We start from the raw sequence: 60715 nt of genomic DNA, 5'->3' as shown, positions 1-60715 counted from the left end.
TTAGTGTAATAGATTCACTTCATTGGTTAGCTAGCCGACAATGGTGTAAAGTAATTAAGTAGTACTTTAAAGTATTTTTACTTAAGTTGTTTTTTGGGGTATCTGTACTTCACTATTTATGTTTTTGACAACTTTTACTTTTTACTCAATAAATGTTCTCTTTCACCCAAAAGTAGTTGTTACATTTTGAATGCTTAGCAGGACAGGAAAATGGTCCATGTTTGCAATTTTTAATATGATATCTGAGTGAGACGAACTAATAAAATCAATGTGGGCCCCGGGTCGGTAATTCAACCATGATTACTACAAGTTTAGATAGCTGGTCGCTAGACTAGAACATGTTAGCTGACATGGGCTAATTGAGTGACTATCAGTGACTGATATAAGAGAAAAACTACTTCTGCGCAACCAAATGTCAAAATTGCACCTTGTGTTTTGTACTATCCTAACTCTCAACTGTAAGTTGAGATCCAGACAGTTACATTTTTTTAATAATAATTCAAATAATATTTTTTGGGGGGGAATTGATCCTAGGGCCTTCAAAAGGTGGGCCCATCCTCTAGCTTCCTGTCGAGCATGCTCCGTGGTGCACCTTGGATGGAACCACTTACTAGGGAGAATAGGGGGGGGGGGGGGTACTCTTGGTCCAGTCAGTGTTCCCTCTTCACAAAATATAGCTGACAGATATTTTTTATAAATAATTGATACAACTTTTTTCAGTAATTAATGTAACAACGGCCTGGTCTTCATAGCAGTTTTTTGTAAAGTACGATTATAATTTTTTCAGTATATAATTGCCTGAATTACTTTAATATTTATACAATGGGTTAATGTTATGTACAGCAACCCCAGGTATAAAATAGTAAATAATGGTTACTTCTCAGAAAGTATTGAGCTTTTAAGAGGAGTGAAACAGAGCTGTCCATTGTCTCCATATCTATTTATTATGGCCATTGAAATGCAAGCTATTAAAATTAGATCCAACAAGCACATTAGGGGTTATAAATCCAAGGGATAAAAACAAAAGTGTCAATGTATGCCGATGACTCAGATTTTTTTCTTAAGTCCTCAATCTGGATCCCTGCAGTCTCATTGAAAATCTTTATCACTTTTCTAGCCTCTCTGGACTAAAACATAGGACAGCGCATTGTAAAATAAGAATTTGTTCTTTTAACTGACTTGCCTAGTTAAATAAGGTAAAAAAAATATATAATAATAATTATGACAAGTGTAACATATTACGTATTGGATCGATAAAAGACAGTGTTTAACTATCTTGTAGTTTACCAATAAAATGGGCAGATGGTAAAGTAGACATACTTGGTATTCACATCTCAAAAAATATAAGTTAACTTACCACAAACAATTTCAATAGAAAGTTAGCAAAAATAGATAAGATTCTGCAACCATGGAGAGGTAAATACTTGTCTATTTATGGAAAAATCACATTGATTAACACTTTGGTCCTATCACAGTTTACTTACTTACTAATGGGGCTGCCTACTCCAGACAACTTGTTTTTAAAATCATATGAGCAAAAAATATAGCATTTTATTTCGAATACTAAGCCATACAAAATTAAATGTGCCTATTTATATAATGAACATTAGTTTGGGGGGCTAAAATGATTAAATATTAACTAAAAGATTCACTCATACATAAATTCTACATAAACCCAAAATGCTTCTCCAGTAGATTAAGTAAGGCTCATTCTTTGTTCAAAAATTGCCTTTTTGTCTTTATACACATTACAACTTCTAATTTCCGAATAATTAAAAATAAAATTAAAGTATCACCCTTTCTTAAACAAGCAATACAAAGCTGGTTAAAATTTCTGTTTTATCCTCCAGAAAATATAGAACATATATTACAACAAATATTATGGTTAAACTCAAATATACTGATTAATAAAAAAACATTCTCTATGGAATTAAAATAAAAAAAAATATATTTATTAATATTATGAATAGAAACAGAGGAGTTATGTCACATATGCAGCTATTGAAAATATATAGGAATGTCTGCTCAATCCAAACTTACAACCAACTGATTGACGCATTACCACAAAAATGGAGGAGGCAAGTGGAAGAGGGAGAAGGTAGGGCACTTGTATGTCTGCCATATATTCAAAGATACAAATTGGCTGGAAAGAATTGGCATAATTTGAAAAATATACAAGTTTCATTTGAGGACAAAAAATGTTGACAGCTGCGCCATACAGGTTGCAAAATAAATGGGAAGAGATTTTCGATGTACCGATTCCATGGCACATGGTTTATGAACTGATACAAAAAACAACACTAGATTCAACACTGAGTTTTTCCAATTATTATACATTCTTGCCACCAACAGAATGCTATATATATGGGGCATACAACAATCTCAACTCTGTAGATTTGGCTGCAGAGACAGAATCTGTAGATCATTAATTCTGGTATTGCCCCATGTAGCTTGTTCCTGGTCACAGGTTCAGGAATGGTTAAAAAAAAAATCACAACATTCATTTAAAATGAACCTTACAAATAGCAGTGTTGGGTGATTTGGAAAGCCATAGTCAGTCAAATAATATTACTTGTAGGAAAGGTTTTTATCTTTGGCTCACAATCTGTGGATACTATACGATTAGAAAGGTTCAAAATGTATATAAACATCACAGCACAATTAAAAAATATATGGCATATGTAAACCAAACAACGGTGGTCTCTGGCGATAGGTAAGATGGGCTGAGGGTGGCTGAGGGTGGGATTAAGGAGTCTATGTTCAGTAATGTATTATTATGTAATTGCTGTATGTAAAATGTGTATGTAAAATGTATGTACAGTACCAGTCAAAAGTTTGGACACACCTACTCATTTAGGGGTTTTTCTTTATTTTTAATATTTTATACATTGTAGAATAATAGTGAAGACATCAAAACTATGAAATAATACATATGGAATAATGTAGTAACCAAAAAAAGTGTTAAACAAATCAAAATATATTTTATATCTGAGATTCTTTAAAGTAGCCACCCTTTGCCTTGATGACAGCTTTGCACACTCTTGCAGCGAAAAGCTGTAAAAAACATATGGGTTAATACATTTTTTTTTGTAAATGTTACTTTTTTTAATGAATAACATAACTTCCATGTAAACAATAATGAATTGTTAGGACCTTCCAGGACATCACAAAATGGTCACCTAAAGTCATCAGGACGTGACGTCATGGTTCCGTAGAGGATTTGTCTAGTTTCTGGCTGGTCTCGAGGACGTTTTTTAAGGCATTCTTGGGATGTTGTGTCACGGTCCCTGAAGGTTCTTGGAACCTTGTGTCATGCGCACCTGGAGGTTTTTGTCTAGTTCCCGGTTTGTTCCGAGGACATACCCGATGCTCGTAAAGGAACGTTCTCCCCCCCCAAAAAAATGGTTTACCCAGGGCACGCGCGCCCTAGTTTCATTACACATCACCCCTTGTTACTGTTGCCAAGCCCATTAAGGCACTGATTGGTGAACCACTGATCCAGTCACAGCTCTTTGTCTTTTGGCAACGCTAGGAACAGCCACCAACACACACAAACAGTGCTTTTAACATAGTGTTTTACACCCACATATTTGAGAATGTTCTCTTGGGCGGCATCCACCCTGAACCTTAGAGGCTAAAGCCCTACATACATAGACTTGAATTCACAGGCCACTTTAATAATGGAACACTAGTCACTTTAATAATGTTTACATATTTTTGCTTTACTCATCTCATATGTACATTGGGGCAAAAAAGTATTTAGTCAGCCACCAATTGTGCAAGTTCTCCCACTTAAAAAGATGAGAGAGGCCTGTAATTTTCATCATAGGTACACTTCAACTATGACAGACAAAATTAGAAAAGAAATCCAGAAAATCACATTGTAGGATTTTTAATGAATTTATTTGCAAATTATGGTGGAAAATAAGTATTTGGTCAATAACAAAAGTTTCTCAATACTTTGTTATATACCCTTTGTTGGCAATGACACAGGTCAAACGTTTTCTGTAAGTCTTCACAAGGTTTTCACACACTGTTGCTGGTATTTTGGCCCATTCCTCCATGCAGATCTCCTCTAGAGCAGTGATGTTTTGGGGCTGTCACTGGGCAACACGGACTTTCAACTCCCTCCAAAGATTTTCTATGGGGTTGAGATCTGGAGACTGGCTAGGCCACTCCAGGACCTTGAAATACTTCTTACGAAGCCACTCCTTCGTTGCCCGGGCGGTGTGTTTGGGATCATTGTCATTCTGAAAGACCCAGCCACGTTTCATCTTCAATGCCCTTGCTGATGGTAGGCTTTGTTACTTTGGTTCCAGCTCTCTGCAGGTCATTCACTAGGTCCCCCCGTGTGCTTCTGGGATTTTTGCTCACCGTTCTTGTGATCATTTTGACCCCACGGGGTGAGATCTTGCGTTGCGCCCCAGATCGAGGGATATTATCAGTGGTCTTGTATGTCTTCCATTTCCTAATAATTGCTCCCACAGTTGATTTCTTCAAACCAAGCTGCTTACCTATTGCAGATTCAGTCTTCCCAGCCTGGTGCAGGTCTACAATTTTGTTTCTGGTGTCCTTTGACAGCTCTTTGGTCTTGGCCATAGTGGAGTTTGGAGTGTGACTGTTTGAGGTTGTGGACAGGTGTCTTTTATACTGATAACAAGTTCAAACAGGTGCCATTAATACAGGTAACGAGTGGAGGACAGAGGAGCCTCTTAAAGAAGAAGTTACAGGTCTGTGAGAGCCAGAAATCTTGCTTGTTTGTAGGTGACCAAATACTTATTTTCCACCATAATTTGCAAATAAATTAATGAAAAATCCTACAATGTGATTTTCCGGATTTTTTCTCTCTCATTGTCTGTCATAGTTGACGTGTACCTATGATGAAAATTACAGGCCTCTCATCTTTTTAAGTGGGAGAACTTGCACAATTGGTGGCTGACTAAATACTTTTTTCCCCCACTGTATATACTGTATTCTATTCTACTGTATTTTAGTCTATGCCACTCCGACATTGCTCATCCTAATATTTATATATTCCTTAATTCCATTATTTTACTTTTAGGTTTATGTGTATATTGTTGTGAATTGTTAGATATTACTGCACTGTTGGAGCAAGATAAAAAAAATAAAAAAGAAACAAGCATTTAGCTACACCCCAAGAACATCTGCTAAACGTGTATGTGACCAATACAATTTGATTTGGGACCATGTATTCTGTTTACGGTTAGTGATACACTGTTTAGCTAAAATGGTGTAAAAAAAAGGTAATCAATGACAATTTAATAACATTTGACATGATCACTTAGTACAGACTTTTCAATATGACCCCACCTGGGATTTGAACTCACAACCTCTGGATTTGGGATATGCTGATCTTCCTGCTGCGCCACAAAATCTGTAGAATTTCAGAATTCCCCTACACATTAATTACCTATAATACATCTATGCACTTACCAAAATAATGCCATCTGCACTAATATTTCAGTCATCAGTTAATCTGACTATTCTCTCAGACTTCATTTACTTATTTCAGCTAATTGTGTCTATGAGCGTGTACTCAGAATATTGTCCACATCCTGACTTTTTATTTTCATCTTGTGACTAAATATATCTTTGTCCTAATTTTCTTTCTTTCAGTTTATCCTGTTTTCCTCCTTTGTGGAATTTTTTCACATGCGTCAGTAAATTAGACTTTTGAGTGAAGCTTTTCCCACAGTCATCACAGCTAAATGGTTTCTCTCCTGTGTGAGTCAGTTTATGGTTCCTTAGGTTCCCCTTCTGAATGAAGCTTTTCCCACAGTCATCAAAGCTAAATGGTTTCTCTCCTGTGTGAGTCAGTTTATGGTTCCTTAGGTTCCCCTTCTGAATGAAGCTTTTCCCAGTCACCACAGCTAAATGGTTTCTCTCCTGTGTGAGTCAGTTTATGGTTCCTTAGGCTCCCCTCCTGATTGAAGCTTTTCCCACAGTCACTACAGCTAAATGGTTTCTCTCCTGTACGAGTCAGCATATGGCTCCTTAGGTTCCACTTATGAATGAAGCTTTTCCCACAGTCACCACAGCTAAATGATTTCTCTCCTGTGTGAGTCAGCATATGGTTCTTTAGGTTCCCCTTCAAATTGAAGCTTTTCCCACAGTCTCCACAGCTAAATGGTTTCTCTCCCACTCCTGTATGAATCCTCATGTGCTTGGACAGATATCCTTTGAAGGTCTTGCCACAAACAGGGCAGGTGCAGGGTTTCCCACTGTGACAGAGGAGGATATGGGCCTTAAGTTTACAGGTGGAGTTGTAGCGTTTTCTGCAGAAGCTACATTCACGGACTCTCTTCTTGTAGAGAGTCACATGCCTCTGCAGGTCAGCTTTCAGAGCAAACTTTTCACCACAGTCACGGCAGTGGTGAGTTTTTCTAGACGTGTTGCTGGGTTTGGAACAATGTTCCACCATTGATGGGCTGGGATCCAATCGTGGGCTGCTGTCAAGTCCTACTAGGATTTTGCTTACAGCTGAGCTGTGGCTGGAGGCATGGTTCTGATTACCTGGAGGGTCACAGGGAATGTAGAGACCCTTAAGGTGGGTCACAGTAATAAAAGGTGTGAGATCCACTTGTTTAGGGTCACACTCTCTGTTCTCCACAGTCTGGGTTTGGGGAGAAGTGAAGGGCTGAAGTGGGTCCTCCTGATCACATTCACTTTTCACACAGGAATGAGTGAATTTGAAATCAGCCTCCAGACCTTGAAGCTGCTCTTCCTCCTGACTGGTCCTGAGTTCCTCCTGTTCCTCTTTAATCTGTGGAAGCTCTGGGTTCTCCTGCCCCAGACTAGGGCTCCACTCCTGCTCACAGTGCTGCTGCCCAGGGAGAACCTCCTCTTCAGAGACAGAGAGCTGCAGGGAAAAAAATAGTAAATGTTGCTATACCAGGCAGTGAGGCAACCAGTAAGGATGCTCTCAATGGTGCAGCTGTAGAACCTTTTGAGGATCCGAGGACCTTTGCCAAATATTTTCAGTCTCCTGAGGTGGAATAGGCTTTGTCAATTTGTCTTTGTGTGTTTGGACCATGATATCAACGCATAGTCACTTTAAATCTAGCTACATGTACATATTACCTCAATTAACCTCTGCCCCCACACATTGACTCTGTACCGGTATATAGCCTCGCTATAGTTATTTTACTGCAGCTCTTCATTTTTTACTTAACACTTGTTTTTCTGAAAATTGTATTGTTGGTTAAGGGCTTGTAAGTGAGCATTTCACTGTAAGGTCTACTACACCTGTTGTTTTCGGCACATGTGACAAATACAATTTGGTGGTCACACCAGATACTGAGTGTTTTTCTGATTAACCCTCCTACTTTTTTTTTAAGGTATCTGTGACCAACAGATGCATATCTGCATTCCCATTGTGAAATCCATAGATTTGGGCATAATGAATTTATTTCAATTAATTCTATTCCTTATATGAACTGTAACTCAGTAAAATCATAGAAATTGTTGCATGTTGCGTTTATATTTTTGTTCAGTGTAACTATCAGTAGATCTACATACGAACCTATCCTACATAGTTGTAACTCCGGTGTGATCCTCAGCAGTCTCCGTAGCCGATCATTCTCCTCCTGGTACTCCACTACCGTTTGCTCAACTGCCCCGAAAATCTCCACAGCTGCCGCCGTTAAACGCTCATTTAAAAACACACGAAACGACTGTAGTTTAGACATGTTTCAGTGGACTGAGAGTTGAGTATTACGCTAGTATAGCTTCGTCCTCGATGAAAAAGTTGTGGTCACAAACAAACCAAACCCTCCAGCTTTACTTCCGTATTGTTTTGTTCTGTTTTTATCAGCGGGTAATGAGCCCATAAACAAATCACAGCGTCCCCATGGTGATGGGGTTTTACTACAAGCTACAGACCACCCCCATCAAAGTTGCCCATCCCTGCACTATATAATGCTCTAGGGCTAATTTAGTTCGCATTTGAGCATATCTGTATAGTTTGAGAACATAAAACAACATTTATAAAGTTAAATATTATCCCTTAGATCACTGGAGGCTGCTGAGGGGAGGAAAGCTCATAATAATACATATATTTTTTATTTAACCCTTATTTAACTAGGCAAGTCAGTTAAGAAAAAATTCTCAAGTCAGTTTTTATTTACAATGACAGCCTACTCTGACCAAACCTGGATGACGCTGGGTCAATTGTGCACTGTCCTATGGGACTCCCAATCATGGTCAGATGTGATGCAGCCTGGATTTGAACCGGGTACTACAGTGATGACTCTTGCACTGAGGTGTTGTGCCTTATACCGCTGTGCCACTTGGGAGCCCAACATAAATAATGTCTACAATGGAGTCAACAGAATGGCATCAAACACAAAGATGTGTTTCCATGTGGTTGATTTGACTCCATTCCAGACATTATTATGAGCCGTCCTCCCCTCAGCAGCCTCCACTGCCTTAGATCTAGCACACCAAATACATCAATAGTTTAAGGATTTGTTTCAGAACAGTGATTCAAATATATTTTCTCAATATTGACCAAAAAAAATCTCTCAAGGGGGTTAGCCAGCAGTGACGGAGTTGACAACAAATACTAAAAAATAAGTCCATACAAATATTTGTAAAACACAGAAAATTCTTCATTTGAAAATCAAGAATAAAAACATATCTTTCAGCACTCTGACAGAGTTGACGTCAGACAAAATCTGATGTTTTACAGAGTTGACAAAAATGTTATGTTACTTCATTCAAGTGGTATGCAAAGTAGCAATTTTCTTTTTCCTCAGCTGCTTCAACATGTTTGAACCAAATATAATATTCTATCAGGGAGACGGAGTTGATAGTTTATGGTTGTGACCATGGTGATTTCAATATTGTTTATTTAAAACTATTAAAAGTTTAGAATTGAACACACTGGTCTTGTTGCACTACATGTAATGAGGAGATGAAGAAGGGGTCCTTGCTCATTCCTGATTCATTTATTCATTTTAGACAAATCTGATTGAGTTGACCAATTCTCCGGACACAATTTTCTAGGAATCACAGTTTTGAAAGAATTATTATTTAAAGTCAGACACGGTTATTGCAAGGATCTACATATTTATACTTTTTCAGTTAATATTCATTATTGCTCGTTTTCAGAATTTTAAACACTTTTTGAGGGTTTGAAATTGGGATCCTTTGCTCCGGACAAGGTCAAAGAGCAGACATGGAAATTAATATGAAAAATATTATAAAATTCCCCTACATTGTTTTACTCAAATAATGCAAGAAATTACACATTTTTCAACTACAAAAATAAAGTTTCCTGCTGGACAAGAATTGTTCCGACTTTCAAGAATCCCTGAGCTGTCCACCTTGATTTTGGCTAGATTTATCACACATCTGTGCATTCCAAAAGGGATTTATTCACTTTACCTTCCAAAAGGAACCCGACTTTGCCCCCAAGGCAGTCACTCATGCACAGGACAGGAAGGGCTAGCGTGCGAGAGAGAAGAGAGAGACTGAGCGAAAGAGAAAGAGAGAATACTGTTACCAGAACACCGACATCCGTTTCACTCCACAGGATACTAGGAGATCTAGCAGAGAGAGAAACAGGAGAGTGTTGTGACTATCTCTTTATAATGTCCTGTTGTGCTGCTTTGTCCTGTTGTGCGAATGTCTGGCAACATATTGTCATCATTACTTCACTGACATACAGAACATACTGTATGTCACTGATTTAGTTCACTTGGGAGACTGGGGAACAAATGGCATGCTTAAAGGTAACCTTTATAGATTAAACCAATGAAAAAGAAAGTTGAGTCATGTCTGGTGGGTCTGGCTGAGAGTGAGAGACACACACACACACACACACACACACACACACACACACACACACACACACACACACACACACACACACACACACACACACACACACACACACACACACACACACACACACACACACACACACACACACACACACACACACACACACAGGGAAGGAAAGAGGGATGAAATATACAATAGACATTCTCACTTCTCATGTTGTTGTAGCCTACTGGAAGGATCCTTGTTAGTGTAATAGATCCACCTCATTGGCCAGTTAGCTGATTTCCTTTTGCTGTAGTAGGATGTCATGCAGACACCTCTTAAGCAGAGGGACACTGAGGAGCAAACGTGTTTAGTTTTATTTACTCAACATTCATTAGTCTAGAAGCCTGTATGTATAGAATGAAAGATGTCCTCCTTTTGGGAACATTTAAGCAGATACCCAGTCTACACCTCTTTCTATTGTAGTAGACTAATGCATACAGTTAAAGTCCCACTCCTCCACATTATGGTCAATATGGATAACACACACCTGTTTACTTTGACTCTCCTGGTGTTGTGAACCTAATCCTGATTTACAGTCACCTCTGCCCCACAGTACACAACATCTATAACATATTCCCTCATTACCATGGTCAGTCATGTCTGGTTCAGCTTAGCATGGTCCTGTTTGGCATTAATACAGTGTGTTTTAATGTGTGTAGTAATTGGTAAGAGTCAGGGGCATCATGCACCCATTATTTTAGAGGGGGCACGAAGTACGTGACGTTCGAGGGGGGCGTGGTCCAGAGAATGAAGCATGTTTTTACCACCTGAAACGGCCTTTTCCTGCAAGCTAGAGTCATAATCATTACGGCAATATGTATATTTTTCTGCGTAGGTTATCTAAGCAGAACTCTTTGCCTGTTCAATGGTCATTGTAATGAATGATGCACATTGATTCTTTAACAACTTGTAGGCCTTGGGAGTTTAGTACAACTGCTACATTGGTATATAGTATCTTATAAACCGAGTAGTTTGGGTCCTGGATAGTGATTGGCTGAAAGCTGTGGTATATCAGACATTATAAACCGGGTGGTTCGAGTCCTGAATTATGATTGGCTGAAAGCCATGGTATATCAGACCGTATACAATGGGTATGACAAAAAACGACTATTAACTGGTCTTATTACATTGGTAACCAGTTCATAATAGCAACAAGTCACCTCAGGAGTTTGTGGTATATGGCCAATCTACCACGGCTTAGGGTGGTATCCAGGCATTCCGCGTTGCATCGTGCTTAAGAACAAATCTTAGCCATGGTATATTGGCCATATAACACATCCCCTCGGGCCTTATTGCTTAAATAACCTAATAATTAAAGCTATTTTAGTAATTTCTAAAGTTTAGCAACCTTGCCAGCCGCCATGCTAAACAAAAATATAAACGCAACATGCAACAATTTCAACGATTTTAGTTACAGTTCATATAAGGAATTCAATCAATTGAAATAAATTCATTAGGCCATATTCTATGGATTTCACATGACTGGGCATGGGTGCAGCCATGGGTGGGCCTTTGAGGGCATAGGCCAACCCCCTTGGCAGACAGGCCCACCCACTGGGGAGCCAGGCCCAGCCAATTAGTTTTTCCACCCAAAAGGGCTTTATTACAGACAGAAATACTCCTCAACACCCACCCACCCCAGACGATCCCGTAGGGGAAGAAGCCGGATGTGGGGGTCCTGGTCTGCGGTTGTGAGGCCGGTTGAATGTACTGCCAAATTCTCTAAACCGACATTGGAGGCAGCTTATGGTAGAGAAATTAACATGAAATTCATTGGCAACAGCTCTGGTGGACACTCCTGCAATCAGCATGCCAGTGGCACGCTCCCTCAAAACTTGAGACATCTGTGGCATTGTGTTGTGTGACAAAAATGCACATTTTAGAGCGGCCTTTTATTGTCCCCAGCACAAAGTGCACCTGTGTAATGATGATGCCGTTTAATCAGCTTCTTGATATGCCACACCTGTCAGATGGATGGATTATCTTGGCAAAGGAGAAATGCTCACTAACAGGGACTATGACTACTACAGGTTTAGATAACTAGCCGCTAGACTAATTTACCAGTCTAAAAAATGTTAGCTGACATGGGCTAAATGAGTGACTATCAGTGACGGAGATAACAACAGAAAAACTGTTGATGCTCAACCAAACTACAGAATGGCATCTTGTGTTTTGTACTATTCTAACTCACCACATTAACTTGAGACCCCGACAATTAAAAAAAAAAATGTGTGGGGGGGGGGGGGAGTTGATGGCCTTCAAAAGGAGGGCCAATCCCTGCGCTAGACTATCTAGCATGTCTTTGCTCCGTGGTGCACCTTGGAAGGAACCACTTACTAGGGAGAATTGGGGATATTATTGATCCAGTCAGTGTTCCCCCTTCGCAAAATACTGCTGACACATCTTCTCTATCAATACAGTGAGGGAAAAAAGTATTTGATCCCCTGCTGATTTTGTACATTTGCCCACTGACAAAGAAATGATCAGTCTATAATTTTAATGGTAGGTTTATTTGAACAGTGAGAGACAGAATAACAGAAAAAAATCCAGAAAAACGCATGTCAAAAATGTTATAAATTGATTTGCATTTTAATGAGGGAAATAAGTATTTGACCCCCTCTCAATCAGAAAGATTTCTGGCTCCCAGGTGTCTTTTATACAGGTAACGAGCTGAGATTAGGAGCACACTCTTAAAGGGAGTGCTCCTAATCTCAGCTTGTTACCTGTATAAAAGACACCTGTCCACAGAAGCAATCAATCAATCAGATTCCAAACTCTCCACCATGGCCAAGACCAAAGAGCTCTCCAAGGATGTCAGGGACAAGATCGTAGACCTACACAAGGCTGGAATGGGCTACAAGACCATCGCCAAGCAGCTTGGTGAGAAGGTGACAACAGTTGGTGTGATTATTCGCAAACGGAAGAAACACAAAAGAACTGTCAATCTCCCTCGACCTGGGGCTCCATGCAAGATCTCACCTCGTGGAGTTGCAATGATCATGAGAACGGTGATGAATCAGCCCAGAACTACACGGGAGGATTTTGTCAATGATCTCAAGGCAGCTGGGACCACAGTCACCAAGAAAACAATTGGTAACACACTACGCCGTGAAGGACTGAAATCCTCCAGTGCCCGCAAGGTCCCCTTGCTCAAGAAAGCACATATACATGCCCGTCGGAAGTTTGCCAATGAACATCTGAATGATTCAGAGGACAACTGGGTGAAAGTGTTGTGGTCAGATGAGACCAAAATGGAGCTCTTTGGCATCAACTCAACTCACCGTGTTTGGAGGAGGAGGAATGCTCCCTATGACCCCAAGAACACCATCCCCACCGTCAAACATGGAGGTGGAAACATTATGCTTTGGGGGTGTTTTTCTGCTAAGGGGACAGGACAACTTCACAGCATCAAAGGGACGATGGACGGTGCCATGTACCGTCAAATCTTGGGTGAGAACCTCCTTCCCTCAGCCAGGGCATTGAAAATGGGTCGTGGATAGGTATTCCAGCATGACAATGACCCAAAACATACAGCCAAGGTAACAAAGGAGTGGCTCAAGAAGAAGCACATTAAGGTCCTGGAGTGGCCTAGCCAGTCTCCAGACCTTAATCCCATAGAAAATCTGTGGAGGGAGCTGAAGGTTCGAGTTGCCAAACGTCAGCCTCGAAACCTTAATGACTTGGAGAAGATCTGCAAAGAGGAGTGGGACAAAATCCCTCCTGAGATGTGTGCAAACCTGGTGGCCAACTACAAGAAACGTCTGACCTCTGTGATTGCCAACAAGGGTTTTGCCATCAAGTACTAAGTCATGTTTTGCAGAGTTGTCAAATACTTATTTCCCTCATTAAAATGCACATCATTTTATAACATTTTTGACATGCGTTTTTCTGGATTTTTTGGTTGTTATTCTGTCTCTAACTGTTCAAATAAACCTACCATTAAAATTATAGACTGATTCTTTTTGTCAGTGGGCAAACGTACAAAATCAGCAGGGGATCAAATACTTTTTTCCCTCACTGTAATTATGATAAAACGTGGGTTAATAAATTAAGTTCAGTAATTAATGGAACAATGGTAAATGAAATAACACTGGTCAATGTAATACATGTTCTATTTGTAATAACTTAACGTTTTTATGTGTTAAACCTGGTTAATGTAATAACTTGCCAGTAAACGTTATAACTTTTTCCAATGAATTTACTAACTTATTACATTAACCAGTGAATAACATTTTTTTTTTATGAATAATGTAATAACAAAATCAATACTTTATGCAGTACTGCCCTCAATTTAATGCACATACCACCACCCACTGTCAATCACAACACCAACTCACTGATACACAAATACTCACACACACAGAGTTAACACTTTACTTGATTATTATTAACCAATCTTATTATGTTTTCCGGTGGTTATTATGTTATCAGGTCAGATGCAACCTTTTAAATGAATAACAACTTCCCTGTAAACAATGAGTCGTTTGAACCTCCCGGGACGTCACAAAATGGTTGCCTAAAGTAGTCTGGATGTTCTGTTATGGTTCCCTTGAGGTGTTTGTCTAGTTCCCGGTTGGTCACGAAGACGTTTTTAGGACTTTCTTGGGATGCTGTGCCATGGTCCCTGAAGGTTCTTGGAACGTTGGGTCATGATCTCCTGGAGGTTTTTGTCTAGTTCCTGGGAACGTCACCTGATGTTCAGAAAGAACCCCCGCCCCCCCCCACAATTTTTTTTTTACCAGGGCACGCGCACACTAGTTTCATTACATATCACCCCTTGTTACTGTTGCTAAGACCATCAAGGCTCTGATTGGGTGAACCACTGATCCAGTCACAGCTCTTTGTCTTTTGGCAATGCTAGGAACAGCCACCGACACACACACACACACAGTGCTTTTAACAGTGTTTTACACCCACATATTTGAGAATGTTCTCTTGGGCGGCATCCACCCTGAACCTTAGAGGCTGCAGCCCTACATACATAGACTTGAATTCACTGGCCACTTTAATAATGGAACACTAGTCACTTTAATAATGTTGACATATTTTTGCTTTACTCATCTCATATGTATATACTGTACTCTATTCTACTGTATTTTAGTCTATGCCACTCCAACATTGCTCATCCTAATATTTATATATTCCTAAATTCCATTATTTTACTTTTAAGTTTGTGTGTATTATTGTGAATTGTTAGATATTACTGCACTGTTGGAGCTAGAAACACAAGCATTTCGCTACGCTCGCAACAACATCTGCTAAACATGTGTATGTGACCAATACAATTGTATTTTATTTGGGACCATGTATTCTGTTAAGGTTAGTGATACAGAGTTTAGCAAAAATGGTGTAAAAAAAATAAAATAAAAAGGTAATCAGTGACAATTTAATTAGATTTGACATGATCACTTAGTACAGACCCCCCAATATGACCCCACCTGGGATTTGAACTCACAACCTCTGGATTTGGGGTATGCTTATCTTTCTGCTGCGCCACAAAATCTATAGAATTTCAGACGTCCTCTACACATACCTATAATACGTCTCTGAACTTAACAAAATAGTGCCATCTGCACTGCTAATTTAGTCATCAGTTGATATGACTTCTCTCACTGACTCCATTTACTTATTCCAGCTATTTGTGTCTATGAGCTTGTACTCAGAATATTGTCAACATACTGACTTTTTAATTCTCATCCTGTGACTAAATATATCTTTGTCCTAATTTTCTTTCTTCTTTCAGTTTTCATCCTGTTTTCCTCCTTTGTGGAATTCTTTCACATGCGTCAGTAAACTAGACTTTTGAGTGAAGCTTTTCCCACAGTCACCACAGCTAAATGGTTTCTCTCCTGTGTGAGTTAGTATATGCATCTTTAGGGACCCCTTGTGATTGAAGCTTTTCCCACAGTCATCACAGCTAAATGATTTCTCTCCTGTGTGAGTCAGTTTATGGTTCCTTAGGTTCCCCTTCTGATTGAAGCTTTTCCCACAGTCAACACAGATAAATGGTTTCTCTCCTGTATGAGTCACCATGTGCACTGTTAAGTTCTCCTTACGATTGAACCTTTTCCCACAGTCACACTTAAACAATTTCTCCCTTGTGTGAATCATCATGTGCTTGGACAGATCTCCTTTGAGTTGGAAGGTCTTGCCACAAACAGGGCAGGTGCAGGGTTTCCCACTGTGACAGAGAAGGATATGGGCCGTCAGTGTACAGGTGGAGTCGTAGCGTATTCTGCAGAAGCGACATTCACTGAGTCTCTTCTTGTAGAGAGTCACATGCCTCTGCAGGTCAGTTTTCAGAGCAAACATTTCACCACAGTCACTGCAGTGGTGAGTTTTTCTAGACGTGGTGCTGAGTTTAAAACAGTGTTCTCCCATTGATGGGTTTGGATTCAATGATGAGCTGGGATCCAATGGCGGGTTGCTGTTAAGTCCTACTGGGTCGCTGCTTACGGCTGAGCTTTGGCTGGAGGCACCGTTGTGATTATCTGGAGGGTCACAGGGAATGTGGAGACCCTTTAGGTGGGTCACAGTAACAAAAGGTGTGAGATCCACTTGTTTAGGGTCACACTCTCTGTTCTCCACAGTCTGGGTTTGGGGAGAAGTGAAGGGCTGAAGTGGGTCCTCCTGATCACATTCACTTTTCACACAGGAAGGAGTGAATTTGAAATCAGCCTCCAGATCTTGAAGCTGCTCTTCCTCCTGACTGGTCCTGAGTTCCTCCTGTTCCTCTTTAATCTGTGGAAGCTCTGGGTTCTCCTGCCCCAGACTGGGGCTCCACTCCTGCTCACAGTGCTGCTGCTCAGGGAGAAGCTCATCTTCAGAGACAGTGAGAGAGAGCTGCAGGGAATCTGGAGGAAAGGAGAGAAGAGCAGAAGTTATCTATACAGTCGTCACTAGCTGGCACAGCCAGTCATAAACCCCGCCTATTTCTAAAATGAATATTTTAGAAATCGATATTTAATTAATTTTAAAATCGATATTTGTCAGAAAAATGTATTCCAGTGTCAAAATGGTTGGTACATTTTGGTCATAAAATATCTTCCAAAACAGAGTTGTGAGATTTGAGGGTTGGGTTTAGATTTCCACAATAGCCTTTGAGTCGTGCTGGGGACAACTGTAGCATTTTAGCTAACCCTTCACCTAACCTTAACCCAATTCTCTTAACCTTTGTTGTTAGTTCTCCTAACCCCCAATGTAAATTCTCCCCATAATTCTCCTTTGTTGGTATGATGCATATTTGTACTATTTAGGCATTTAAAGTCCGTGACTAACCACTGCGCCACAGAGTTTTGAAATACGTTTTTTTCAAATCAATTATCTGAACTAGGGATGCACGATATATCGGTAAGCATATCGGAATCAGACGATATTAGCTAAAAATGCCAACATCGGCATTGGCCCGATGTCTAGTTTAACGCCTATGTGCAAAACCAACGTCAAAGCTGAAGCGCATACCTGCAGCTGAAGTCGGACGTTTACATACACTTAGGTTGGAGTCATTAAAACTCGTTTTTCAACCACTCCACAAATTTCTTGTTAACAAACTATAGTTTTGGCAAGTCGGTTAGGACATCTACTTTGTGCATGACACAAGTAAGTTTTCCAACTATTGTTTACAGACAGATTGTCACTTATAATTCAATGTATCACAATTCCAGTGGGTCAGAAGTTTACAAACACTAAGTTGACTGTGCCTTTAAACAGCTTGGAAAATTCCAGAAAATGATGTCATGGCTTTAGAAGCTTCTGATAGGCTAATTGACATCATTTGAGTCAATTGGAGGTTGTTGTAGACCTCCACAAGTCTGGTTCATCCTTGGGAGCAATTTCCAAATGCCTGAAGGTACCACGTTCATCTGTACAAACAATAGTATGCAAGTATAAACACCATGGGACCACGCAGCCGTCATACCGCTCAGGAAGGAGAAGCGTTCTGGAATTGTGAAAAACTGAGTTCAAATGTATTTGGCTAAGGTGTATGTAAACTTCTGACTTCAACTGCACATGTAGGTAGAGTTATTAAAGGGACAACACATAGATAACAGTATCAACAGTATAAAAGGGGGGGGGCAATGCAAATAGTCTGGGTAGCCATTTAATCAGATGTTCAGGTCTCATATGGCTTGGGGGTAGAAGCTGTTTAGAAGGCTCTTGGACCAAGACTTGGCGCTCCGGTACCGCTAGCCGTGCGTCATAGTGGCGAGCGGTTTGCTGATGTCAACGTTGTGAACAGAGTGCCCAGGTGGCGGTGGGGTTATGGTATGGGCATAAGCTACAGACAAACACAATTTGAACAATGCCAATTTGAATGCACAGAGACACTGTGACGAAATCCTGAGGCCCTTTGTCATGCCACTCATCTGCTGCTATCACCTCCTGTTTCAGCATGACAATGCACAGCCATGTTGCATGGATCTGTACATAATTCCTGGAAGCTGAAAATGTCCCATTCCTTCCACGGCCTGCATACTCACCAGACGTCACACATTGAGCATGTTTGGGATGTTCAGGATCGACATGTAGGACAGTTCCAGTTCCGGCCAATATCCAGAAACTTCGCACAGCCATTGAAGAGGAGTGGGACAACATTCAACACGCCACAATCAACAGCCTGATCAACACTATGTGAAGGAGATGTCCCACTGCATGAGACAAATGGTGGTCACACCAGATAGTGACTGGTTTTCTGATCAACCACCCTACCGTTTTTTAAAGCTATCTGTGACCAATATATGCATATCTCTATTCCCAGTAATGTGAAATCCATAGATTAGGGACTAATGATTTTATTTAAATGTCTCTATATGAACTGTAACCCAGAAAAATCTTTGAAATTGTTGCATGTTGCGTTTATATTTTTGTTCAGTGTAACTATCAGTAGATCTACATACGAACCTATCCTACATAGTTGTATCTCCGGTGTGATCCTCAGCAGTCTCCGTAGCCGATCATTCTCCTCCTGGTACTCTGCTACCGTTTGCTCAACTGCCCCGAAAATCTCCACAGCTGCCGCCGTTAAACGCTCATTTAAAAACACACGAAACGACTGTAGTTTAGACATGTTTCAGTGGACTGAGAGTTGAGTATTACGCTAGTATAGCTTCGTCCTCGATGAAAAAGTTGTGGTCACAAACCAACCAAACCCTCCAGCTTTACTTCCGTATTGTTTTGTTCTGTTTTTATCAGCGGGTAACGAGCCCAGAAACAAATCACAGCGTCCCCATGGTGATGGGGTTTTACTACAAGCTACAGACAAATGATACTGGGAATAGATGCTGAAGCTCAGGGATTCTTAAAAGACGGGACAAACTGCCTTTTTCACACAAATATTTTGCTTAATATTAAACAACATATGAAATATACATTTTGATGGTCCAAATAACCTCATAATTCTTACATTTCTTTCTGAAAATGCAACTAACTGGATTTATGTCAACTTCATTAGACACCATAAAAGGCATTTCATTTTTACATTGTCCAACAAGTGTTTACAGGTCTTGATTATTTCATTCTAACATTAAATTATTCAAATATGTAATACAAATCTCCAAACGTTTTGATTTATTTTATAGCGCTATATCAGGAATGGGCAACTGGTGACCCGACCTTTTGAAGGCCCCCTGATCAATTTTTGTAAAAAGTATATACATTTTTTAAAAAGTCAGTTGGGGCCTCCACTTATTGTTGAGAGTTAGACTATCTAATGTAATGTAGTAAAATACACAAGGTGCAATATTGAAATTTGGTTGTGCATCAGCAGTTTCTCTCTTATGTCAGCCACTCAATTAGCCATGTCAGCAAAATATTTTTAGACAAGGAAATGAGTTTAGCAGCCAGCTATCTAAACTTAGTAATCATGGTCAAATAACCGGATGGCGGGACCTCTTTGATTTGGTCTCACTCAGATAATATATTAAAAACTGCAAACATTTCCCTTCATCCTATGGCAAAATGTGTAGAATTGCAGCAAACTTCCTCTAAAACGGCAACATTTTCTCTACGGCTCTTGGCAAAATGTGTAGAATTGCAGCAATCTTTCTCTCCGGCTCTTGGCAAAATGTGTAGAATTGCACAAAATTAACTCTAAAACTTCATGATGAGTGCATATTTTTTGTGGTCCCCACCCTCATCAAAGTTGCCCATCCCTGCACTATATAATGCTCTAGGGCTAATTTAGTTCGCATTTGAGCATATCTGTATAGTTTGAGAACATAAAACAACATTTATAAAGTTAAATATTATCCCTTAGATCACTGGAGGCTGCTGAGGGGAGGAAAGCTCATAATAATACATATATTTTTTATTTAACCCTTATTTAACTAGGCAAGTCAGTTCTTATTTCCAATGACAGCCTACTCTGACCAAACCTGGATGACGCTGGGTCAATTGTGCACTGTCCTATGGGACTCCCAATCATGGTCGGATGTGATGCAGCCTGGATTTGAACCGGGTACTACAGTGATGACTCTTGCACTGAGGTGTTGTGCCTTATACCGCTGTGCCACTTGGGAGCCCAACATAAATAATGTCTACAATGGAGTCAACAGAATGGCATCAAACACAAAGATGTTTTCCATGTGGTTGATTTGACTCCATTCCAGACATTATTATGAGCCGTCCTCCCCTCAGCAGCCTCCACTGCCTTAGATCTAGCACACCAAATACATCAATAGTTTAAGGATTTGTTTCAGAACAGTGATTCAAATATATTTTCTCAATATTGACCAAAAAAAATTAGCCAGCAGTGACGGAGTTGACAACAAATACTAAAAAATAAGTCCATACAAATATTTGTAAAATACAGAAAATTCTTCATTTGAAAATCAAGAATAAAAACATATCTTTCAGCACTCTGACAGAGTTGACGTCAGACAAAATCTGATGTTTTACAGAGTTGACAAAAATGTTTAGTTTCTTCATTCAAGTGGTATGCAAAGTAGCAATTTTCTTTTTCCTCAGCTGCTTCAACATGTTTGAACCAAATATAATATTCTATCAGGGACACGGAGTTGATAGTTTATGGTTGTGACCATGGTGATTTCAATATTGTTTATTTAAAACTATTAAAAGTTTAGAATTGAACACACTGGTCTTGTTGCACTACATGTAATGAGGAGATGAAGAAGGGGTCCTTGCTCATTCCTGATTCATTTATTCATTTTAGACAAATCTGAATGAGTTGACCAAATCTCCGGACACAATTTTCTAGGAATCACAGTTTTGAAAGAATTATTATTTAAAGTCAGACACGGTTATTGCAAGGATCTACATATTTATACTTTTTCAGTTAATATTCATTATTGCTCGTTTTCAGAATTTTAAACACTTTTTGAGGGTTTGAAATTGGGATCCTTTGCTCCGGACAAGGTCAAAGAGCAGACATGGAAATTAATATGAAAAATATTATAAAATTCCCCTACATTGTTTTACTCAAATAATGCAAGAAATTACACATTTTTCAACTACAAAAATAAAGTTTCCTGCTGGACAAGAATTGTTCCGACTTTCAAGAATCCCTGAGCTGTCCACCTTGATTTCGGCTAGATTTATCACACATCTGTGCATTCCAAAAGGGATTTATTCACTTTACCTTCCAAAAGGAACCCGACTTTGCCCCCAAGGCAGTCACTCATGCACAGGACAGGAAGGGCTAGCGTGCGAGAGAGAAGAGAGAGACTGAGCGAAAGAGAAAGAGAGAATACTGTTACCAGAACACCGACATCCGTTTCACTCCACAGGATACTAGGAGATCTAGCAGAGAGAGAAACAGGAGAGTGTTGTGACTATCTCTCTATAATGTCCTGTTGTGCTGCTTTGTCCTGTTGTGCGAATGTCTGACAACATATTGTCATCATTACTTTACCCACAACTTCACAAGTCAGTCACTAGACGGCAGCACTACACTGTGTTCCACTCAGACTGCAAGTACATAAGTCATGGAAACAGAGCTTAACACTTGAGTCCAACTGTTGATACTCAAACAGTTAGTGTCATGAGGGAAAATGTACTTACTACAACTGTGACATGTGGTTGTCTCACCTAGCCATTTTAAGATGAATGCACTAATTGTTGCTCTGAACCTCTTGAGGATACAATCCCGATAACGGGATTGGTTGGACAACAACCAGTGAGATAGCACGGCGCAATATTCAAAACAAAATAATCTCAAAATTAAAATTCAAGTATTATACGGCATTTTAAAGATACTCTACTCGTTAATCCAATCACATTGTCCGATTTCAAAAAGGCTTTACGGTGAAAGAAAAACATTAGAATATTTTAGCATAGGACCTCAGCAAAAAAAAAAAGAAGCAATTTTCCAAGCACGATAGCCATCACAAAACCAGATATACAGCTAAAATTAAGCACTAACCTTTGACAATCTTCATCAGATGATACTCCTAGGACATCATGTTAGACAATACATGCATTTTTTGTTCGATCAAGTTTATATTTATATCCAAAAACCCAATTTTTACATTGGCGCATGACGTTCAGAAAATGTTTTCTCCCCATAACTGCCGGTGAATAGGCACATTTAATTTACGGAAGAACTCATAAACGTTGAAAAAATGTATAACAATTATTTAAAGAATTACAGATAATCTACTCCTTTATGCAACCACTTTGTCAGATTTCAAAATAACGTTACGGAAAAAGCACATTGTTCAATATTCTGAGTACAGAACTTAGCCTTCAATGCTAAGCTATACAGTTAGCCTACAACCACGGCGTATACAAATCTCTAACAATATGTTCGAAATATTTACTTACCTTTGCTGATCTTTGGCGGAATGCACTCGGATGGGCACCCACTTCCACAAGAAATGTTCATTTGTTCTGCAAAGTCCATCATTTATGTCCAAATACGTCCGTTTTGTTGACCCATCCAGAACACTTTACAATGCCATGTGGCGTGGACGCAAATCCATAGACGAAATGTTCAAAGTTCCATTACCGTTTGTTGAAACCCGTCAAACGATGTTTACAATCAATCCTTTAGGGTATTTTTTAACGTAAAATTGCGATAATTTTACAACCGGGCAATGGCTATTCATCCCAGAGAAAAATATAAAAACGATGACGTCACGTGCATCATAAGACACCTCTGGCCAATGATTGACTGAGCCAAAATGATCTGCCCGGTAACAGCTGACGGTTGAAACCAGTTCATAAAGATTGTTGACAGCCAATGGAAGAGTTAGGAGGTGTAACATAAATCCTATGTCACTGTAGTTTTCCAAGGGATAAAAAACAAAAACTACATTTCTAAATTCTCCCACTTCCTGATTCAAATGTTCTGTTTTTTTGCCTGCCATATGAGTTCTGTTATACTCACAGACACCATTCAAACAGTTTTAGAAACTTCAGAGTGTTTTCTATTCAACTCTAGTAATAATATGCATATTCTATATTCTGGGCCAGAGTAGTAACCTGTTTAAATTGGGTACGTTTTTCATCCGGCCATGAAAATACTGCCCCCTAGCCCCTAGCCCCTAGAGGATAAGAGTGTCTAGTAAATGACAAAAATGTAAATACGCAGCTGGCTGGACACGTACGCACAAACACAGTCCGTCCCCATGCATGTAGTTCTAGGCCTGTAACCTACTGCTATTCTAGCCAGTGGTCCTGTGGTAACCAAACACTCTCTCCTGAGGATCAGAGAAAGAACATACTGTATGTCACTGAATTAGTTCACTTGGGAGACTGGGGAACAAATGGCATGCTTAAAGGTAACCTTTATAGATTAAACCAATGAAAAAGAAAGTTGAGTCATGTCTGGTCAGTCTGGCTGAGAGTGAGAGACACACACAGGGAAGGAAAGAGGGATGAAATATACAATAGACATTCTCACTTCTCATGTTGTTGTAGCCTACTGAAAGGATCCACGTTACTGTAATAGATCCACTTCATTGGCCAGCTAGCCGATTTCCTTTTGCTGTAGTAGGATGTCATGCAGACACCTCTTAAGCAGAGGGACACTGAGGAGCAAACATGTGTTTAGTTTTATTTACTCAACATTCATTAGTCTAGAAGCCTGTATGTATAGAATGGAAGATGTCCTCCTTTTGGGAACATTTAAGCAGATACCCAGTCTACACCTCTTTCTATTGTAGTAATGTATACTCCTCCACATTGGGATAAATCTGAATAACACACATTTGTACTTTGACACTCCTGGTGTTGACAACCAAATCATTTTACAGTCACCTTTGACCCCACAGTACACACCATCTATTCTATGACATCCCCTTATGGTCAGTCCTGTCCAGGTCAGTCATGTCTGGTTCAGTTTAGCATGGTCCTGTTTAGCTGTAATACAGTGTGTGTGTAGTTTAGTAATGGGTAACATGTCCAACAGTACCATCTAGTGGGGAGAAAGGTGAAGTGTCAGCACTGAGTTCATTAGAAGTGCCACAGTCAGACTTGTGACATGACCTGAAAAGGCAGTATTTTCCTCTAAAAAGCCTCAGATAGTGTTGAGAGACTGAATACATGCTCATGGACTCACATCGGTGGTTGGAGGAGGACAATACGATGATACCTCTCCTAGGGATCTGCTCTCCATGCTTCAGGATTAAAGTTCCTCTGGTCTCTGATCTATTCTAATGATAACCTGCTGTTTCTCTCCACAGTGCTCTCTGCTACTCTCTGGTCTAGTTACTTTACATCTGTCTGGAGGGAGAAATAGATGTTACAGAATCAGTTTATGGTCCCTTAGGTTCCCCTTCTGACTTAAGCTTTCCCCAGTCATGATTTCTCTCCTGTGTGAGTCAGCATAAGTAAAGACAAGGTCCGTTTATAACTGAAGCTTTTCCCACAGTCACCACAGCTAAATGGTTTCTCTCCTGTGTGAGTCAGAATATGCAAGGTTAGGGTCCCCTTTTGACTAAAACTCTTCCCGCAGTCACCACAGCTAAATGGTTTCTCTCCTGTATGAGTCACCATGTGTATTGTTAAGTGTTGCTTGCGATGGAAGCTTTTCCCACAGTCACCACACTTCCCGCTGTGACAGAGGAGGATATGGGCCGTCAGTTTACAGGTGGAGTCGTAGCGTATTCTGCAGAAGCGACATTCACTGACTCTCTTCTTGTAGAGAGGCACATGCTTCTGCAGGTCAGCTTTCAGAGCAAACATTTCACCACAGTCACTGCAGTGGTGAGTTTTTCTAGACGTGGTGCTGAGTTTAAAACGGTGTTCTCCCATTGATGGGTTTGGATTCAATGACGGGCTGGGATCCAATGACGGGCTGGGATCCAATGACGGGCTGGGATCCAATGACGGGCTGGGATCCAATGACGGGCTGGGATCCAATGACGGGCTGCTGTCGTCCTACTGGGTCACTGCTTACGGCTGAGCTGTGGCTGGAGGGATTGTTTTGATCATATAGAGGGTCACATGAAATGTAGAGACCCTTAAGGTGGTTCACAGTAAGAAACGGTGTGAGATCCACTTGTTTAGGGTCACTCTCTCTGTTCTCCACAGTCTGGATTTGGGGAGAAGTGAAGGGCTGAAGTGGGTCCTCCTGATCACATTCACTTTTCACACAGGAAGGAGTGAATTTGAAATCAGCCTCCAGCCCTTGAAGCTGCTCTTCCTCATGACTGGTCCTGAGTTCCTCCTGTTCCTCTTTAATCTGTGGAAGCTCTGGGTTCTCCTGCCCCAGACTAGGGCTCCACTCCTGCTCATAGTGCTGCTGCTCACGGAGAAGCTCCTCTTCAGAGACAGTGAGAGAGAGCTGCAGGGAATCTGGAGGAAAGGAGAGAAGAGCAGAGGTTATCTATACAGTCGTCACTAGCTGGCACAGCCAGTCATAAACCCCGCCTATTTCTAAAATGCATCTTCTTAAAGCAGAACTGAACTCAAGAACCAATCTCTCTCATTGAAAACAGCATTTGTGACATCGATATGTCAGAAAAATATATTCCAGTGTCAAAATGGTTGGTACATTTTGGTCATAAAGTATCTTCCAAAACAGAGTTGTGAGATTTGAGGGTTGGGTTTAGATTTCCACAATAGCCTTTGAGTCGTGCTGGAGACAACTGTAGTATCTTAGCTAACCCTTTGCCTAACCTTAACCCAATTCTCTTAACCTTTGTTGTTAGTTCTCCTAACCCCCAATGTAAATTCTCCCCATAATTCTCCTTTGTTGGTATGATGCAACAAGCAACCTGGTCTCAGAGAAAGACGTATAATACTATAGCTCCTCAAATACAGATAAGTTAGCTCAACTAATTAGAATGCTATTGTACGACCAGGTAAGACGTATGATACTATAGCTTCTCTAATTCATATGATATTGTATGAAGGCTATGACATTCATAATGTAACCTAATGTAATACATCATACTAAATATAGGGAACGGATTTACATACCAAATGACACCAGTGCTTCGAGGCTTGTGTAACATTTTCAAAGCAGTCTGATCCTTTACAAAAGTACAGCTGATGCTGTATAAAATGTAAATTACCCCGCAATCAAAGCTTTGTTTGATCACATGCTTTTTAGAAACGTGTGTTGCAAAATGTGAGATTACACCGTATTTATAAAAAAACATTTTTTAAGTTACAACAATTGAGCAGTAGCTCAGCAGGTAGGGTTGGGAACCATGGAACACTAACGATAAGACAGGGTCGAATCACTGCAAAAGCACAATATTTTGATTTATTTGATGTGAAACCACACTATCTGCACATTGTGGTTCTAATAATTCATTTAATTTAGTAGGATATATGATAAGCTTTTGTCACACTCACATTCTGCTACATAATGGCATGGATTCACAATTTTGAAAAAAAATTGCATTTTGAGGCAATTAGGTGGGTTTGGATTCAATGGCTACCTCATATTCGAGGTTATCTATAGAGACTTTAGACAGTCGTCACTAGCTGGCACAGCCACAGTCATAAACCCCGCCTATTTCTAAGATACATCTTCTTAAAGCAGAACTGAACTCAAGAACCAATTTCTCTCGTTGAAAACAGCATGTGACATTGACATAAGTCAGAAACATTTATTCCTGTGCCAAAATGGTAGGTAATTTTGGTCATAAAGTATCTTCCAAAACTGAGTTGTGAGATTTGAGTACAAGAGTTCGTCATGACTTAGAGGGTTGGGGTTTTGATTTCGACAATTCCCTTTGAATTGTGTCGGGGACAACTGTAGCATTTTAGCTAAACCTTCCCCTAACTTTAACCGAATTAATTCCTAACCTGCTACGCAAATTCTCCTAACCTTTGTCGTTAGTTCTCCTAACCATCAATGTCAATTCTCCGCATAATTCTCCTGTTGTTATGATGCAACAAGCAACCTGGTCTCAGAGAATAATAATACTATAGAGCTCCTCAAATACGAATGATAAGCTAGGTCATCCATTTCGTGTGCTATTGACCGACCAGGTAAGACGTATGATACAATAGCTTCTCTAATTCATATGATATTGTACGAAGGCTATGACATTCATAACTTAACCTAATGTAATATATCATACTAAATGTTGGGAACAGATTATCCTCTCTAGGGTAGGGGGCAGTATTTGCACGGCCGGATAAAAAACGTATCCGATTTAATCTGGTTATTACTACTGCCCAGAAACTAGAATATGCATATAATTGTTTGATTTGGATAGAAAACACCCTAAAGTTTCTAAAACTGTTTGAATGGTGTCTGTGAGTATAACAGAACTCATATGGCAGGCAAAAACCTGAGAAGATTCCTTACAGGAAGTGCCCTCTCTGACCATTTCTTGGCCTTCTACACTCTCTTTATTGAAAACTGAGGATCTCTGCTGTAACGTGACACTTCTTACGGCTCCCATAGGCTCTCAGAAGGCGGCAGAACGTTGAATGATGACTTTGCAGGCCATGGCTGAAAAACAGTAGTGCATTTGGTAAGTGGTCGATCAGAGAACAATGAGACTGGTGCGCGCGTGCACGAGAAGAGTCCATTTTAGATTTTTAGTCTTTGAACGAAAACAGGGTTTCCCGGTCGGAATATTATCGCTTTTTTACGAGAAAAATCGCATAAAAATTGATTTTAAACAGCGTTTGACATGCTTCGAAGTACGGTAATGGAATATTTAGATTTTTTTTGTCACGATACGCGCCGGCGCGTCACCCTTCGTTACCCTTCGGATAGTGTCTTGAAAGCACGAACAAAACAGAGGATATTTGAACATAACTATGGATTATTTTGAACCAAACCAACATTTGTTATTGAAGTCCTGGGAGTGCATTCTGATGAAGAACAGCAAAGGTAATCCAATTTTTCTTATAGTAAATCTGAGTTTGGTGAGTGCCAAACTTGGTGGGTGTCAAAATAGCTAGCCCATGATGGCGAGCCATCTACTCAGAATATTGCAAAATGTGCTTTTGCCGAAAAGCTATTTTAAAATCGGACATATCGAGTGCATAGAGGAGTTCTGTATCTATAATTCTTAAAATAATTGTTATGTTTTTTGTGAACGTTTATCGTGAGTAATTTAGTAAATTCACCGGAAGTTTGCGGTGGGTATGCTAGTTCTGAACGTCACATGCTAATGTAAAAAGCTGGTTTTTGATATAAATATGAACTTGATTGAACAAAACATGCATGTATTGTATAACATAATGTCCTAGGAGTGTCATCTGATGAAGATCATCAAAGGTTAGTGCTGCATTTAGCTATGGTTTTGGTTTATGTGACATTATATGCTAGCTTGAAAAATGGGTGTCTGATTATTTCTGGCTGGGTACTCTGCTGACATAATCTAATGTTTTGTTTTCGTTGTAAAGCCTTTTTGAAATCGGACAATGTGGTTAGATTAACGAGAGTCTTGTCTTTAAAATGGTGTAAAATAGTCATATGTTTGAGAAATTGAAGTAATAGCATTTCTAAGGTATTTGAATATCGCGCCACGGGATTCCACTGGCTGTTGAGTAGGTGGGACGATTTCGTCCCACATACCCTAGAGAGGTTATATACCAAATCTTACAAATTGTTCTGAGACCAAGTTGCACAACACCGGTGCTTCGAGGCTTGCGTAACATTTTCAAAGCAGAGAGCTACTCTTCAGCAAATATAATTTAGTCTATTCATCTATGGCAAATATACTTACATGTTTCCCCTTTCATCTGTATCTGGTATTAGCTAGTTACTGGCTATGTAGGTCTTCAGCTAGTATGGAACAAAAGGGGGGAAAAGTGACTTTCAAAACTCAGACGTAGTTGTCAAGTCAACTCATCCGACAGTGCTGCTGTGAAAAAATAAGGATATCATTGATGCAAATTCAATGTTGTTTGAGTTGCATTGTGCATCACCAAATTTGCTTGAGATTTTTGTTACTGCAACAATGCATCCAAGTTGCTTGACATAGGCGTTTCAAAGAGCTGTCAGTCAAGACGAGCTCATGAATATAAGCTCCCTGCCAACAGCCTGTCTTTTTAAACTTCCTGGTTGTTAGCCATGACAGAAAAATTACATTTTCATAATGACAGTTCAGGACCTTTAAACAAACCAACCACACTTCCCCCTGGCCAGCTGGCTCATGACATCAGATCATGAAAATAAACTCAGCAAAAAAAGAAATGTCCCTTTTTCAGGACCCTGTCTTTCAAAGATAATTCGTAAAAATCATAATATCTTCACAGATCTTCATTGTAAAGGGTTTAAACACTGTTTCCCATGCTTGTTCAATGAACCATAAACAATTAATGAACATGCACCTGTGGAACGGTCATTAAGACACTAGCAGCTTACAGACAGTAGGCAATTAAGGTCACAGTTATGAAAACTTAGGACACTAAAGAGGACTTTCTACTGTCTCTGAAAAACACCAAAAGAAAGATGCCCAGGGTCCCTGCTCATCCGTGTGAACGTGCCTTAGGCATGCTGCAAGGAGGCATGAGGACTGCAGATGTGGCCAGGACAATAAATTACAATGTCCGTACTGTCAGACGTCTAAGACAGCGCTACAGGGAGACAGGACAGACAGCTGATCATCCTCGCAGTGGCAGACCACGTGTAACAACACCTGCACAGGATCGGAACATCTGAACATCACACCTACAGGACAGGTACAGGATGGCAACAACAACTCCCCGAGTTACACCAGGAACGCACAATCCCTCCATCAGTGCTCAGACTGTTCGCAATAGGCTGAGAGAGGCTGGACTGAGGGCTTGTAGGCCTGTTGTAAAGGAGGTCCTCACCAGACATCACCGTCAACAACGTCGCCTATGGGCACAAACCCACCGTCGCTGGACCAGACAGGACTGGCAATAAGTGCTCTTCACTGACGAGTCGCGGTTTTGTCTCACCAGGGGTGATGGTCGGATTCACGTTTATCGTCGAAGGAATGACCGTTACACCGAGGCCTGTACTCTGGAGCGGGATCGATTTGGAGGTGGAGGGTCCGTCATGGTCTGGGGCGGTGTGTCACAGCATCTTCGGACTGAGCTTGTTGTCATTGCAGGCAATCTCAATGCTGTGCGTTACAGGGAAGACATCCTCCTCCCTCATGTGGTACCCTTCCTGCAGGCTCATCCTGACAATGCCACCAGCCATACTGCTCGTTCTGTGTGGGATTTCCTGCAAGACAGGAATGTCAGTGTTCTGCCATGGCCAACGAAGAGCCCGGATCTACCCCAAGAAATGTCCAGGAACTTGCAGGTGCCTTGGTGTAAGAGTGGGGTAACATCTCACAGCAAGAACTGGCAAATATGGTGCAGTCCATGAGGAGGAGATGCACTGCAGTACTTAACGCAGCTGGTGGCCACACCAGATACTGACTGTTACTTTTGATTTTGACCCCCCCCCCCTTTGTTCAGGGATACATTATTCAATTTCTGTTAGTCACATGTCTGTGGAACTTGTTAAGTTTCTATCTCAGTTGTTGAATCTTGTTATGTTCATACAAATATTTACACATGTTAAGTTTGCTGAAAATAAACGCAGTTGAGAGTGAGAGGACGTTTCTTTTTTTTGCTGAGTTTGTCTGTTTTTAGTATTTGTTGTCAACTCCGTCACTGCTGGCTAACCCCGTTAAGATAGATTTTTTTTTGTCAGTATTGCGAAAAATATATTTTAATCACTGTTCTGAAACAAATGCTTAAACTATTGATGTATTTGGTGTGCTAGATCTAAGGCAGTGGAGGCTGCTGAGGGGAGGACGGCTCATAATAATGTCTGGAATGGAGTCAATGGAGTGGTATCAACCACATGGAAAACATCTTTGTGTTTGATGCCATTCTGTTGACTCCATTGTAGACATTATTATGAGCCGTCCTCCCCTCAGCAGCCTCCACTGATAGAGAGAAACAGGAGAGGGCACAATTGAATACTGAGGGGGCACTGTTGTGACTAAATCGTTGGTTGAAAACTGTTTTCTGCCCCTCCCAAAAGATAGAATTTGTAGATAATTGGCCCTCTTTCTGGGACTCACCCACAAACAGGACCAAGCCTGGCCTGCTGAGGAGTGACGGACTCCATCCTAGCTGGAGGGGTGCTCTCATCTCATCTATGAACATAGACAGGGCTCTAAATCCTCTAGTTCCTCAATGAGATAGGGTACAGGCCAGGCAGCAGGCTGTTAACCAGCCTGCCAGCTTAGTGGAGTCTGCCACTTGCACAGTCAGTGTATTCAGCTCAGCTATCCCCATTGAGACCGTGTCTGTTCCTCGATCTAGGTTGGGCAAAACTTAACATGGCGGTGTTCGCTTTAGCAATCTCACTGGAATAAAGACCTCCTCCGTTCCTGGCATTATTGAAAGAGATTGTGATATCTCACATCTCAAAATAGGGCTACTTAATGTTAGATCCCTCACTTCCAAGGCAGTTACAGTCAATGATAGTCACTGATCGTAATCTTGATGTGATTGGCTTGACTGAAACATGGCTTAAGCCTGATGAATTTACTGTGTTAAATGAGGCCTCTCCTCCTGGTTACACTAGTGACCGTATCCCCGCGCATCCTGCAAAGGCAGATGTGTTGCTAACATTTATGATAGCAAATGAAAAAAATTAAATGAAAAAAGACTGCATTTTCGTCTTTTGAGTTTCTAGTCATGAAATATATGCAGCCTACTCAATCACTTTTTATACCTACTGTTTACAGCCCTGGGATGTATACAGCATTCCTCATGGAGGACCCTGAATTCCAATCGGACCTTGTAGTCATGGCAGATAATATTCACATTTTTGATGACTTTAATATTCATATGGAAAAGTCCACAGAACCACTCCAAAAGGCTTTCGGAGCCATCATCGATTCAGGGGGTTTTGTCCAACATGCCTCCGGACCTACTCACTGCCACAGTCATACTCTGGACCTAGTTTTGTCCCGTGGAATAAATATTGTGGATCTTAATGTTTTTCCTCACTATCGGACCACCATTTTATTACATTTGCAATTGCAACAAATAATTTTCTCAGACCCCAACCAATGATCATCAAAAGCTGTGCTATAAATTCTTTGACAACCCAAAGATTCCTTGATGCCCTTCCAGACTCCCCCCACCTACCCAAGGATGTCAGAGTACAAAAATCGGTTAACCACCTAATTGAGGAACTACATTTAACCTTGCGTAATATCCTAGATGCAGTCGCACCCCTAAAAACAAAAAACATTTGTCATAAGAAACTAGCTCCCTGGTATACAGAAAATACCTGAGCCCTGAAGCAAGCTTCCAGAAAATTGTAACCGAAATGGCGCCACACCAAACTGGAAGTCTTCCGACTAGCTTGGAAAGACAGTACCGTGCAGTATCGAAGAGCCCTCACTGCTGCTTGATCATTAATATTTTTCCAACTTAATTGAAGAGAATAAGAACAATCCTAAATGTATTTTTGATACTGTCACAAATCTAACTAAAAAGCAGCATTCCCCAAGAGAGAATGGCTTTCACTTCAGCAGTGATAAATTCATGAACTTCTTTGAAGAAAAGATCATGATCATTAGAAAGCAAATTACGGCCTCCTCTTTAAATCTGCGTATTTCTCCAAAGCTCAGTTGTCCTAAGTCTGCACAACACTGCCAGGACCGAGGATCAAGGAAGACACTCAAGTTATTAATACTATATCTCTTGACACATTGATGAAAATAGTCATGGCCTCTAAACCGTCAAGCTGCATACTGGACCCTATTCCAACTACTGAAAGAGCTGCTTCCTGTGCTTGGCCCTCCTATGTTGAACATAATAAATGCCTCCCTATGCACCGGATGTGTACCAAACTCACTAAAAGTGGCAGTAATAAAGCCTCTCATGAAAAAGCCAAACCTTGACCCAGAACCTCCCGAATCTCCCATTCCCTTCCTGGCCGGTTCCCCTCTCTCCACTGGGATTCTCTGCCTCTAACCCTATTACGGGGGCTGAGTCATTGGCTTACTGGTGCTCTTCCATGCCGTCACTAGGAGGGGTGCGTCACTTGAGTGGGTTGAGTCACTGACGTGATCTTCCTGTCCGGGTTGTCGCCCCGCTCGGGTTTGTGCTGTGGGGGAGATCTATGTGGGCTATACTCGGCCTTGTCTCAGGGTAGTAAGTTGGTGGTTTGAAGATATCCCTCTAGTGGTGTGGGGGCTGTGCTTTGGCAAAGTGGGTGGGATTATATCCTGCCTGGTTGGCACTGTCCGGGGGTACTGTCGGACGGGGCTACAGCGTCTCCCGAACCGCCCTGTCTCAGCCTCCAGTATTTATGCTGCAATAGTTTATGTGGCAGGGGGCTAGGATCAGTCTGTTATGTCTGGAGTATTTATCCTGTCTTATCCGGTGTCCTGTGTGAATTTAAGTATGCTCCCTCTAACTCTTTTCTCTCGGAGGACCTGAGAGGTTGGGTGACTGGGGAACAAATGGCATGCTTAAAGGTAACCTTTATAGATTAAACCAATGAAAAAGAAAGTTGAGTCATGTCTGGTTGGTCTGGCTGAGAGTGAGAGACACACACACAGGGAAAGAAAGAGGGATGAAATATACAATAGACATTCTCACTTCTCATGTTGTTGTAGCCTACTGGAAGGATCCTTGTTAGTGTAATTGATCCACCTCATTGGCCAGTTAGCCGATTTCCTTTTGCTGTAGTAGGATGTCATGCAGACACCTCTTAAGCAGAGGGACACTGAGGAGCAAACATGTGTTTAGTTTTATTTACTCAACATTCATTAGTCTAGAAGCCTGTATGTATAGAATGAAAGATGTCCTCCTTTTGGGAACATTTAAGCAGATACCCAGTCTACACCTCTTTCTATTGTAGTAGACTAATGCATACAGTTAAAGTCCCACTCCTCCACATTATGGTCAATATGGATAACACACACCTGTTTACTTTGACTCTCCTGGTGTTGTGAACCTAATCCTGATTTACAGTCACCTCTGACCCCACAGTACACAACATCTATAACGTCTTCCCTCATTCCCATGGACAGTCATGTCTGGTTCAGCTTAGCATGGTCCTGTTTGGCTGTAATACAATGTGTTTAGTAATGGTTTATGATTTATAGCAATGATTTATTTTACAATATGCCCTCATAGGTCTCTGGAAAATAAGATGAAATGACAGGTTTCATATACAGGGATACTGCAGTCACATCTTAAACAGTGCCATCTAGTGGGGAGACATCTTAAACAGTGCCATCTAGTGGGGAGACATCTTAAACAGTGCCATCTAGTGGGGAGACATCTTAAACAGTGCCATCTAGTGGGGAGACATCTTAAACAGTGCCATCTAGTGGGGAGACATCTTAAACAGTGCCATCTAGTGGGGAGACAACTTAAACAGTGCCATCTAGTGGTAGGAAAGCAGAAGTGTCACCACTGAGTTCATAATACAGTGGGATCTAAAATGATTATCAAATTATCTTTGATAAAGATTAGCAATAATGACTGTACAAAATAAATCCTTCAAATACTTTGCTATAAGGTATTCTTTTATACTAATACTATTTTCCCCCAAAGGGTATTCTTATTTGCAATAAAACTGACTCAAAAATGACAATACATTATTTACCATTCATTTCTATTGGGCACAAAATAATCTGAAACAACAAAAACAAACGTTTGTAGAGTTCGTAGAGTCACAGGATTGATGTAGTATTTTGTCTACTTTATTTATTATAATCTTCAGGGGTGTTAATGTTTACCACTACTCTTCTGAGAAAAAAAAGGTATTCTTTTTCTGAACATTTGTATTCATATAAAATAATATACTTTCCCAATTTTTTTAAGCACACAAAATAGCTCAGCATTTGAATTATTTATTTTATACAGTCATTATTGCTCATATTTATCAAGGACATCAATCATTTCAGACTCCATTGTATATGCCATTTAGCAGAAGCTTTTATCCAAAGGGCATACATTTTACAAACGTGTTTGCTGTGACACTGTTAGAGGATGGCAGTTGTCACATGACCTGAAAAGTTAGTATTTTCCTCTAAAAAGCCTTGGAGAGTGTTGAGACTAGAACCCTCATTCTGTGACCTCTATCTCTCCCTCCAGACAGTTGTAAAGTAGCTCGGCCCTCCATGTAGACCAGAGAGTAGCAGAGAGCACTGTGGAGAGAAACAGCAGGTTATCAATAGAATAGATCAGAGACCAGAGGAACTTTAATCCTGAAGCATGGAGAGCAGATCCCTAGGAGAGGTATCATCGTATCGTCCTTCACCAACCAATAGATGTGAGTCTATGAGTGTGTACTCAGAGTATTGTCCACATCCTGCCTTTTTATTCTCATTTTGTGACTAAATAGTTCTTCTTTAAGATTTCATACTGTTTTCCTCCTTTGTGGATGTTTTTAACATGAGTCAGTAAGTTAGACTTGTGATTGAAGCTTTTCCCACAGTCACCACAGCTAAATGGTTTATCTTCTGTGTGAGTCAGTTCATGCTTCTTTAGGTTCCCCTTCAAATTGAAGCTTTTCCCACAATCTCCACAGATAAATTGTTTCTCTCCTGTGTGAGTCCGTATATGTCTACTTAGGTCCCCCTTCTGATAGAAGCTTTTCCCACAGTCTCCACAGATAAATTGTTTCTCTACAGTGTGAGTCAGTCTATGCTTCCGTAGGGTCCCCTTCTGACTGAATCTTTTCCCGCAGTCAGCACAGTTAAATGCTTTCTCCCCTGTGTGAATAGGAATATGATCAATAAGGTTCCCCTTGCGATTGAAGCCCTTCCCACAGTAACCACAACTAAATGATTTCTCCCCTGTGTGAATCCTCATGTGCTTGGACAGATCTGCGTTGAGTTTGAAGGTCTTGCTACAAACAGGGCAGGTGCAGGGTTTCCTACCGCGACAGAGTCGGAAATGGGCCTTCAGTTTACAGCTGGAGTTGTAGCGTTTGTTGCAGAAGCGGCATTCACTGGGTCTCTGCATGGCAAGAGTCACATGCCTCTTCAGGTCAGTTTTCAGAGCAAACATTTCACCACAGTCACTGCAGTGGTGAGTTTCTCTAGACGTGGTGCTGGGTTTGGAACAGTGTTCACCCATTGATGGGTTTGGATTCAATGATGAGCTGGGATCCAATGGCGGGTTGCTGTCAAGTCCTACTGGGTCGCTGATTATGGCTGAGCTTTGGCTGGAGGCACCGTTGTGATTATCTGGAGGGTCACAGGGAATGTGGAGACCCTTTAGGTGGGTCACAGTAACAAAAGGTGTGAGATCCACTTGTTTAGGGTCACACTCTCTGTTCTCCACAGTCTGGATTTGGGGAGAAGTGAAGGGCTGAAGTGGGTCCTCCTGATCACATTCACTTTTCACACAGGAAGGAGTGAATTTGAACTCAATGATATCAGCCTCCAGCCCTTGAAGCTGCTCTTCCTCCTGACTGGTCCTGAGTTCCTCCTGTTCCTCTTTAATCTGTGGAAGCTCTGGGTTCTCCTGCCCCAGACTGGGGCTCCACTCCTGCTCACAGCGCTGCTGCTCAGGGAGAACCTCCTCTTCAGAGACAGAGAGCTGCAGGGAGTCTGGAGGAAAGGAGAGAGGAGCAGAGGTTATCTATAGAGCCTTTAGACATCAGGGTTGGGGTCAATTAGAAGTTAAAGCTAGAATCATTAGTTGCTACATAACTGTTTTGACTTATAAATGATTGTTGAAGAATAGAATGTATAAATGCCTCCTGAGCTCAGTTCAACTGTCGTCCCCCATCAGAACGCAAAATATAATCTTGTTTTACTCCAATGTTTGTAAACAATGTAAAAATAGCCACAAAACATGGTTAAAACTATAATGTTGACATCATGGATGGTCATCTTGCATCCATTAATCAGTCTATGAATTTGAGAGTGGTTACATTTCTCCAGGCTCATTCCTCACCTTTTACCAAAAATAGAGGCAGGGTGATCCCACTTTATTATTGTTTCAATTAAGGCCTCTGGGGAAGTAGATTCAAGTTAACAAAAATTCCAATTGAAAAATTGATCAACTAGAATCAACTTTCAATTACTCAATAAACGTTAGATAATAAGCTATTTATTACTAATGTAAAACATAATACAAGTTCATATATAATGAGAATATGTTTTAGCACTGGTATTAGAAAATGGTTGGTAGGTAGGAAGATATGTAGAAAGTGATTCTCCAATAGAAATCCCAGATCACGCCTGTAGGGCAATGTCATGACGACGTTAGCTAGCTAATCTAATTCGCAGAAAATTCTGGTTCAAGCGAAATGAACACACCCCTGGTGAGAACGTCAACGTTCGTCTCCCGCCAAACTGCGCATGTGCAAGCGGTCAACTCTTAGGCACTCCTCAGTCGTTTTTGACAAACATAAAAACGTGTCAATTTGGCACTTTCATAAGGTTGTAGTAATGACATGTTCACCTACTTAAAACATTTGTTTGAATCTGGGTTGTGTCTTTAGAAATCGAGAAAATGAACAACTAAGGAGTGATGGTTCACTTTTCTCATTGACTTCTCAAACCCCGGTCTGGTCTGCCGAGTCTTGCTTCGCAAACGTTAACGGAAGTCTGACGATGTTGAGCCTCGGGGTTTAGAAACTGTGGTAACAGTTAATAAAGCATATTGAAATGGTGATCACTGACCGCCTAAAAAGTTTATTTATGAAGCAGAACTGCTAGCAAATCAGTAGATCTACATACGAACCTATTCTGCATCGTTTTATCTCCGGTGTGATCCTCAGCAGTCTCCGTAGCCGATCATTCTCCTCCTGGTACTCCACTACCGTTTGCTCAACTGCCCCGAAAATCTCCACAGCTGCCGCCGTTAAACGCTCGTTTAAGAACACACGAAACAACTGCAGTTTAGACATATTTCAGGGACTCAGAGTTGGGTATTCAGCTAGAATGTATACATCCACGAGGACAGAATGGTGGGCAAGAACAAAACAAACCCGCTCGAAGTTTTACTTCCGCGTTGTCTTTTCCTGTTTTTGTCAGCGGGTGGCGAGCCCATAAAAACACCACAGCATCACCATGTGGATGGGTTTTTTACTACACGCTACAGACCAACGAAAATGGCAATCAGTGGAGGCTGGTGCGAGGAGCTACAGGAGGACGGATGGAACGGTATCAAACACATCCATTCCGTTTATTCCATTCCAGCCATTACAATCACCCTGTCCTCCTATAGCGCCTCCCACCAGCTTCCACTGATGGAAATATATAACACATGTGGGGAAACAGTAAATGGTTATATTAAGTCATAAGGTAATCTAGGATGATAATTTCTTGCATGAACTAAATTAACAGACCTGCAATGGCTTGGAAGTGATAGACTAGCATGCACTAAACCAGAGACTGCAGTTATCAAGAGCAATTATAAAGAAATAAATGTTATTGAAATGAGGCTGAAAAAACACTATTTTCTGGAAAACATCCATTTGATCATTACAGCACCACTTAAATTAAACTTTACTTACAAAGAATGAAAAAATAAATATAAAATAATAATGTACCTGAAACCTGACTGGTGGTATTTAGAATAGCTATGACTTCCATGGACGGCCCAGGTTTTAGTTTTTTGCTTTCAAATAAGCTCTATACAGCCAGGTTTGGGGCGTTCCTTACTAATTAGTGACCTTAATGCATCGCTCAAGTACAAGTGAGGAGCGGCCCTCCATGGAATGAGTTTGGCATGTGCCATAGAAGGATAGGTGTTTGTGTAACAACAAGCTCTCACAGTTGCAGGTCAGAATTAGACGTTCATCCATGTGTCTCAAATGTCAAATGTAGAAGTGTTTAAGGTTAAGTTTAGGCATCAACTCTGAATTCTTAAGGTTCGGCATTATGTCTGAATGGTTAAGGTAAGGGTTAAGGTTTGGGATAGTTTTGTTTTAAGTCTATCACAATTCAAAAGGCACTCGCACATCTGAGCAATCTTGTTGCAGGTGCATGGCAACAGTTGAAACAGGATGAAGGAAAAAGGAAACCGCACACTGCTCTTGATAGTATCACTGATATTTAATAAGCTTACGTATCGGCCTAACGGCCTTCGTCAGAGCTTTTGTGAATGTTCTGAAAACAGCACCTCTATGTAGACCTAGCCCCACCCACATCCGTTCCACACATGGAAAGGGGTTGGAGGCAAAGGAAAAATAAAAGGTCTACATAGAGGTGCTGTTTTCAGAACATTCACAAAAGCTCTGACGAAGGCCGTTAGGCCGATGCGTAAGCTTATTAAATATCAGTGATACTATCAAGAGCAGTGTGCGGTTTCCTTTTTCCTTTATCCTGTTTTAAGTCTATCAAAAACAACATACTATTGCTGTATCCGAACATGCAACAGCAATAGCGGAGTCATGCAGAGGCCAAATTGAGCTGACTTCTGCACAGGCCATATTGCAGTAAATGCTGTATGGCCACTGCAGAGGTCAGATTGACCATGCAGAGCCTTTTACCCTAAGCACTCTGTTACCTTGTGCCAGATATCATGCATTTCAATGGGAACGTCCACAACGGAGTGAAAACGCAACGCCCCCTTGTGGTTGGAGGCTCCATTGCGAGACGGACAGCGCATTCTTTGAAATTCTCAAAACTTTGCGTTTGCAGCGTCTTCAGTCCAGCTAGAGTCCGTTTGACGAACAGGAAGTTACCAAACCACAGAAGAAGATGGCTTTACGGGATAGCTAGCAACTTGTAAACAATTACCCATTCCTATAAGTGAGTACTATTTGAATAGTAATGTTAGTAATACACATTGGCTGTTAATTATGTATTATGCCTTTTGCCTCCTGTTCATGTGATGGTAATTGTTTTTGATGATAATTATTAGGTGGAGATTGCTAGCTACAATGGTATCTTCAACCTAGCTAGCTAGCTCCTCTGCAGTGCATGACTTGCTATAAAGTCAGAAAAACAAGTTGAGGAAAAAGTAACTCAAACATATGTTTTATTTATCACCTGAAACAATATATTGATTCCGTCTTGAAAATGTCATATTTTGCAGTCTCCCAAAATAGCCTTTCAGGTTATGTCGATATAGGACTAATTTTACTGTGGATATAGATACTTTTTTACCCGTTTCCTCCAGCATCTTCACAAGGTCCTTTGCTATTGTTCTGGGATTGATTTGCACTTTTCGCACCAAAGTATGTTCATCTCTAGGAGACAGAACGCGTCCCCTTCCTGAGCGGTATGACGGCTGCATGGTCCCGTGGTGTTTATACTTGCGTACTATTGTTTGTGTAGATGAACCTGGTACCTTCAGGCATTTGGAAATTGCTCCCAAGGATGAACCAGACTTGTGGAGGTCTACAATTTGTTTTCTGAGGTCTTGCTGATTTCTTTTGATTTTCCCACGATGTCAAGCGAAGAGGCACTGAGTTTGAAGGTAGGCCTTCAAATACATCCACAGGTACACCTCCAATTGACTCAAATGATGTCAATTAGCCTATCAGAAGCTTCTAAAGCCATTACGTAATTTTCAGGAATTTTCCAAGCTGTTTAAAGGCACAGTCAACTTAGTGTATGTAAACTTCTGACCCACTGGAATTGTGATACAGGGAAATAATCTGTCTGTAAACAATTGTTGGAAAAATGTATTGTGTCATGCACAAAGTAGATGTCCTAACCAATTTGCCAAAAGTATAGTTTGTTAACAAGACATTTGTGGAGTGGTTGAAAAATGAGTTTTAATGACTCCAACCTAAGTGTATGTAAACTTCCGACTTCATCTGTATGTGTGTGGCAACATCCAAACTTTTTTCCAGATAATCAGTAAAACCGTTCCAATAAGGCATGACATAAAGTATAGATACAACATCCAGCTGAAACAAGGCTCATATACTGTAGCTCTATTGTTGTGGAATGGACCAAGAGAAAATACAATCTTTCCTACTGATGAGTCAACAGGGTTAATTGTAGGTATGTTCTGAGGGTCAGGCCATGACACGTTCCTGAATAATAAAGCAACACCTGAGGGAATGGCATCTAAAACAATTGCGAAATCTTTAGGTGTTACAGGGATCTTGTAAAGTGATAAGAATTTCTTATAATGAAGTAGAAAACCCTCTGCATTTACAAGTTGACTCACCAATAGGATATTATTTTGGAACCAATATTCTAAAAACAGAAGTTTTTTTTTATACAATATGTCCTGATTATTCCATAATTTCTATCCACAGAGATATTATATATGCTCATAAATTAAGGACCATGACAAGAAAACCTGCCGATGAAAAGCAGAGTTTCACTGGAACTTTGTCAATATTATAATTGCAAACCAACATGAAGTTAAGGCCACTGAAAACAGAGAAGACATGATGAGGAATAAAGGCCCACATACAAGTGGGTCTTCTTAGGAACTGTTTCATCCAATTGATCTTAAAAGTATTATTTAAAGTAGTGCAGTCCAGAGAATTCCAGCCCACCATACTCATAAGTGTTTATTACAACAGTTTTCCGAATGTAATGGGTTGTCACGTCCTGACCATATACTTAGGTATTTTTGTATTATATTTGGTCAGGACGTGGCAGAGTTATGTTTGGTTATGGTATAGTGGGGTTGTGAGTGTTGGGTTAGGTTCTAGGCTAGGTTTTCTATGTGTAGGTGTATGTCTATGTTTGGTTCATTGGGGTTGGGACTCTCAGTTGAAGGCAGGTGTTGTCTATCTGCCTTTGATTGAGAGTCCCATATAGTGGGGTGTGTTTGTGTTTGGTATTTGTGGGTAATTGTATTTTGCACTGGGTTTCGTTTCTTCTGTGAAACTGTCACCTTTCGCTTTTGCGTGTTTATTTTGTATTGTCGTTTCCATCTATAATAAATATGATGTGGAACAGTCAACCTGCTGCGTATTGGTCATCAAGTGATTTCGACATATCTTCCGATGAGGGAGAATACGAGGAACGTGACAGAATTACCCACCACCAACGGACCAAGCAGCAGAGGAAGGAGCAGCACAAGGAGAGGCACCAGGAGAAAAGCTATCTGGAGTCATGGACTTGGGAGGAAATCCTGGATGGGAAAGGACCATGGGCTCAAGCTGGGGATTATCGCCGCCCGCAGTGGGAGATCGAGGCGGCGAGAGCTGAGAGGCGCTGGTATGAGGAGAGGGAGCGCAACGGACACGGGAGGAAGGCAGCCCCACAATTTTTTTGGGGGGAGGGGGCACACGGGGAGATTGGCGGAGTCAGGTGGTAGACCTAAGCTAACTCCCCGTGCTTACCGGAAGCAGCGTGGTACTGGTAAGACACCGTGTTATGCTGTGGAGCGCACGGTGTCCCCAGTGCGCGTTCAAAGCCCGGTGCGCTACATACCAGCTCCCCGCAAGTGCTATGCGAGTGCAGGCATCGAGCCAGGGCGGATGGTGCCAGCTCAGCGCGTCTGGTCTCCAGTGCGCCTCCTCGGTCCAGGTTATCCTGCGCCGGCGTTGCGCACTGTGTCTCCAGAGCGCTGGGAGGGTCCAGTTCGCCCAATGCCTGCTCTCCGCCCGTGCCGGGCCAAAGTGGGCATTCAGCCTGGAGTGTGGGTAAAGAGTGTCCGTACCAGAACTCCAGTGCTCCCCCACAGCCCGGTTTATCCTGTGCCTCCTCCTCGGACCAGGCCTCCAGTGGGTCTCCCCATCCTGGTCCGTCCTGTGCCACCTCCCAGGACTAGGCCTCCGGTGGGTCTCGCCAGTCAACAGTCGTCAGAGCTGCCCGCCAGTCAACAGTCGTCAGAGCTGCCCGCCAGTCAACAGTCGTCAGAGCTGCCCGCCAGTCAACAGTCGTCAGAGCTGCCCGCCAGTCAACAGTCGCCAGAGAGGCCAGACTGCGCTGAACTGCCGGAGTGGCCAGACTGCGCTGAACTGCCGGAGTGGCCAGACTGCCCTGAACTGCCAGACTGCCCAGACTGCCCCGAGCTGCCAGACTGCCCAGACTGCCCCGAGCTGCCAGACTGCCCAGACTGTCCCGAGCTGCCAGACTGTCCCGAGTTGCCGGACTGCCCGGACTGTCCCGAGTTGCCGGACTGCCCGGACTGTCCCGAGTTGCCGGACTGCCCGGACTGCCCCGAGCCGCCGGACTGCCCATACTGCCTGGAAAGGCCAGAACCTGAGCCGCCTCCAATATAGGTGGGTTGGGGAGGGGGGGTGTAGCACTGTGCCGTCGTTGACGGCAGCCACCCTCCCTTCCCTCCCTTTAGTTAGGGGGTTAAGTGTGTGTTTTTTTTGTGTGTTTTTTTTTCAGTTGGTTTGGTGCATTCAGTGTATGCACCTTTAGGGGGGGGTAATGTCACGTCCTGACCATATACTTAGGTATTTTTGTATTATATTTGGTCAGGACGTGGCAGAGTTATGTTTGGTTATGGTATAGTGGGGTTGTGAGTGTTGGGTTAGGTTCTAGGCTAGGTTTTCTATGTGTAGGTGTATGTCTATGTTTGGTTCATTGGGGTTGGGACTCTCAGTTGAAGGCAGGTGTTGTCTATCTGCCTTTGATTGAGAGTCCCATATAGTGGGGTGTGTTTGTGTTTGGTATTTGTGGGTAATTGTATTTTGCACTGGGTTTCGTTTCTCCTGTGAAACCGTCACATTTCGCTTTTGCGTGTTTATTTTGTTTTGTCGTTTCCATCTATAATAAATATGATGCGGAACAGTCAACCTGCTGCGTATTGGTCATCGAGTGATTTCGACATATCTTCCGATGAGGGAGAATACGAGGAACGTGACATGGGTACGGTTTCTAAACAGAAAGTTGAAAAGCTTCTGGTCTCTCTCTTATTATTTTATTTTATATAGATTATTTTACCGTCAAGATATAAAGATAGAGCGACATATGTTAGCCTCGAGATACCCTCAGCCTTGGTTATTAGGACTCTTCCTTTTAAACATGGGACACGATCGTTCAAAACATCTTGTAACTCTTCTGCAGTATAATCTTATACACCCAAGTACTTCTCTGCAGCTGCCACCACAACATCTATCCTCTGCGATGTACGTTACATTCCTGTAGTACAATTGACAACCATGGCCACGAATGCCAAAAAAACAATCTTATTGAAGCATGTTATTCCTATCCCGCTCTATTGGGCTTGCCCTACTCACAGGGATCCTCTTAGGATCCCTCACCCTGGACCCATCTTCCTCTACTACTGCCTCACCATACGACACCTTCTGCACTACTCTGATCCTGGCAACCTCAACCTGCTTTTCTCTCACTGGACACCTCTGATCTCTAGCACCATGGGTATCCCTACAGTTTACACACACAACTTTTTCCACCGATACTACACATTCCTACACATCTTCAGCTTCAGTTGATCCTCCTCAACACTTAATGCCACTCCAGTTATCACTCCTTGCAATGGTGCCCTGCTCTGGAGAGGAAAGCAAGTCACAGTTCTAATCCTTAGTCAGGTGGTGCAGCGTAATGCTCCCTCTGGACGGCAGAAACGCAAAGATTCTACATGATTCAACCTTGAGTTTTACCAACCCTGCATTCTCCAACCTCTTCTCCACCCAGCCTGACACCAAATATGGATCTGACAGAAGATCCATATCCACATTCTCTCCAAAAATCTCACTTCCACTGGACCAGAATCATCTTTGTCATCATCAGGACGAGGCTCAAACTTGGAGGTCTTCACCACACTTTCCACCGCAGTTAATTCATCCTCACTCTTGTCACGTTCAATTTCCTTCTCTAGCTCTTCCGAAAGTTCTGTGTGATCCACCACTGAAAACATGTCCACCACTGAAAACAGAAGAGGTTGGGGAATGTGGGGTTGATGAAAGTGACTCGAAGTGGAACCACCCTTTGATAAGCAGTGTCCACTTTGTCAAAGCCAGGGTCGCAAAATATTTATCTTGTCCATTACCACCGGCCTCTCCAGAGTGCTGTTGGAGAGATGCATCTCTGAAGCTCCACCAACATTCTGTTAAAAAATGATTCTAACATAAATAATATAGTAGATTTAGGATATGGTAGAAAGAGTATGTGGCCTTTTCTGTAGCCTACAGGCTGGAGATAAAATGTATGGCAATGTAATGAGACGGACACTTTTTACATCATGCAGGTTTCTCCAGTCAAATAGCCTAACCTAAATGGAAACCAATCAGCTGTCAAATGAGCTGTCATGTTAACAAACAACATATCCTAAAAACAGGACCGGTCAAAGTAAAATGGACAATATGGAATAGACAAATAGAAAGTAAAATGGACAATATGGAATGGATAATCACAGCTGTTGTCCAGGAGTTTCATCCCATTGTCATGATCAGTGGTTTCAAGTTTGTATCTGTACATTTTTGACAAGCTATCTGTGTCTGTACATTGTTTTCATAGCGAAAAAGAAAATACTTCTGCATTTCCCGCTGTGTAAACACCTTGCAAAATGGCTGGTGATAACTCCTGATCAAGTTGGGTAGTTGATATTCAGAGCTTAAATAGCCATATTGATTAGTCAAAGGAATCAGGACTAATAAAACCAATGCAATGGCCTGACGTTAGTGACGTTACTCGATCTGATATCTTGAAGTAGTTGTTTCCTTTGCTCTGCGAGGGCTGTGGCTTTTGTGGTGGTAAAGATGCTTTGTGGAAGGCAGTTGTTGATGTGTTTAGAGGGTCCCTGGTTCGAGCCCAGGTTAGGGTGAAGGACGGAAGCAACACTGATACACATGCGAGTGTGTGTGTGACTGTCCAGCCAGCAGTGCAGCAGGACGCTAACTGTTTTAGTGTCAACAGCAGGACTCAAGTCTGCAGCCCTAGTTTCCATAACTTATGTACCAGGGTTATCATCCACAGTGTTCATCCCTGTTTCCATAACTTATGTACCAGGGTTATCATCCACAGTGTTCATCCCTGTTTCCATAACTTATGTACCAGGGTTATCATCCACAGTGTTCAGTCCTGTTTCCATGGTTTATGTACCAGGGTTATCATCCACAGTGTTCAGTCCTGTTTCCATGGTTTATGTACCAGGGTTATCATCCACAGAGGTGTAAAGAGGAGCTAAGACAGAACAAGGACAACACGATGATGACATGAGTCACAACAGAACTGCGTGGTAGTGGGAGGACTGCAAGGGCAACCAAACCACATCATTATATAATTACATTACATTCCTCCATGGATATTTTTGTTTGTTTAAAGGTAGTGTTCGCAGCGGCGAAGCAGTCTAAGGCACTGTATCTCAGTGCTTGAGGTGTCACTACAGACACCCTGGTTTGAATCCAGGCTGTATCCCAACCGGCCGGGTTTGGGAGTCCCGTAAGGCGGAGCACAATTGGCCCAGCGTCGTCCGGGTTTGGCCAGTGTTGGCCGTCATTGTAAATAGTAATTTTCTCTTGACTGACTTGCCTAGTTCAATAAAGGTTAAATAAAAATTATTATTAGAATCATTTTTTTCAAGTCTCCTTGCACTCTGAGTGGAACAGTGAAGTGCTGCTGTCTAGTGGCAGACGTGTGAATTTGGAATCAGGTCTCAGAAAGAGAGGAGAGAAAGAGTGAGAGGGAGAGACAGAGAAGTGTCGTCACCACTTGGGTCATTTGTTTAGTTGTAAAGTATTGATGACAATATGTTGCCAGACAGTCACACAACAGGACAGTCACAACAGAGCCCCTTCAGCATTCAGTTGTGCCCTCTCTCTCTTTCTCTCTCTCTCTCTCTCTCTCTTTCTCTTTCTCTTTCTCTTTCTCTCGCTCTCTCTCTCTGTGTGTCTCGCTCTCTCTCCAAATGTATCCTGTCCTAACCTGTGTGTGTGTGTGTGACTATTTTTATTTTTATTAGAATTTTTTTATTTCACCTTTATTTAACCAGGTAGGCCAGTTGAGAACAAGTTCTCATTTACAACTGCGACCTGGTAAGCAAAGCAGTGCGACACAAACAACAACACAGAGTTACAAATAAGATAAACAAACGTACAGTCAATAACAAAATAGAAAAATCTGTATACAGTGTGTGCAAATGAAGTAAGGTGGTAAGGCAATTAATAGGCCAATAGTGGCGAAGTAATTACAATTTAGCAATTTACACTGGAGTGATATATGTGCAGATGAGGATGTGCAAGTAGAAATACTGGTGTGCAAAAGAGCAGAAAAACCAAAACAAATATGGGGATGAGGTAGGTAGTTGGTTGGATGGGCTGTGTACAGCTGCAGCGATCGGTAAGCTGCTCAGATAGCTGATGTTTAAAGTTAGTGAGGGAGATATAAGTCTCCTACTTCAGTGATTTTTGCAATTCGTTCCAGTCATTGGCAGCAGAGAACTGGAAGGAAAGGTGGCCAAAAGAGGTGTTGGCTTTGGGGATGACCAGTGAAATATACCTGCTGGAGCACGTGCTACGGGTAGGTGTTTGCTATGGTGAGGGCATAGAAAATGGTTTGTTTTGTAAAGTTAAGACGTCATTCAATTAGTTTACTTGGGTGACCAAGGAACAAATGGCATTCGATTATGGGAAAACAATGGCATGAGTCATGCCATACACACACACACCTTTGTTTTACTATCCTTGTGGGGACCAAACAATTGATTCCCATTCAAAATCCTATTTCCCTTAAACCTTACCCTAACATTAACCCCTAACTCAAAAAACCTAACCCCTTACCCTAATTGTAACCCTAAACCTAACCCCTTTTTTTGTGGGGATCAGCAAAATGTCCCCACTTGTCTGAATTTTCCTTGTTTTTCTGTCCTTGTGAGGACTTCTGGTCCCAGCAGGGAAGCTAAAAACCAAACACACACACAGCACTTTCTAATGATAACCTGTTTGGATGAGTCTGTTGTACGCTTTTCAATTATCATGTTCCAATGGCAATTTAGGTCATTACTGATTCTAATGTCTTCATTTTGTCTTGGCTAATGAATGTGAAGAGCGACTGACGCAATATGAGCTTATATTAGCTCATTTTGCATCTGTCATTGCTTTGCATTGAGATCATAGCTCAGACCCAAATTAGACTGACACAGGAAGTGCCTGAGTGTTTAAGAAACAGTGTGTGCCAGTGTCATCCTGTCCCCCATTCCCCATCTTTCTGTTCCCCATTGGTCCTCAAACAGCCCCTTCCCCCTGTCCCATCCGATCCCCTCTCCGCTACTCAACCCCTAGCGCGCCGTCACTCGTTCCCTTCCATCATGTTTCTATGGGTCCTGTCCCTCTGTCTTCTTTGCTCCCTGCGTCACTTGGGAAACATATGTTAAAGTAAAAGCCTGGCAGCCTGAGCCAATGACTCCCGACTGAAGTACGAGAAGTCGCCTTTGATCAGTGGAGCCGCCAGTCAGTAGGCAGCCGAACCGTGGCTGAGCGTCATACCCACTGCTTTATTCTCCTTCTGCATGGCACACACTGGAGCCCCGGGCGTGTCTAGGAGACGTCTGACGCAGACACAGCGCTGCCAGAGTGGAGCTAGCTCTTAGGAAGGATATGGATTCATTTGTTTCAGCAGCATGACGGTTTTCAGTGTAAGTGTGTGTAATGTTACCATCAGTGCTCTCACAGAGTTTGAGTCACTCCCAGCTGCATGCATAGCCTCTGCACGTTGTCGTGTCTTTGGCATCATTAAAATGGAAGACTTGTTTATCAAATAACTCTCTGTAATTATTATTACGCTATTAAATTGATTAATCGTGTAACTGTAATTAACTAGAAGGTCGGGGCACCAAGGAAAATATTCAGATTACAAAGTTATAATTTTCCTAATGTAACTTTCAGATATTGTAATATCTGATTGATTTGTCTCCATTAATAATGTGTTATTTATCTCACGTCAATCTCATTCCAAACGTCGTAAATTGTTGGTTATCTGCACGAACCCAGTCTTCACTATGAGTCATCCATACATCAATTGTCTTAAAATCACTTATTTACTAAACTAAATAATTCACAGAAATGCAAAAACAGATATGGTGACAAAGAAATGATAGGAGAATGTGCCCTAGTGGGCTAAACCAGAATGGCGGCTTGTTACACAAGGAAAGGGGGGTTGGGCTTGAATGAAAGAGCGGGAAGACTGAGGAACACAGAAACAGCTATGCTATCGTAAATACAGTATCTTGTGCATTCTAAATTACTTAAGGAAAATGCAATAAATATTTACTCTGAGCTGCGCTTCGGTAGGCTGGTCGTAGATGCTGGCCGTGTTGGCCAACAGAGATCTTCCTGTCCACGAAAGAATGTCTCTGGTGGTAAAATGGATACGTTGTAGTATCTTCGTTGTGTGTTAGATTGGATCCGTCGTCCGTCCTTTCCTAGCCCACGTCTACAGCGGCCGCTGCTAACTCAACGGCTAGGAAGTATCACTTCTGTAGTGAATAAGGGTTCAAAGTTCATACCATTCACAACCAAGGCTCACGCCGAGGTTGGCTTAGTTCTGTACTTGACATGTGTGTCCTTTTAACGCAGAGGCTGCAGACCTCACGTACCCGGAACAGACTGATTACGTTTTCGTCACTGACTTATATAGTGGCGAGGGGAGAAGGGTGTGTTTCATCGTTTATAACCTCTGTCTCTTCACAGGGGCGGGCCACTGATTGGTCAGGGCTCTAACCTTATGAAAACCCAATTCTCTCATTTGGAAGCTAAAATTACATTTAAACTCCTAACAAACAGTTTCAATATCAAACATTTAAATTGCACAACAATTCCATGTGAATCTGATAACTAGAATGTGTAGACTTTCCCAGGTACAGTTTATGTCGTCCTGTCATCAGTCATAATGTCTCAGATGACAACCGAACTGACATCCATACTCATTAAGTACCTGGTATATTTCCAACAGGTTCTATTACCGAAATATGGTTCCTTTCCCCCAACTTGTTTGATGTTCCCAGACTCTCTATGTTTAACAAAGGCTACTCAAAAGTCCTTCAGTAGGGTCGGAGAGAGAGGGGAAGGGAGAAAGGTATTTATGGGGGGTCATAAACCTTACCCACAGGCCAACGTCATGACAACGTGCAAGCTTCGAGCTTAAATGCATTGATCATGAAATTGTGTCATTACGAACTTCTCCGCAATGCTAAATTCCATTCTGTTGGACTCCAGCGATTACTTCTTGTAGCACTGTAACCTTTTCAGCGTGCGCAAGCCCTGGCTAGACGGAGAAGTTTCGCTCGAGTCCAACAGAATGGAACATAACGTTGCAAATAAAGTTTGGAATGACACAATGTCATGTGTACAACATAAAGGCCTGCATCACTACAAGTATTTGGGTGTTTTTGGAGCCTTTGTTCATGTTTTATCTGTGCCCCTCCAACTGCAGAACAAGCATGAGGAAGTCTATCGCTGTTTAGATACGTTTCTCAAAACCAAGTGAAAAAGTGTCTGGACGATACTATAACATGCTATCCAAAATACAGATTTGGTTCAAAAAAGTGAACTTGTCCTTTAATCCTTTTTTTGCCTCTGCCAGGTGGTGTTCAATCTGATCCACAGAAGCCAACGCGTTAGTACGTCTGATTCAACTGTTTAACTAATCATAGTCTTCAATCAACATTTCATTCGTTAGATTGAGTTTGTTGCAGCATCGGCTGGAGTAAAAGCCTGCATCCATGACACTTTGCAGATACCTTTGGCCAGTGTTTCCCAGCTCCAGTCCTCCAGTACCCCCAACAGTACATCTTTTTGTTGTAGCCCTGGACAAACACACCTCATTCAACTCATTGAGAGCTTGATGATTAGTTGACAAGTTGAATCAGGTTGTCCAGGGTTACAATAAAAATATATAATAAAAAGTATATATATGTCATATATGACCTCAAACATGCCAGGAACTCCATTTCAACCACAGTGGTCTTCTTGGTACGTCAACCCCAGTAAACCTCATGCTCACCCACACACAGACACACACACAATCAATCACAATAGAATGTTGAATTCTGAGTTCTGCTTTTGTCCCTATTGGTTTACTTCAAAGAACATTTCATGTCTAGTTGGTCTTATAAATGGAAAAAAAAACATTAGAAATTCCATCGATTTCTCTTCTAAGTACAGAACTTCAATCATATACGTACTCTAAACATAAAGGTGATATGGTCATGGAGGTATTTATGATATTCTACTCCAGTGGCTCTGCCCCCCAAACTCTGAGAGAAAATTCAAGTTTTCATCATCAAGATAAGTTACATACAGGTGTAGGATTTAATTTGAGCCAGCTTTCTAAAGCAGGAAAATAATCCTGCAGCAACAGGAAATGTGGATAATAATTAATGGTCGTTTTTGCAAGGGTTGATAGATTTTTCGTAAGAGAAAATCAAGTCTGAAATTTCAAAGTGGAAATTATAAACTTCAGAAGCCTTCTTAAACCTCAAATACACTACAATTCCTGCAACAGGGTGATCAGATTAAGATCTTACATCTGTACTATATTTCTCTGTGTCATGAAATACATACAGTACATAGAAGACATTAAGACATTGTCGTTGGAGGAAGTCATTGTTGGACTTGTCAGGAGGAGTAAAGTGCCACAGTCCCAGTCTCTTGTCTCGGTCTTATCATCATGTCTATTCATGATGTGTCCCATTTCCTTGATTGACACGGTAGCTTGTGAAAGTCACGCCTCTTGTCTTGTCTTAACATCTCAGCATCCGTTCTCAGGTACGATCCTGCATTTGAGGATCTTCAGGTAGTTCTGGACCTTGTTGGAGTCCCGTCTGAAGCAGTAGAGTAGGTCGTGGTCGCTCATGGCCTGGGATTCTCCGCTGGTGTCTGACGAGGGGTCCAAGGCCTCAGGGGAGGACAGGCCACTCAGGGAGTTACTGATCATCCCCAGGTTCTGCATCTGAGAGAGAGGGACACAGACAGTGGATTGTCAGAGACAAGGAATTTTACTTTCTGTACATATTGCATTATGAGGTGTGTCTGTGTGTGTGTGTGTGTGTGTGTGTGTGCCTTCTCTCGTGAACTATCACATGCCAACCCAGTAGCAGAGTGAGGATTGTCTAGTGACATCCTGGTTGACATCTGCATTCGTCACTGACTCAGTGATGGTGTCAACATCAGTCTACACAATGTCACTATGGATCAAGTTGCTATAGGAGTTTCTTTTCACTATAGTATGCTCAAGGCTAACTCTGTCTTATTTGCTTTAATTTGCTTTCTCTCTCTCCCACTATCTATATCTTTCTTTAATTCTCTCTCACACACTCACTCACTGTCACTATAGTATGTATGCTCAAGGCTAACTCTGTCTTATTTGTATTCTCTCCTTCACACTCACTCACTGTTACTATAGTATGCTGAAGGCTAAATCTGTCTTATTTATATTCTCTCTCTCTCTCAGTCTGTCTCTCTGTTTCTCTGTCTTTCTCCCCCATCTCTGTGATTCATTCAGTGACATACACACTTCGTCATCTGTGAGACATTTCACATTATAATTCTTACATAAAGCCATAGGTAATATTCAACGTAATCATCCAAACAACAAATAGTAATGATGGATTTAAGTGATGATTATTTTCTAGAATTGAGCTGCAGTCAGTAGAAATGTTCATTGTATAATTATGAGCTCATAAAGAGATTAATATTACTTAATTGGTGGGTAATATAATAATACATTAGTTATCAGATACACTATATATACAAAAGTATATGGGCACTCCTTCAAATTAGTGGATTCGGCTATTTCAGCCACACCGTTGCTGACAGGTGTATAAAGTCAAGCACACCGCCATGCAATCTCCATAGACAAAAATTGGCAGTAGAATGGCCTTACTGGCGAGCTCAGTGACTTTCAACGTGGCACCGTCACAGGATGCCACCTTTCCAACATGTCAGTTGGTCAAATTTCTGCCCTGCTAGAGCTGCCGCGGTCAACTGTAAGTGCTGTTATTGTGAAGTGGGAACATCTCTGAGCAACAATGGCTCAGCCGCAAAGTGATAGGTCACACAAGGTCACAGAAATGGGCCGCTGAGTTCTGAAGCACGTAACGTGTAAAAGTAATCTGTCTTCGGTTGCAACACTCAGTATCGAGTTCAAAACTGTCTCTGGAAGCAACGTCAGCACAAGAACTGTTCTTTGGGAGCTTCATGAAATGGGTTTCCATGGCCGGGTTTGGCGGATGCCAGGAGAACGCTACCTGCCCGAATATATAGTGCCTACTGTGAAGTTTGGTGGAGGAGGAATAATGGCCTGGGGCTGTTTTTCTTCATTCGGGCTCCTTAGTTCCATTTAAGGGAAATCTTAAAAGTGAGGTCCATACAGAAATGGTTTGTCGAGATCGGTGTGGAAGAACTTGACTGGCCTGCACAGAACCCTGACCTAAACGCCATCGAACACCCTTGGGATGAATTGGAATGCTGACTGCGAGCCAGGCCTAATCAGCTAACATCGGTGCCCGACATCACTAATGCTCTTGTGGCTGAATGGAAGCAAGTCCCCGCAGCAACATTCCAACATCTAGTGGAAAACCTTCCCTGAAGAGTGGAGGCTGTTATTGCAGCAAAGGGGGAACCAACTCCATATAAATGCCCATGATTTTGGAATGAGATGTTGGACGAGCAGGTGTCCACATACTAATGGTCATGTATTGTAATACACACACACACACACACACACACACACACACACACACACACACACACACACACACACACACACACACACACACACAGCCCCCCCAACCCTTCTCCCCCCACACACCCATCTTCCTATCAGCCACCTTCTCCCCCCATCTTCCTTACCCTATCAGCCACCTTCTCCCCCCGTCTTCCTCTTACCCTATCAGCAACCTTCTTCCCCATCTTTCTCTTACTGTCACTCCCTGATCTGTCTCACCTGTCTTTGTGATTGTCTCCACCCCTCCAGGTGTCGCCCATCTTCCCCGTTATCACCTGTGTATTTATACCTGTGTTCTCTGTTTGTCTGTTGCCAGTTAGTCTTGTTTGTCAAGTCAACAAGAGTTTTTTTTGTCTCAGCTCCTGCTTTTCTCTAATCTCTTTTTTCTCGCCCTTCTGGTTTTGACCCTTGCCTGTCCTCTCTTACCCTATCAGCCACGTTCTCCCCCGTCTTCCTCTCACCCTATCAGCCACGTTCTCCCCCGTCTTCCTCTTTTACTATCAGCCACCTTCTCCCCCGTCTTCCTCTTTTAATATCAGCCACGTTCTCCCCCATCTTCCTCTTACCCTATCAGCCACCTTCTTCCCCATCTTCCTCTTACCCTATCAGCCACGTTCTCCCCCGTCTTCCTCTTACCCTATCAGCCACCTTCTCCCCCCATCTTCCTCTTACCCTATCAGCCACCTTCTCCCCCGTCTTCTTCTACCCTATCAGCCACCTTCTCCCCCCGTCTTCCTCTTACCCTATCAGCCACCTTCTCCCCCGTCTTCCTCTTACCCTATCAGCCACCTTCTCCCCCGGTCTTCCTCTTACCCTATCAGTCACCTTCTCCCCCCGTCTTCCTCTTACCCTATCAGTCACCTTCTCCCCCCGTCTTCCTCTTACCCTATCAGCCACCTTCTCCCCCCGTCTTCCTCTTACCCTATCAGCCACCTTCTCCCCCCGTCTTCCTCTTACCCTATCAGCCACCTTCTCCCCCGTCATCCTCTTACCCTATCAGCCACCTTCTCCCCCCGTCTTCCTCTTACCCTATCAGCCACCTTCTCCCCCGTCTTCCTCTTACCCTATCAGCCACCTTCTCCCCCCATCTTCCTCTTACCCTATCAGCCACCTTCTCCCCGTCATCCTCTTACCCTATCAGCCACCTTCTCCCCCCGTCTTCCTCTTACCCTATCAGCCACCTTCTCCCCCGTCTCCCCCCGTCTTCTTCTTACCCTATCAGCCACCTTCTCCCCCGTCTTCCTCTTACCCTATCAGCCACGTTCTCCCCCGTCTTCCTATTACCCTATCAGCCACCTTCTCCCCCGTCTTCCTCCTACCCTATCAGCCACGATCTCCCCCGTCTTCCTCTTACCCTATCAGCCACCTTCTCCCCCGTCTTCCTCTTACCCTATCAGCCACGTTCTCCCCCGTCTTCCTCTTACCCTATCAGCCACGTTCTCCCCCGTCTTCCTCTTACCCTATCAGCCACGTTCTCCCCCGTCTTCCTCTTACCCTATCAGCCACCTTCTCCCCCCGTCTTCCTATTACCCTATCAGCCACCTTCTCCCCCGTCTTCCTCTTACCCTATCAGCCACCTTCTCGACTCCCTTGCGGAGCTCGTGCACCATGTAGCTCATCTCCAGTGCTTTGTTGGAGCTGAAGTTGTTGAAGTCATCCTGGTGAACCATGTTCTGGTGGAACTGCCACAGAGGATCCTTCCATGCTACCAACAGCTTCAGAATCACCTCTGTTAACTCTTCTCTCTGAGGAGAGACAGGGGGATTTCCTTGAGCATATTAGAGAACGATAATGGGACTTACGAATTCAGAGTGCAGGTCGCTGGAGATGCTGTGCATCCTGGCACTGTGCTGGATGACCCCGTCAAAGAGGTCTGCCAGGGAAAGGAAGTGGAACCCCGCCTGAATGTGGGCACAGATAGACGCTGTGTTTCCCCTACCCCTGTCCCTGCAGCTACACACACACCAACACCATGAGCAGAGCCCACACTGAGAGAGAGAGAGAGAGAGAGAGAGAGAGAGAGAGAGAGAGAGAGGACAAAGAGGACAAGTCATGGAAGAACTAACACTGGCCTATGTATATCTAATGGAACAAGATGACATGTACGTAGGTTCATGACTCCATACCATTCAAACCGTATAGCCTAGAAACTAGCACATACTGTGTAACAATGTCATATATGACATCAAGCATACCATCTACTCTATTTAAACCACAGTGGTCTTCTTGGTATGTCAAATCAAATCAAACTTCATGATTTGATTTGATTTAAACCACAGTGGTCTTCTTGGTACGTCAAACCCAGTAAACCTCATACACACACACACACACACACACACACACACAATAGAGTTCTGAGTTCTGATTTTATCACGATTTATTTATTTTAAAGAACATTTCATGTCTAGTTGGTCTTAGGAATAAAAAATAAACAACATATTTGTTAATTTCCATAAATTTCTTTCTGAGTTACAGCCCTTCTCCCTCTTAAAAATGTACATTTAAAACATGAAATGGATTCATTATATGAAACATGCATGTACTCTAAACCTAAAGGTGATATGGTCATGGAGGTATTTATGATATTCTACTCCAGTGGCTCTGCCCCCCAAACTCTGAGAGAAAATTCAAGTTTTCATCATCAAGATAAGTTACATACAGGTGTAGGATTTAATTTGAGCCAGTCTTCTACAGCAGGAAAATAATCCTGCAGCAACAGGACATGTGGATTATAATTAATGATAATTTTTGCAAGGGTTGACACATTTTTCGTAAGGGAAAATCAAGTATGAAATTTCAAAGTGGAAATTATGAACTTCAGAAGCCTTTTTGAAACCTCAAATACACTACATGTTTAAAATTGGCTGCATTGCAGGAAAATTCTCCTTCAACAGGGTGATCAGATTAAGATTTTACATCTGTACTATATTTCTCTATGTCATGAAATATATACAGTACATAGAAGACATTAAGACATTGTCGTTGGAGGAAGTCATTGTTGGACTTGTCAGGAGGAGTAAAGTGCCACAGTCCCAGTCTCTTGTCTCGGTCTTATCATCATGTCTATTCATGATGTGTCCCATTTCCTTGATTGACACGGTAGCTTGTGAAAGTCACGCCTCTTGTCTTGTCTTAACATCTCAGCATCCGTTCTCAGGTACGATCCTGCATTTGAGGATCTTCAGGTAGTTCTGGACCTTGTTGGAGTCCCGTCTGAAGCAGTAGAGTAGGTCGTGGTCGCTCATGGCCTGGGATTCTCCGCTGGTGTCTGACGAGGGGTCCAAGGCCTCAGGGGAGGACAGGCCACTCAGGGAGTTACTGATCATCCCCAGGTTCTGCATCTGAGAGAGAGGGACACAGACAGTGGATTGTTAGAGACAAGGAATTTTACTTTCTGTACATATTGCATTATGAGGTGTGTCTGTGTGTGTGTGTGTGTGTGTGTGTGTGCCTTCTCTCGTGAGCTATCACATGCCAACCCAGTAGCAGAGTGAGGATTGTCTAGTGACATCCTGGTTGACATCTGCATTCGTCACTGACTCAGTGATGGTGTCAACATCAGTCTACACAATGTCACTATGGATCAAGCTGCTATAGGACTTTCTTTTCACTATAGTATGCTCAAGGCTAACTCTGTCTTATTTGCTTTAATTTGCTTTCTCTCTCTCCCACTATCTATATCTTTCTTTAATTCTCTCTCTCACACTCACTCACTGTCACTATAGTATGTATGCTCAAGGCTAACTCTGTCTTATTTGTATTCTCTCCTTCACACTCACTCACTGTTACTATAGTATGCTCAAGGCTAACTATGCCTTATTTGTATTCTCTCTTCTCTCTCTGTCTCTGTCTCTCTGTTTCTCTGTCTTTCTCCCCCCTTCTCTGTGATTCATTCAGTGACATACACACTTCGTCATTTGTGAGACATTTCACATTATAACTCTTACATAAAGCCATAGGTAATATTCAACGTAATCATCCAAACAACAAATAGTAATGATGGATTTAAGTGATGATTATTTTCTAGAATTGAGCTGCAGTCAATAGAAATGTTTATGTAGAAGGATCTGCCCCTTTTTTCAATTTTAGCCTAAAATGACATACTGCCGGTAGCTCAGGCCCTGAAGCAAGGATATGCATATTCATGATACCATTTGAAAGGAAACACTTTGAAGGTTGTGGAAATGTGAAATGAATGTAGGATAATATAACACATTAGATCTGGTAAAAGATAATACAAAGAAAAAAACATGTTTTTTTGTATTTTTTTCTACCATCATCTTTGAAATGCAAGAGAAATGCCATAATGTATTTTTCCAGTCCAGGCGCTATTTAGATGTTGCCCACTAGATGGCAGCAGTGTTTATGCAAAGTTTTAGAGTAATCCAATGAACCATTGCATGTATCAAGACTGCCCAAATGTGCTTAATTGGTTTATTAATAACTTTTCAAGTTCATAACTGTGCACTCTCCTCAAACAATAGGATGGTATTATTTCACTGTAATAACTACTGTAAATTGGACAGAGCAGTTAGATTAACAGGAATATAAGCTTTCTGCCAATATCAGATATGTCTATGTTCTGTGAAATGTTCTTGATACTTACAACATCATGATAATCGCATTAGCCTATGCTAGCTCAACCGTCCCGTACCCTATCAGCCACCTTCTCCCCCGTCATCCTCTACCCTATTAGCCACCTTCTCCTGCTGTCTTCCTCTCACCCTATCAGCCACGTTCTCCCTCGTCTTCCTATTACCCAATCAGCCACCTTCTCCCCCCGTCTTCCTATTACCCTATCAGCCACCTTCTCCTGCTGTCTTCCTCTCACCCTATCAGCCACGTTCTCCCCCGTCTTCCTATTACCCAATCAGCCACCTTCTCCCCCCGTCTTCCTCTTACCCTATCAGCCACCTTCTCCTGCTGTCTTCCTCTCACCCTATCAGCCACGTTCTCCCCCCGTCTTCCTCTCACCCTATCAGCCACGTTCTCCCCCGTCTTCCTCTTACCCTATCAGCCACCTTCTCCCCCCGTGTTCCTCTTACCCTATCAGCCACCTCCCCCCCGTCTTCCTCTTACCCTATCAGCCACCTTCTCCCCCGTCTTCCTCTTACCCTATCAGCCACCTTCTCCCCCGTCTTCCTCTTACCCTATCAGCCACCTTCTCCCCCGTCTTCCTCTTACCCTATCAGCCACCTTCTCCCCCGTCTTCCTCTTACCCTATCAGTCACCTTCTCCCCCCGTCTTCCTCTTACCCTATCAGCCACCTTCTCCCCCGTCTTCCTCTTACCCTATCAGCCACCTTCTCCCCCCGTCATCCTTTTACCCTATCAGCCACCTTCTCCCCCCGTCTTCTTCTACCCTATCAGCCACCTTCTCCCCCGTCTTCCTCTTACCCTATCAGCCACCTTCTCCCCCCCGTCTTCCTCTTACCCTATCAGCCACGTTCTCCCCCCGTCTTCCTCTCACCCTATCAGCCACCTTCTCCCCCCGTCTTCCTCTTACCCTATCAGCCACCTTCTCCCCCCGTCTTCCTCTTACCCTATCAGCCACCTTCTCCCCCCGTCTTCCTCTTACCCCTATCAGCCCACCTTCTCCCCCCCGTCTTTCCTCTTACCCTATCAGCCACCGTCTCCCCCCCGTCTTCCTCTCACCCTATCAGCCACCTTCTCCCCCCGTCTTCCTCTTACCCTATCAGCCACGTTCTCCCCCCGTCTTCCTCTTACCCTATCAGCCACGTTCTCCCCCGTCTTCCTCTCACCCTATCAGCCACCTCTCCCCCCGTCTTCCTCTTACCCTATCAGCCACCTTCTCCCCCCGTCTTCCTCTTACCCTATCAGCCACCTTCTCCCCCCGTCTTCCTCTTACCCTATCAGCCACCTTCTCCCCCCCGTCTTCCTCTTACCCTATCGCCACCTTCTCCCCCGTCTTCCTCTCACCCTATCAGCCACCTTCTCCCCCCGTCTTCCTCTTACCCTATCAGCCACCTTCTCCCCCCGTCTTCCTCTCACCCCTATCAGCCACGTTCTCCCCCGTCTTCCTCTCACCCTATCAGCCACGTTCTCCCCCGTCTTCCTCTCACCCTATCAGCCACCTTCTCCCCCCGTCTTCCTCTTACCCTATCAGCCACCTTCTCCCCCGTCTTCCTCTTACCCTATCAGCCACCTTCTCCCCCGTCTTCCTCTTACCCTATCAGCCACGTTCTCCCCCCATCTTCCCTATCAGCCACCTTCTCCCCACGTCTTCCTCTTACCCTATCAGTCACCTTCTCCCCCGTCTTCCTCTTACCCTATCAGCCACCTTCTCCCCCGTCTTCCTCTTACCCTATCAGCCACCTTCTCCCGTCTTCCTACTTACCCTAATCAGCCCCGTCTTCTCCCCCCGTCATCCTCTTTACCCTATCAGACACCTTCTCCCCGTCTTCCTCTTATACCCTATCCAGCCACCTTCATCGCCCCCCTCTTCCTCTTACCCTATCAGCCACCTTCTCCCCCGTCTTCCTCTTACCCTATCACCACCTCTCCCCCGTCTTCCTCTTACCCTATCAGCCACCTTCTCCCCCGTCTTCCTCTTAACCCTATCAGCCACCTTCTCCCCCCGTCTTCCTCTTACCCTATCAGCCACCTTCTCGACTCCCTTGCGGAGCTCGTGCACCATGTAGCTCATCTCCAGGTGCTTTGTTGGGCTGAGTTGTTGAAGTCATCCTGGTGAACCATGTTCTGGTGGAACTGCCACAGAGGATCCTTCCATGCTACCAACAGCTTCAGAATCACCTCTGTTAACTCTTCTCTCTGAGTAGAGAGAGAGAGAGAGTAGAATTGTATGTTCTTGTAGAGTTGGTTATTGAGTGTTGAAAGAGAGAAGACAGACACAAGCAAAGACATAGAAGCAGTCTACATTTGGAGACAGACATGGGTACTACAGGAAGCAGAGTGGGGTAAATCGTTCAGGGAACAGACAAGGTT

At 42.4% G+C, this 60715-nt stretch overlaps 3 protein-coding genes and 1 pseudogene across 5 annotated transcripts; all 4 read right to left on the bottom strand.

Moving 5' to 3' along the window:
• Positions 1–15123: 15123 nt before the first annotated feature.
• LOC115188411 (oocyte zinc finger protein XlCOF8.4) lies at positions 15124–19234 on the bottom strand. The gene is made up of 2 exons (XM_029747250.1): positions 18754–19234; positions 15124–16706 (listed from the first exon to the last, which is right to left on the bottom strand). Exons 1-2 carry the CDS (start codon positions 18917–18919, stop codon positions 15592–15594), a joined length of 1281 nt encoding a protein of 426 aa, XP_029603110.1. The 5' UTR covers positions 18920–19234; the 3' UTR covers positions 15124–15591.
• Positions 19235–23841: 4607 nt separating this feature from the next.
• LOC115188394 (zinc finger protein 250) lies at positions 23842–38212 on the bottom strand. 2 transcript variants are annotated; one of them, XM_029747203.1, is made up of 4 exons: positions 37933–38212; positions 34149–36791; positions 33823–33949; positions 23842–25608 (listed from the first exon to the last, which is right to left on the bottom strand). In XM_029747203.1, exons 1-2 carry the CDS (start codon positions 38096–38098, stop codon positions 35560–35562), a joined length of 1398 nt encoding a protein of 465 aa, XP_029603063.1. In that variant the 5' UTR covers positions 38099–38212; the 3' UTR covers positions 23842–25608; positions 33823–33949; positions 34149–35559. The 2 variants fall into 2 exon arrangements, with proteins under 2 accessions (XP_029603063.1, XP_029603062.1); XM_029747202.1 differs by having other exon boundaries at positions 23853–25608; positions 33823–36791.
• Positions 38213–51579: 13367 nt separating this feature from the next.
• Positions 51580–55615, bottom strand: LOC115188447 (prolactin-like). Of its 2 annotated transcripts, none has more exons than XM_029747313.1 (2): positions 55553–55615; positions 51580–51974 (listed from the first exon to the last, which is right to left on the bottom strand). In XM_029747313.1, the coding sequence occupies exons 1-2, from the start codon at positions 55586–55588 to the stop codon at positions 51774–51776; spliced, it is 237 nt and encodes a 78-aa protein (XP_029603173.1). In that variant the 5' UTR covers positions 55589–55615; the 3' UTR covers positions 51580–51773. The 2 variants fall into 2 exon arrangements, with proteins under 2 accessions (XP_029603173.1, XP_029603172.1); XM_029747312.1 differs by lacking the exon at positions 55553–55615 and adding an exon at positions 55316–55507.
• A 993-nt stretch (positions 55616–56608) lies between these two features.
• The window catches only part of LOC115188386 (prolactin-like), a 29558-nt pseudogene continuing 25451 nt past the window's right edge, over positions 56609–60715 (bottom strand).

Source organism: Salmo trutta, unplaced genomic scaffold (assembly GCF_901001165.1).
Source record: "Salmo trutta unplaced genomic scaffold, fSalTru1.1, whole genome shotgun sequence".
Lineage (NCBI taxonomy): Eukaryota > Metazoa > Chordata > Actinopteri > Salmoniformes > Salmonidae > Salmo > Salmo trutta.
This window is presented reverse-complemented; position numbering and strand designations above follow the sequence as displayed.

Bases quoted from the DNA above. Each gene is read 5' to 3' on its own strand.
- LOC115188411 (XM_029747250.1), bottom strand. From the start codon at position 18,919: ATGTCTAAACTACAGTCGTTTCGTGTGTTTTTAAATGAGCGTTTAACG. The intron at 16,707-18,753 runs GTTCGTATGTAG...CCTTTCCTCCAG, and splicing joins GATACAACTATGTAGGATAG to ATTCCCTGCAGCTCTCTCTC.
- LOC115188394 (XM_029747203.1), bottom strand. From the start codon at position 38,098: ATGTCTAAACTGCAGTTGTTTCGTGTGTTCTTAAACGAGCGTTTAACG. The intron at 36,792-37,932 runs GTTCGTATGTAG...CCTTTCCTCCAG, and splicing joins GATAAAACGATGCAGAATAG to ACTCCCTGCAGCTCTCTGTC.
- LOC115188447 (XM_029747312.1), bottom strand. From the start codon at position 55,420: ATGGTTCACCAGGATGACTTCAACAACTTCAGCTCCAACAAAGCACTG. The intron at 51,975-55,315 runs GTAAGAGGAAGA...CCTCTCTCTCAG, and splicing joins TCGAGAAGGTGGCTGATAGG to ATGCAGAACCTGGGGATGAT.